At 42.9% G+C, this 72,089-nt stretch overlaps 2 protein-coding genes and 1 long non-coding RNA gene across 3 annotated transcripts; all 3 read right to left on the bottom strand.

The window, feature by feature from the left end:
- Positions 1-1,766: 1,766 nt before the first annotated feature.
- LOC124134533 lies at positions 1,767-4,693 on the bottom strand. Its single transcript, XR_006861109.2, has 2 exons — positions 4,550-4,693; positions 1,767-3,346 (listed from the first exon to the last, which is right to left on the bottom strand). It is a non-coding gene; the product is annotated as an uncharacterized LOC124134533 (long non-coding RNA).
- A 4,030-nt stretch (positions 4,694-8,723) lies between these two features.
- LOC124134505 (ankyrin repeat domain-containing protein 1-like) lies at positions 8,724-10,022 on the bottom strand. The gene has a single exon (XM_046499351.2). The coding sequence runs from the start codon at positions 10,020-10,022 to the stop codon at positions 8,724-8,726; it is 1,299 nt and encodes a 432-aa protein (XP_046355307.2).
- A 7,286-nt stretch (positions 10,023-17,308) lies between these two features.
- Positions 17,309-59,173, bottom strand: LOC124134532. Its single transcript, XM_048400399.1, has 5 exons — positions 58,661-59,173; positions 42,357-42,507; positions 39,166-39,500; positions 38,689-38,864; positions 17,309-18,386 (listed from the first exon to the last, which is right to left on the bottom strand). Exons 1-5 carry the CDS (start codon positions 58,730-58,732, stop codon positions 18,218-18,220), a joined length of 903 nt encoding a protein of 300 aa, XP_048256356.1. The 5' UTR covers positions 58,733-59,173; the 3' UTR covers positions 17,309-18,217.
- Between the last annotated feature and the right edge of the window lie 12,916 nt (positions 59,174-72,089).

Below are 72,089 nucleotides of genomic sequence, written 5' to 3'. Positions count from 1 at the left end.
TGCGTGAAATATCGGCGCTTCTGTTAAACAACTGTCCCTTGTTTCAACATCGACACCATGGTCTTCGACAAGGAACTTAACTATGTCCAAGTGTCCAGCCTTACAAGCTAGACGTATCGGCCGAGCACAGTGACCAAAACGGCTGACATCTTCCTCTGGGTCAAAGCCAGCAGAAACCAAAGTTTTTACGACATCTAAAGATCCGCTTTTCACAGCCCTTCCGACAACATTGGATCCATGTTTGAAAGATTCGAGTATCCCAGAATCCTGTTTCCTTATAAATGTAATAATTCCTTCATTGTCACACTCCTGTATAAGTGTATGGAGCTGTTGAAAACATGGACTATCCTCTTGGTTATTTGGGATGGCTGGTTCTCTTGATTTGATAAATCTTTCCATTACTGCTGCATCATTAGTATTCATTACATGCTCAATGTAACGAGTTCTCAAGCCAACAATCGGACTCGCTGTCTGGGTCAATGGTACATACACCACTGCACCTGGTAGTAAATGCTACTGTTAATGTTTAATGCTACTGGTAATGTTAACTGCATGTAAATGGTGAAAGTCGTGCAAGTCTCTACTTTGTGTGTGTCTTAAAAGACAACAAAAGAGCGACCGGTCGTGTATAAACCAAGGGGAGGTAACTCTAGACATATCTTTTGTGACCTGAATAATATCTTTCTGTTCGTCTTCATATCACGACCAGGATTATAATGGAGCATTATAACATATGGTCGGGTATGCATAATTCATACAAACTTACCTGTGTTATTCATGTTTCAGTCTGTAACACAACACCACATTTGTTCAAAGCCGCGTGGTGGGGGAAGTGAATTTTACACCGCTAAACTGTGTTTCAACTCGTGTGAGCTTAAAGGGATACTAATGCTCCTCGCCCCTCGCCCCTCGCCCCACGCCCCACTCCCCACGCCCCACGCCCAGCCTATATATTGTAACTGGTGCAGTGAACAAAATGTTTCGCTGTGACAAATCAGTAAAATTAACAGGGACACGTGGCCTTTGGGAAATGGACTGACTTGAGTAACGTGCGGAGATACTTGCGGGAAAAGGGCTAAACACCAAACTACATCCATAGAGATATGAGTACAACGCTGGGGAAGGATGCCTCTTACTATGGCACCGTTAAGAGGTGGACAGCAGAATTTAAGCGTGGCAGGGAAAGCCTTGAAAACGACGCCATTCATTGAAGGCCTGTCACGTCAGCAACACCAGAAATTTACCAGAAAATCCACGATATGGTGATTTTCGACCAGCGAATGACTGAACGTTACTTCCGTTTCCCGGGAGAGAATACATTCCATTTCACTTAAACGTTGGCACTGAGGAAAGTATCAGCTCGTTGTGTTCCAAAGCTTCTGACGTCTGATCAAACGGGCACAAGGCACAACATCATAATCACATCATAATCTAGCTCTGTTTAAAGCTGATCCAGAAAAAAATGGTTTGCAACGATTTGTGATTCCCCACTTCCCTTCAAACAACAGTCAAAACAGACAAAGAAGGCAAAGACGGCCTCATCAGCAGTAAAGGATACGTCCTATTTGTTCTGTGATGCCGAGGGTGTCATCATGGTGGACTATCATCAAGGCCAAACAATGTAGACATCATATTAATGCATTTCGGAGGCGATTACGAGATGAAATTAAGAATAAGAGATATTGGAAGCCGAGAAAATGTGTGTTCTTCCACCAGGACAATGTGCCAGTGCACAAATCAGTCAAACAAAATATGCAAGAACTTGATCTCAGGCCACTGTTTATTTTACTGACTGGTCACAGCAAAACAATTTGCACAAGTTTGTGTGGATATACATTCAGTTCGTTATATGCGTGTTCGTTACAAACGTAGTTTACTGTACCTGTATGACATCATGTACTGTCCAAAACAAAGATTTTGTGTGGTATATAATACTAACTTCACACATGCAATAGGGCACGTGCAGGGTGGGATAAATATTGGGCGTGGCATTATCTCCCCAAGCCAATAGAACAGGTACAGGGTATGACATGGGTGTGGTATATTATCTTTATACATACTGAAGGGCGAACCCACAATCCGCATAGATTTTTGCAACTTTGCTCATCGAATTGTGGCGCCTTGGACGATTGGACCACTGGTGGCACGCTGTTAGGGTACTCATATCTGTTTTATTTATCAGACTAACACGTTTGGTTTTGTAACGACATCTTTTAATGGAAACTCAGGAGCTGTAGTTTCAATGAATACAGGGCTGGGTTATTGATTTCAACACATTCTTTCAAAATCATCCTAAAGTCTAGTCTTTGAAACAAAAAAGAAGTTTAAATCCATGTGACACCGATTGGAAGCTATTTGAATCAAACTTTCTAGGACTGCTATTTGTCACGCCTTTGAGGTATATGGTACATAAAGTCCATTCCAATGGACAAAGGTAACACTTAATCAGCACTTGTTTCACTGAATGGAAACGTCAAGATGTGATTGAGTTTAAGTTTGTCCTTTACTGATTCTGGCAGAGGAAGACCGTCGACAGTTGTGCATAGCCTCATTCCCAATCTACGACGAATATTTATACAGCAGAGGTCCAGTAGACTCCGAGGTTCACCAGCTCGAGGGTTCAAATTAACATACCTTTTGACTTGGGTTTGTTGTGGACCTTCAGTTGTAACCACTTCCTCCAGTGGGTCATAGCCAGCGCTGACCAGAATACGAACCGTATTGTTCCGTCTTTCGACGTCAATTTTATCAGGATTATTCCCAAGAGGTTTGAATGAAGCAAATCCCTCAGTATGGATTAGTTGGATATTGAGTTCTATCAACATGTAGCGGACAATGTCGGCACAGTTTTCTCGAATGGCCAAGGCAAGTGGATCTTTGTCATCAAGGAAACAGCCTGCATCTAGGTGTGCACCATGAGTACATAACAGCTCCACCATATCCACGTTCTTTTCTTGCACTGCTATGTAAAGGGGGAACAAGCCACCATACCTGGTATTGCAATTGTCGTCAACTTTGAAGCCCAAAGAAAGCAACCTTTCCACGACATCTAAATCACCACTTTTGACAGCACACCCTACAGCACGTATCTTCCCGCGATACTTTTTATAGTAATTCTTCGGAGTGATTTTGGAAGACTTCATCAAGGCTAAAGCAGTGTTAATGTTTCCTGCCTTTATGAGAGTGTGGAATTCGTGTAAATATTCAGTATGGTTAAAACAGCCTGAATGTTTTTTCTTCTTCCATTTGAAACATTTTGCCATATCCGTGAATACCTATGTTTGTCTGCTCGTTTTAAATCCAAATCGAGGGGCAATGCTGGAACCTGACCATGTCATTTGTCCATCTGTAAAACACAGACGCTGTGAGTGAGTACACTTCCATCATTATTCCATACCATCAGTAGATACTTTCTTTAACAATTACTGAGTTCACAAATGTTTCGGAATTCCTATGTTTGATCATCATTTAAATCCAATTCGGACTCCAAATCATATTGTCAAAGAATTGTGTGACAATCTGAGTTTGTATTGTTTCACGGCGCTTTTACCATAATTCCAGATCCATCACGGTGGATACCATCTCTTATCATGTAATGGGAGGGTATTCCGACAGGATAAAGCCATATATACGGATAAAGTAGCAAATATTAATTGAAAGGTCATGTAGGTACTACTTTGATCTACCTTCTGTATTTACAAACAAAATGGCGTCGCCGTTGTCAATCTAACCCACTCTCCTACCCAGAGTTCCATGCGGCCGGCAGCCAGCTAGCATAGTACCTCTGCCACAGGCCAGCGCCATGTGACGATTCGTCACATCTTTCACAGTCCATTCAAGATATTGCATATGCTTTTCACCCGTTTCATGTTTGACAAGTCTACACATTTTCATAAACAAATGTCAAAGAATGTCATTGAGAAAGTATGCAAATACGTAAAAATCTACTTGATTTTGCGTGGTTATCCTATGTTTACATTGGTTGTACGGCTCCACGTGCTGTCATCGAAGCCCAACGGAGAGCTAGCCACACGGTCACTTTGATGCATAAATATATATTGTCATGCAACTCACTGTCGCAGTTGTAGTAGCATATCTATATAGTTATGCAAAACAATATGTAAAGCGCCCCCAAATACTTGCATTAGTCTGTTCTATACTGATTTCTGAAAAAGCGCGTTTGTTTACAAACAAGAGAAAAGTCCGGTCACGTGATATGCAAATTAGCCTGTGGCAGTGGTGTTATGCTGAGTCACCACTGCGACGGAGTGTGAATCTAACCATCAGAGTCAGAACTAACCATCGGGAATCTGGGAAACTACTGGGTAACTGTTATCATTAAAACAATGGTCTAAGAAACTGCTAATCAGTGTTTAACTGGGTCTTAGCTGAGGTATTTTACAAATTTGGGCAACTTTGGAGATATAAATTGCGAAACAAATTAGCGACGACACTAGCCTGGCAGGATCAGTTTCCATATCTGTGCTTGTAGACCTCTGCGCCTTGGGGCCTTTTCCCCAATTTAAAAGTTGGATGTCCGAATTCTTACCTTGTTTTATTTTCACGCTGTGTGTCCATCTCACCTTGTCATTCGTTACGTTGTGACAGCAAAACCACTCTCTAAACAACATGTAACGGTTAGAGTAGCTTCCCTTTGATAAAGGGCAGTTACTCTAGCGGGTGGACGGATGGATGGCCGCGAAAGGATATTCATTGTGTCACGTGAAATATCCCTACCGGTACCTAACAAGCGGGGACGTTTCATCACCTCTCGTAATTGCGACTTAAAGGCAGTTCAGAGTTTGCAAAATCTTAAAAAATATAAATTAAAGTAATAACAAAAATATTTGAGATCACTTAAATTCGTATCTTATCATAGATTTTGATATGATTATATACAAAATCAACTTCAAAACAAATATTCTTGAAAGCTACGAGACCGCTGTTGGAAGCGAGGGAATACACGCTGGTCAAGTAAAAAAAACGAACAGTCTCGATTGACGAGTTAAATGAGAAATTTACACTGTGTTTATAACGAAACATTTTCAAGAGAATAACAAACGGTAAGACGCTATATTAACTTAATAAGTGACCATCTGTCAATATTTTGCCTAGTCAATGTGGAACTGACGTAAAAGGACGTCAACAGTTTGTGTACGGGCCAGACACTTTTGATAACTGGAGACAGTTCGCGGAGAGGTAGCTCTTTTATGAAAATATTTCATTCAAAGTGTTAAGTTCACTGCAGTTAAATAGCAACCGTTATGTTCACTGCAATGAAAATATCACTTTTTCTCAACTTCAGAAAACTCACACTGAAGGACATAATATCACAGTATTTGTAGGGAATTGTTATTTTGCCAATCTGAAGTTACGCCACTGTCAAAGAAACAGGTTTCAGTTGGAGTTATATTGCCTGTTGACATTGTCGGACTGACAAATTACTGATCTTCTGACGTAATATATATTAATGCACACATTCCAGGAAAACTTGCTATGTTTCAGTAATGTTTGTGAGAGATGAGAACAGGTTTTTCGACTACAGAATTTAAGAATGGCATTACAAGATAAGAGGTTATCGCCAAGGATCGCTAAATTCAATGTTTATTCCCAATACAAGATGTGTATCATCCCAAAACACACTCTATTAATTGACTTCAGACAACGCTACCATAGTCTACCCAACCGTTCTTTAAGGAGATATAACTACTGTGAAACTTGATATAGTCCCACTTTGGAGTAGATATCTATTGTTTTAATTTGAACCGAGCGCTTTACCGCGAAGTTTCAAATGTATAAATAAGAAAGAAATGAGAAAGTATGACAACAAAATCAAACGTTAACTGCTCAATATTGTCTCCGATCTTGCATCAGCGGTATAGAGTGACACTTCGTGTTAGAAATGAAAGGGGCGGTCGGGTAGCCTAGTGGTTAAAGTGGTCGCTCGTCACGCCGAAGACCCGGGTTCGATTCCCGACATGGGTACAATGTGTGAAGCCCATTTCTGGTGTCCCCCGCCGTGATATTGCTGGAATATTGCTAAAAGCGGCGTAAAACCATACTCACTCACTCACTCACTAACTATAAATGAAAACTTGTAATTAACAGTTAGTGACTTGATTCAACGCCGGTGACAGTGATGATGGTCTTTATGCAGACGTTCTACCATGAGTAAAGCCATCAAGCACGGGTATGGTGCTGACAAGTCACGAAGCATAAATCAGGGTGATTCGAACCCACGACATGGCAAATGTAGCTCGCAAATTTAATAACTGTCGTCGGAAACCAATGTGAATCTGAAGCAAAGTACTCGTGGGTCACGATGATAACTGTAATACCGATAGCTTAAAAGGGGGACTTTGCTCCACAGCCTGGTACGCGTTTCTAGTCCCGGGCCAGACGGCGTGATTAGCCCCATGGGGGAATCTCTCGTGAGGCACGTCCTCTATCCACCATGACATTTGAGTAAACTGACGACAAAAGTGGATTGTTAACTTCAACCATACCTGCTGGGGCTGATGTTTACCCAGGCCAAGACCCCCTTTAAGGATGAACATCACGACAGTTTGTACTATAACTGGTATAAGGCTACAAGTATTTTATCATTGTCCAGAAAAGACTTCCTGTCCTCATTCAACTGTCTGGTCAAATGTGGAGGGTTTGGTTGTGTCAAAGTCTACCTGAGAAGTAAAGCTGCGCATTCTTCCCCTAACCTGATAACAGTAAAACACAAACATAAGACATCATATCGTCCACATTCAGCTTACATGTGCATGCATACCTTCTCCCACAACGGCCGGTGACCAGAACACGCTGGTGTAGGAAGACTTGCACCTCCAGGGTTACACAGGTCTTTCCATATAGCGTGAACGTTAACAATTAATGTGAATATTTGGTTGACATGTTCATAAAAAGGCTCACTGATCTTCATTCAACTGGGGGTTGGCCTCTGTAGTTGATATGTGACAAGTGAGGGACGTTTAGGGGAATTCCCAGCAGTGTGGCTTCTCTTCACAATACCCTCACATGGAGTCAACCACCCGCGGCGACCCGGGGAAGAATGGGTCCCCGTGATTCTAATACTTTCCCTGAATGGCGACTAAATAGGATCTTGTGTTCAGGTGTTGTGAGCTGGCTGATAAGGTCACTGTGCCCTGGTGGTGTGGATTGATTGTTGATAGGCCGCCGTCATATTGCTGGAATATTGCCGAGTTAAACAACAAACAAACAATGGCGTGGATCGATTAGTTACAGATTGCCTTAATATAGCTCAGATATTTCCACACACGATCTTTCAGACAGTGGTTTGTTACGTGTTTGTTGTCTAACGCCGTAGGCCTGTCAATAATCGTGTCTGGACCAATCAAACCAATGACTGGTACATTGAGAAGCATCCTACAATATATAGGTACAATGACATGCATCAACCCAGTAACCGAGTCGATCCATTTGTTTGTTTGTTGTTTAATGCTGCACTCAGCAATATTCCAGCTATATGACGGCGGTCTGTATATAATCGAGTCTGGACCAGACAATCCAGTGATTGGTATCATGAGCATCGATCTACGCAATTGGGATACGATGACATGCATCAACCAAGTCAGCGAGCCTGACCACCCGATCCCGTTTGTCGTCTCTTACGACATCAATAGTCGCTTTTTACGGCAAGCATGGGTTCACGGGTGTAGTATGATTGAAGTCACCAGAAGTGTATGCAATAATATCATAAGGTGTCCACGATGTTTCCTCTTTGGTGATTTCATCACCTAGGAAGTTGACATTTGTTGGCCATCAAAGCATAAGGATCATGGAAAATGACCATCTTAACTTGGGGGTCTTTCTTCCCACGTGTAGCCGACACATTATGATGCAATTGAAGCACTGTTTAAAGCGACGTAAATCCTAACTCACTTCTTGTGAAAGAAAGAATATGGGTGTGAATACAAATAGCAGACACATACGTGTATAGGGCGGCTGTGATACAGATGGAATAGTGCTGATTGTGTGACATTGTACCCCTGCGGGCGGCTGTGACACAGATGGAATAGTTCTGATTGTGTGACATTGTACCCCGGCGGGCGGCTGTGATACAGATGGAATAGTGCTGATTGTGTGACATTGTACCCCGGCGGGCGCTGTGATACTGATAGAATAGTGCTGATTGTGTGACATTGTACCCTGGTACGCGGCTGTGATACAGATGGAATAGTGCTGATTGTGTGACATTGTACCCCGGCGGGCGGCTGTGATACAGATGGAATAGTGCTGATTGTGTGACACTGTACCCCGGCGGGCGGCTGCGATACAGATGGAATAGTGCTGATTGTGTGACACTGTACCCCGGCGGGCGGCTGTGATACAGATGGAATAGTGCTGATTGTGTGACACTATCCCCGGCGGGCGGCTGTGATACACCTGGAGTAGTGCTGATTGTGTGACACTGTACCCCGGCGGGCGGCTGTGATACAGGTATAACAGTGCTGATTGTGTGACACTGTACCCCGGCGGGCGGCTGTGATACAGATGGAATAGTTCTGATTAAATTATGGCTTTAACCGTAAATGATCTGTTTTATATCACACGTGTTTATATAATACTGAATCAACAATTGTAACAGAACAAACACAACCATGTACAAATAAATATTTTTAACAATAAACAAGCACTCATGGCTGTCCCGTGTACATTCAACTTGCAATTCACATGACACATTTGGCCCCTGGTCACAGATCTGTGTCATGCCGCACAAGTGTGTCTTGGTGACAAACATCATTGTTCCTTTCTTTAATGTGTCTAAGCATAAGTATGTTCTTCATCCTCTCCGGCAGAGGTAGACAAGTGACAGCCCCCGCGACTCTCCTCCCCAGCGTCTGGCGGATGGTGAAGGTGCACAGCGTCTCCAGACGCCGAGGGTTGCATACAATGTACCTCAACTCTTCTAACTTCGGCCGTCTGAAACACTCGGACTTCCGCCCGTTGTCCTTGAACGCATGGACTTCCCTGACAGGGCTGTACCCCACACCCACCATTAAATCCACCATGTCATATCGTCCTTTCTCCAGAGCTTCGTAAAAAATAGTTTTGCCTTCTGCATGTGGTATGAGAATTGGCATACCTTTTATCTTCTTTATCAAGAGTTGGGCGTTCAGTTCAACCAACAGATACCGGGCGATGTTGTAGAAATCCTTGTGAATTGCAGTGGCAAGAGGGTATCTTTGACGCACGTCTTGAATGTCTGGATCAGCACCGAACGAAGCTAACAGTTTCACCATGTCAAGCTGCTGCACGGTCTCAGACAGGGGCGGACATCCATAAAGTTCGTATGGTCCATACGTCAACACTTGGAACATGGGCGTTTGGCCTAATCGGTTTCTATAATTCACATCGGCTCCAGCATTTATCAGATTTCGCGCAAAGACGTCCTTTTTTGAACACACAGCGTCAAACAGTGGTGTTTGGTCTTCAGTGTATCTGTCGCGGTGGTTGGCACTGGCACCCTTAGATAGAAGATAATGGCAAATAGAAGCGTGTTCATAACGAACCGTTTTATGTAATAATGACGTGGCTCTTCTAATAACATCCTCAATGGAAATTCCACTTTCAACAAAATATTTCACAATTTCAAGTCTACCTCGGACCACAGCGTCCTCTACTGGCGGTGAAGTATAGTCGTCGCTCTCCATACTTACACCACAGTCTTCCACGAGGAACTTGACTATGTCCACGTGACCAGCTCTACACGCCATGCGTATTGGTGATTTGTGACGATCGAAATAGTTTTTATTATCAACACTGAACCCAACAGAGCGCAGGGTTTTTACGACGTCCAAGTAGCCGCGTTCGGCTGCACTTGCGACAACATGATAAGAATTATTGAAGAACTCTGGCTTCACGTGCTTATCCTTCAGCAGATCGCGTATACCGTCAGTGTCCCTACTGTACACGAGTTCCTCCATCAGACGCAGTCTCTGGCGGTCATTTAAAAGTACTTCCCTATATTCTAATTTGAAAAGTCTTTCCATTTTGTGTATAGTCAAGACGTTGATCGACTGGTATTTGATAATAAATGATTGGTCAAGATCGATTTCTTAAACATAAATAAATGGTTTTCACTTTCCTAATTTAATTACCCATTCCAAGGGGTGCTAGCGCTCGGAAATGGTGTAACCAATTTAGTGGTTGAAGCTTTGGCTCGATTCCACAAGGGTGTGATCATTGTGATGTCATTGGACCCTTGGTATCCCCAGCAGTGATTATATGTCAGCAATTTTTAAGCAGCGTACTACTAAAGCACTTGCGTACACAGGTCTGTCTATTTTGAGAAATATACATTCGACATGTACATATTATCAATATACCAGAGTTTCATCAGCGCATTCAGTCGATAACGGTGTCTATCATAGTCTGTAATGTGTACGGGGCACTTGAAAATGTCACTCGACACAACCGGAAGTGTTTATGAAAAACAGCTCAAATCAATCAGCTCACGTCCATTTCTAACCGAAAAACACAAAAGAGATTGACACAGGTCCACAGGTTAATGTCCTTAAATATCCGACAAACATCGGAAAGATAACAGTGAAATAACATCTTAAATGACACAACACGAGCGAGAAATAGTGTCGACGACCAAACAAAGGGACGTAACTCTAACTACAAGACATTCTCTTTGCATACGTTTACACATAGTCTTCGTTCACCGTTCGTACCTACCAACCAGTTTTAGGGACGCGTTCAAATTATTTTATGGTTTAATCTTCAACATAATTTAGTTATACAAATTGACACCAAAAATTCAAGCCAGTTCATGTTTTCGTATTAAGCATTGTAAAATATATAATGTTTTTTTAAACACGGGATAGGTTCGCCAAGTGATTTGTAAATCGTCTTCCTAAAACTCGCAGTGCACTCATGTTCAATCAGTGTGCACAAGTGTACATAACACAGTGTCTCTGTAATAAATGTTCAGACATGCCTAATATATTGGTGTTGTTATAACTAAGTTGAATTGCGGAAGTCCTGCAAAAGAGAGCCAGAAGCCTGAATTTCGAAACGAACTTTGTGAAACATCATAGTCGGCGCTTACAGGCATAACTGTTTAACAGTTTTTGTTTGTTTGTTGTTAAAAGTCGCACTCAGATATATTCCGGTGGTCTGTGAATAATCGAGTCTGGACCAGACAATCCAGTGATTGATAACATGAGCATCCGTCCACGCAAATGGGATACGATGACATGCATCAACCAAGTCAGCGAGCCTGACCACCCGATCCCGTAAGTCGCTTCTTACGACAAGCATGAACCCGGATCTTCACGGGTCTGTTTAACAGTATATGTTTTTACAGATACATCAATTTGCGGGTGTCTGTTTACCAACATAGGTCTTTACAGGCATATCTGTTCACTGGCTTATTTATTTACAGGCATATTTATTTGCATACATATCTGTTCACTGGCATATTTATTTACATGCATATTTCTTTACAGGCATATCTGGTTACTGGCATATTTATTTACAGGCATATTTATTTACAGGCATATCTGGTTACTGGCATATTTCTTTACAGGCATATCTGTTAACTGGCATATTTCTTTACAGGCATATCTGGTTACTAGCATATTTATTTACAGGCATATTTATTTACAGGCATATCTGTTTACTGGCATATGTATTTACAGGCATATCTGTTTACAGACATATTTACCGCACCACGTGTGGTTTTTCCTACCGACCGCTGATTTTTGTTCAGTGATCCGTTATATCTATGTGTATTTTAGCTATGCTTTGAGGTCGCCAGTGTAAGGACGACCTCGTGGACATTCTGGAGAATTGCTATATCAAGGGGAGAGTACTCTTGCGAGTGACAAAGGTTCGTGTCGGCACCGTTTGGCAACAATAGTTTATTACTGTAAACCTGTTTTCAAAATCAACAGTCTCCATAACCGGGTCCAGACTGGGGCGCGGGGATGCGCACCCGTGTTTTATAAGACATCTTACATGCCTCTAGTTGTCAGTTCCTCTACAACTTGGGTTGGTTGGTTAGTTGTTTTACGCCGCACTCAGCAATATTGCAGCTTTATGACGGCGGTCTGTAAATAATCAATTCTGGACCAGACAATCCAGTGATTGACATCATGCGCATCGATCCACGCAATTGGGATACGATGACACGCATCAACCAAGTCAGCGAGCCTGATCACCCGATCCCGTTAGTCGCGTCTTACGGCAAGCATAGGTTGCTGAAGACCTATTCTACCCAGGATCCTCACGTGTCTTGGGTTTTCCTGACACACCCAGTTGACACGTCGTGCTAATGACTGAAATTCAGTTATATGCAAAAAATAAATAATTTGTTGGCAGTAGTCAAAAAACAATGAATAGTTTGTTATGTGGAAAATACCCAAACGTCAATTTTATGTGTGTTAATGGTGGAATTGAAAATGATTGTTTTATGGTGCTCGGTAAATATAAAGTTTGTTGGATACAGCCGGGAAAAATTAGAATATTATAACCGCAACACCCAACCAGCTTACACAATAAATGGATGCTCTCCTTTCGTCCTCCAGGTAGCAATAGTGACGGACCGCGCGGTCACCCTTACATGAATGGATGAAGCGTCGTATAATCTGCGTTATCGTCTTGCTTTCCACTTCTGCAATTTAATAATGGATATCTATAGTTTCGTTTTGTTTGTTTGTTGTTTGCCGCAGCACTTAGCAATACGCAAGCTATATGACAACAGGCTGTAAATAAACGAGTCTGTACAAGGCAAACATGTGAATGATTTTAATAGCAACAACGCATCATGCGTCGGAGAACGATGATACATAATCACCCGGAACACCCTCGATCACCCCGTACAGCCACCATCAGGGGGCAGGGGATCATTTCCAACCCGTACACCCCGCGGGGGGGGGGGGGGGGGGGGGGGGCGTATATAATCGAATTTGGAACAGGCAACCTCCTGACACCACGAGCTTCGCTACGCAATTTGGGATACATCATCAATCGAATCATCGAGTCTGACCACCCGATCCCTTTAGTCGCCTCTTATGACAAAACGTGGGTTGCTGAAGATCAATTGTAACCCGGACTTCACGGAAACCATGTCACGTATAAGGACCAACATTTCCTATTCCCTCATATATTGAATTGATATCTTCACTTTAGTTGGCTGCTTTAATTACATGTAGAACATCAGATAGATTGTGCATGAATCTAGCCCTAAAGCTGTTAACTTATTATTGACATCTAATATAAGATTTACCCTACTGGCTACGTTTGGTGTCACATCGCCTATACTCCACTTTGCCGACAGTCTTATAACAATACGTTATGGTCTCGTGGTTGTGCAGAATTACCCTGATAGATTCAAGACTACCCTTTGTGAAGAATGGACTGAACTATTTTGTATTCAACACGAAGACAAACAGTGGGTATTGATGTAAGAGATTTTATTATTTATGATGCATAAAATAAATATGATCATGGTCTTACAGAAAACAAGAAATATCAAAGTTTATCAATAGTTGCGAGTGACTGGGCAAGTTACCTTCAAAGTCACCATAGTGCAAGTCTTAATAGTTCAAAATCACTTGTCATACACAGTCATTTAAACTTCAATGCATTCAATAGATGGCCGGCAGCATCAAGAAAATGAAGTGGTGTCTTCCTTCCAGTGGCCGTACCTCCGAGGCAAGAGAGTTAACTGAGTAAAGTCCAGTTTCCAACCTTGCCGAACTAGACTGAAATTTCCAGGCTCGATCGTTGCGCCACCAGTGGCTATTACTATTTTTGTTCCATCTTTGTCCCTCCTATTGACCAATCAGTTTCTATCTCTCATATTACTTGCATTTGCTTCAAACACAATGGCGGCGCCCAGTCAGGATTCATTACGCAACGAGTTACGGAAACCAGTCTCAAATATGCCCTTAAGAGGGACACGGAATAATACAAGTTGGTCACGATTGTGGACCTAGGCCGTGATGTCATTCGTTGCCGTGAAAATAGCGACGAGTGAGTGAGTTGGGTTTAACGTCGCTTTTAACAGTATTACAGTTATATCACGGCGTGTCAGCTTAATGTGGGAGGGAAGCCCGAAGTGATGCAGGTCTCAGACGTTTACCACTTCGGTGAAACCCACGAGCACGGGTATGGTGCTGACAAACCTAGAAACATAATTTGGGCGAACCGGGATTCGACCCCACAATCATAGGTTTCTGGCGTGCCCAAGGGACGCAACTCTGCACAGCGAATCGCGGCGCCTCAGAAGACTGGGCCATCCGTGCCCCCGAAAATAGCGACGACACCGCGATGCGGCCGTATGTAGTCATGGTTGATGGCGGAACGTAGTGTTTTGTTTGTTTGTTTGTTGTTTAACGCCGCACTCAGCAATATTCTAGCTATATGACGGCGGTCTGTAAAATAATCGAGTCTGGACCAGACAACCCAGTGATTGACATCAGGATCGTAGTGTATATGTTACAGTCACTGTGTAAAATCAGTCAATGTTTTTAATGACTGAAAATTTCGGCGTTTCGTAAATTGCCTAAATGAAAATTTCGGTCATTTTACACATTGACTGTAACATACAAACCGATTAAGTATTGACGATGAATTTGCCGTCGTTGTCACCAATCGAATGCCACATTCCAGACTCGTTCACTGTGCGGTGTTACATAGGTAATCAAGACGACTAACACAGGTTTAGTTGAAATATTTTATTCTACATTTCCTACGATTTTATTATGTACATGTTTTTTTTCACAATTCATGACTTGTATACACCGACGCTGATAAACAGTCATCAACAAACAATTACTTCATCAATAAAAGAATTCAAAATATACTTTACAGGTTGAAAAATGTCAATTGCACAAATATTGACTAAGTGGATCATATTTATACATCCATCCTCCCAACAAGAAGTATACCAGATACTCCATGAAATAACAAACACTATACACACGTACACATTAATTCCTTTATACAGAACCAACCCATCATAAAAAATAGTTCGTTTTGATAAACGAAAATGTAAGATTTGATTTCATGACTTTTAAAGTTTTCTTATATGAACTGCCGAGGAAAAGAAAGTATACACACGTTTGATGGTGGTTAAATGAAACGAACAAGAAATGGTTATCCGATGGTGATGTATTTCATACGGGTATCGGAGGTGTTTTGGACTTAGGTTTCGCATTCGTCACCACTCGCCCCTTTCCGTAACCTGCAAGACGGCTTATCCCGGAATAACACGAGTTGGTCACGAATGTTAGGTTCCGGTGGCTATTTTCAGCCTTGAAACGTTTGTAAATGTTTGGTTTATTCCAATTTTCAAGTGTATACTTTCTTTTGCCGGGCGTGTATTTCACCATACGAGTGTTTAGATTAGGACATGCATGTTCCTGCGTTTATTTATTACGTGTTAGACTGTGTCGGAACTACCATAAATACACTCTAAGTTGCACCAAGTATCTCTAGCACTCTGGGTTCAGCAAATACTGAGCCAATCGCATTGTTTTGTTTCTATAAATAAATAATTATTCGGAGCACCTACACTCAAGAACCTTTTCCCGAATGTGACTTCAAGTTCAGATACGCTGAAGAACCAAACCTTGCTGGAGACATTAGATGGGTCAGGCTATTAGCTCTAGTGAGTTTTACGCCGCTTTCTGCTATTTTCCAGCAATGTCATTACGCGGGGACATCGGAGATGTCCTTCACACATTGTACCCATGTTGGGAATGAAACTCGGGTCTTCGGCGTGACGAACGATCGCTTTAACCACTAATCTACCCCACCCCCTATAAGCACTAGTCATATGTATAGAAACTGGAACAGAGATGTCCTGAGATTAGTTTATTCTTGTGGTGGAAACGTTGTGTCGGCACACCACAGACTCGGGTTGTTTCTCCGCTAGATTACAGTTGATAGAACACTTTTTTTATTAATTTACAAAATTTGTAGACGCTTTTTCCATGACGGACACACATTTCCAAACCTGCGAGGTAGTATCTAATTTCAACCAAACGTCACAACACTGTCGTCCTTTCGGGTACCCATTCAACAGCTCAATAAACTGACACAGTGTAGATTCGAACCCGACCTTAACTTTGGAGCCTTATAAAGAGAAAAAATTGATTATGAAACTGTACTGATGTATCAGCAGTTTTAGGGTGAAAACAAATCCATTGTATTCCCTACTGGAATTGGTATGACCGACAACAGTCATTTATATCATATACATGGTAGATAGTATATATATTGCTATAAAGTCATTGGACATAAAAGCATGAAGCAAGATGAAACGGGACGGGAATAGCGTAGTATGTGAATAAAAGTGCAGTATATAACTATATATAGCTACTTGATTCATTGTGACTTCATCTTCATCAACAAAACGATACAGCGGAACCCCGTAAACCCGGAAACCTGCCTCCTGGACAGTTACTCATCACAATCTCTCTATGAATACAAATATTCACTCTGTCACCAGGACTCGTTAATCCGGATATTGTTGTAATTCGATTGTACTTGGGATGGCAGTGTCTGGATAAACGGGGTACATACATTTGTATATATATTTCACAATCCTAGCTATGATTTGATTGACAATAAATGATTCAATAGATAATTATACATGTAGTCATCTTTCAGCAGCATCCAAGATGTATCAAAATAAAGCAACATCGATTGGAATAGGAATAGTGAGATGCCTTTCATACTTATTACAGAATGGAACCAAACTTAATTGCAGCAATGTAGTACATGTTATCAAAATTACCATGTAGTACTGAATTTAATCAAAGATGCAGTGAATGTAACAGACATTCCAACATACTAAATGTAATCACAATCCCCTCATATTACTAAATGTAAGCATAATTTCTTGCTAATAGACAGCTCCGACTAATCAAGCAATTGTCCATCAGCTGTGACTAATCAAGCAATTCACAAGCTCTCACAAAAAAAATGTTATTTTCAAAATACATGACATGAGAATAAATATCTGATGTTTTATGAACTAGTAATTCATATATTCCACGTTAAAGATTCAAGAAAAATACGTTTCTAGGTAGACGAAACGGTATTTTGCATAAACAGCACTGTCATGCGGTATCATTAGAAACCAAACCTCAGGGAGGCGTACATTAATGCTTAAATTAAACTGATGCTCATCACTAATGAAATGATTGATAATTACTTGGCCCTGATTGATATGGGACATGAAACTATTGAAGCAGAAATCTATATTATAATACTATAAATAATATATAATAATATACAATATATATATATATATATATATATATATATATATATTATGCCAAGTGCCAGGTGCCAAGTGTAGGGTTATGTTCAAATAGTTCAAAGTCCCCCAAAATATAATTAGAAATTACAGTTACAAAGTATTTAAATGAGCATGATGTGAATACGATTTAATGAAAGATTGTCAATGACATGTATTTCAATATAACCGGATAATAATGAATACTCCAAGCCAAGGCGCCATTGTTCTGGGACATGGCGGGGTCGGAGGTTTTCGAAATCCAGTTGACCTCGTTTGGTCCCATTTGGAACCTCAAATCCATCTAGAAAGGTCAATCCGCTAATATATCATGAGAGGTATCCCACGACAGCATGTCACGTCCTAGGTTGGATTCGCGAACAGCTGGTTTCAAAACTGATTTTCAGTGATCCATTTATATAATTTCCATCACTATTTTGTCTTTTACACCCAATGGAATCTGATTCAGCAGACAAGTGGATCTGATTAGTCCGTGGTTTTGACCTTATATATATACTTCAACCACGACAGTATCAGTGAAACTTTTAACTTTTTACAGTATCAGTGAAACTTTTTACTTCAAAAGAACATTATCGGTAAGGATCAAATGACCATTTCACATTAGACACCAACACAACGTACACGTGACCTTCACCTCTGTCTACAAGGTCATAAAAAGGATTGCGTTACCCAGCAGAAAATTTCCCAAACTTTATGGATTTTCTTGACATATAACTACATTTTCCTTTGGAATAATAACAAATTTGCGACACTTCACGATACGACAATACAGCATGTGTATTCTTTTGTTTGAGAACACTTTATGAGGTGTGGGCACAGACAGGCCCTTGCTGTTTGAGATGGATGATACCTCTGTGGCCATATATCCCTGCACAGTTAATTGCATTCGCTTTTGGTGTCACGTGATCAGTATTTTTCAAGGTCTTGAGGGTCCGGGGTGTTCAGGGGGTGTCTGTCTGCTGATTGGTCGGAGCTTCGGGTGTCGGGTGTCTTGCCTCTTTGTTCTCTGCCTTTTCTCAACTCATCAAGCCTCGCTTTGACATTCTCCGTCTGTCGCTGCTTCTCAGAGGCATACCTGTTCAACGAAATTTCAGTACGTCATGAGTCACATGATCAACGAGATTTTAATACTAGAACGTCATTCGGTGAGGTGAGGTGAAATGGTGTTTTACGTCGCGTCCAAGGTTATTGCACTTATATGGCGACGTGCGTGCACATGTGTCCGGACTGATGCCGATATATAGTGCTAGCCCACTGAGATACCATGCCGAAGTTTAACATAAATATCCCACTCAGAGTATACAGTATACTGACTCCGAGCCGACCAGTCCTTGTTTTAGCCCATTATTGCCGACGCCAGACAGGGTAACAACAAGTAACATCTTTTAACGTCTTTTGGTATGACGCTGCCGGGGATAGAACCCCGGACCTTCAGCTCTCCGGCGGACGCTCTACCACTAGACCACGGAGGCGGTAAATAAGTAATTAGACAATGATCGACAAAACTTCGATAAATCATCAAACAGTGACCACGCATTTGTTGTTTGTTTGTTTGTTGTTTAACACCGCACTCGGCAATATTCAGCCACATGACGGCGGTCTGTAAATAATCGAGTTTGGATCAGACAATCCAGTGCTTGACATCATGAGCATCGATCTACGTATTATGGATACGATGACATGTATCACCCCAGTCAGAGAACCTGACCGCCCGATCCCGTTAGTCGCCCCTGACGACAAGCATGGTTGCTGAAGACCAATTCTAACCCGGAACTTCACGGGTCCAGTGCGTCTGTCAAAGGATGCGACTATGGTTAGTTTGAAAAATACGACAAAACAATGAATACAAATGCGCCTTAATGCTTGAAAGGAAACATAAAAATGTCTGTTTGTATATCTATGTATAAATTTACTTCATCTCAACGTAAATCCAATTTTGTAATTGTATCTATTTTGTCATAGGGTCATCGGTCGGTTCAGGTGTCAGGATAGGGGTCACGTCCAAAAAACAAAATGTAAAAAACAGATGGACGTCAACTTTCAAGTCAACTAACCATAGCAACATGTCACGGTTATGGCGAATGGCGAATCAAATTATCATTTCCTAGGTGTTGTACATAGTACTATTTTTCAACAGATAATACGGTATTTGGTGGCTGAGCGTGTGACCGTGTAGGTGAATGTTTGTCGATAAGTTCGCGCAGACTGAGGCGATGCGCTTGAGTGAGACAGAAGACTAGTCACCTCCCCGCCCTCACACCCCGTGTATGTAATATAGATATATATCTATATTATTGTACGAGATAGTCAAAAGTTAATTATTTGTGTAAACATGTACGAGCAGATCAAGATTAACAAGAGAATGTTAGCCACTGGGCGGCAAAGAATGTTAGCCACTCGGCGGCAGAGAATGTTAATCACTGGGCGGCAGAGAATGTTAGCCACTGGGCGGCAGAGAATGTTAGCCACTGTGTGGCAGAGAATGTTAGCCACTGTGTGGCAGAGAATGTTAGCCACTGGGCGGCAGAGAATGTTAGCCACTGGGTGGCAGAGAATGTTAGCCACTGGGCGACAGAGAATGTTAGTCACTGAGCGGCAGAGAATGTTAGCCACTGGGCGGCAGAGAATGTTAGCCACTGTGCGGCAGAGAATGTTAGCCACTGGGTGGCAGAGAATGTTAGCCACTGGGCGGCAGAGAATGTTAGCCACTGTGCGGCCGAGAATGTTAGCCACTGTGCGGCCGAGAATGTTAGCCACTGTGCGGCAGAGAATGTTAGCCACTGGGCGGCAGAGAATGTTAGCCACTGGGCGGCAGAGAATGTTAGCCACTGGGCGGCAGAGAATGTTAGCCACTGTGCGGCAGAGAATGTTAGCCACTGTGCGGCAGAGAATGTTAGCCACTGGGCGGCAGAGAATGTTAGCCACTGTGCGGCAGAGAATGTTAGCCACTGTGCGGCAGGGAATGTTAGCCACTGTGCGGCAGAGAATGTTAGCCACTGTGCGGCAGAGAATGTTAGCCACTGTGCGGCAAAGAATGTTAACCACTGTGCGGCAAAGAATGTTAGCCACTGTGCGGCAAAGAATGTTAGCCACTGGGTGGCAGAGAATGTTAACCACTGTGCGGCAGAGAATGTTAGCCACTGTGTGGCAGAGAATGTTAGCCACTGTGCGGCAGAGAATGTTAGCCACTGGGCGCCAGGGAATGTTAGCCACTGGGTGGCAGAGAATGTTAGCCACTGTGCGGCAGAGAATGTTAGCCACTGGGCGACAGAGAATGTTAGCCAATGGGCGACAGAGAATGTTAGCCACTGTGCGGCAGAGAATGTTAGCCACTGGGTGGCAGAGAATGTTAATCAATGGGCGACAGAGAATGTTAGCCACTGTGCGGCCGAGAATGTTAGCCACTGGGTGGCAGAGAATGTTAATCACTGGGCGACAGAGAATGTTAGCCACTGGGCGGCAGAGAATGTTAATCACTGGGCGGCAGAGAATGTTAGCCACTGGGTGGCAGAGAATGTTAGCCACTGGGTGGCAGAGAATGTTAGCCACTGGGCGCCAGAGAATGTTAGCCACTGGGTGGCAGAGAATGTTAGCCACTGGGCGGCAGAGAATGTTAGCCACTGGGCGGCAGAGAATGTTAGCCACTGGGCGGCAGAGAATGTTAGCCACTGGGTGGTAGAGAATGTTAGCCACTGTGCGGCAGAGAATGTTAGCCACTGTGCGGCAGAGAATGTTAATCACTGGGCGACAGAGAATGTTAGCCACTGTGCGGCAGAGAATGTGAGTCACTGGGTGGCAGAGAATGTTAGCTACTTGGCGGCAGAGAATGTGAGTCACTGGGTGGCAGAGAATGTTAGCCACTGGGCGGCAGAGAATGTGAGTCACTGGGTGGCAGAGAATGTTAGCCACTGGGCGGCAGAGAATGTTAGCCACTGTGCGGCAGAGAATGTGAGTCAGTGGGTGGCAGAGAATGTTATCCACTGGGTGGCAGAGAATGTTAGCCACTGGGCGGCAGAGAATGTTAGTCACTGAGCGGCAGAGAATGTTAGCCACTGTGCGGCAGAGAATGTTAGCCACTGGGCGGCAGGGAATGTTAGCCACTGGGTGGCAGAGAATGTTAGCCAGTGTGCGGCAGAGAATGTTAATCACTGGGCGGCAGAGAATGTTAGCCACTGGGTGGCAGAGAATGTTAGCCACTGTGCGGCAGAGAATGTGAGTCACTGGGTGGCAGAGAATGTTAGCCACTGGGCGGCAGAGAATGTTAGCCACTGGGTGGCAGAGAATGTTAGCCACTGTGCGGCAGAGAATGTGAGTCACTGGGTGGCAGAGAATGTTAGCCACCGGGCGGCAGAGAATGTTAGCCACTGGGTGGCAGAGAATGTTAGCCACTGTGCGGCAGAGAATGTGAGTCACTGGGTGGCAGAGAATGTTAGCCACTGGGTGGCAGAGAATGTTAGCCACTGGGTGGCAGAGAATGTTAGCCACTGTGCGGCAAAGAATGTTAACCACTGTGCGGCAGAGAATGTTAGCCACTGGGTGGCAGAGAATGTTAGCCACTGGGCGGCAGAGAATGTTAGCCACTGGGCGGCAGAGAATGTTAATCACTGGGCGGCAGAGAATGTTAGCCACTGGGCGGCAGAGAATGTTAATCACTGGGCGGCAGAGAATGTTGGCCACTGGGCGGCAGAGAATGTTAATCACTGGGCGGCAGAGAATGTTAGCCACTGGGCGGCAGAGAATGTTAATCACTGGGCGGCAGAGAATGTTAATCACTGGGCGGCAGAGAATGTTACCCACTGGGCGGCAGAGAATGTTAATCACTGGGCGGCAGAGAATGTTAGCCACTGGGCGGCAGAGAATGTTAATCACTGGGCGGCAGAGAATGTTAATCACTGTGCGGCAGAGAATGTTAGCCACTGGGCGGCAGAGAATGTTAATCACTGGGCGGCAGAGAATGTTAGCCACTGGGTGGCAGAGAATGTTAGCCATTTGGCGCCAGAGAATGTTAGCCACTGGGTGGCAGAGAATGTTAGCCACTGGGCGCCAGAGAATGTTAGCCACTGGGTGGCAGAGAATGTTAGCCACTGGGCGGCAGAGAATGTTAGCCACTGTGCGGCAGAGAATGTTAGCCACTGTGCGGGAGAGAATGTTAGCCACTGGGCGACAGAGAATGTTAGCCACTGGGCGACAGAGAATGTTAGCCACTGTGCGGCAGAGAATGTTAGCCACTGGGCGACAGAGAATGTTAGCCACTGTGCGGCAGAGAATGTGAGTCACTGGGTGGCAGAGAATGTTAGCCACTGTGCGGCAGAGAATGTTAGCCACTGGGCGGCAGAGAATGTTAGCCACTGGGTGGCAGAGAATGTTAGCCACTGGGCGGCAGAGAATGTTAGCCACTGGGCGGCAGAGAATGTTAGCCACTGTGCGACAGAGAATGTTAGCCACTGGGCGCCAGAGAATGTTAGCCACTGGGCGGCAGAGAATGTTAGCCACTGTGCGGCAGGGAATGTTAGCCACTGTGCGGCAGAGAATGTTAGCCACTGTGCGGGAGAGAATGTTAGCCACTGTGCGGCAGAGAATGTGAGTCACTGTGCGGCAGAGAATGTTAGCCAATGTGCGGCAGAGAATGTTAGCCACTGTGCGGGAGAGAATGTTAGCCACTGTGCGGCAAAGAATGTTAGCCACTGGGCGGCAGAGAATGTTAGCCACTGGGCGGGAGAGAATGTTATCCACTGTGCGGCAGAGAATGTTAGCCACTGGGCGACAGAGAATGTTAGCCACTGGGTGGCAGAGAATGTTAGCCACTGTGCGGCAAAGAATGTTAGCCACTGGGCGGCAGAGAATGTTAGCCACTGTGCGGCAGAGAATGTTAGCCACTGGGCGGCAGAGAATGTTAGCCACTGTGCGGCAGAGAATGTTAGCCACTGGGCGCCAGGGAATGTTAGCCACTGGGCGCCAGAGAATGTTAGCCACTGTGCGGCAGAGAATGTTAATCACTGGGCGGCAGAGAATGTTAGTCACTGGGTGGCAGAGAATGTTAGCCACTGGGCGGCAGAGAATGTTAGCCACTGTGCGGCAAAGAATGTTAGCCACTGGGCGGCAGAGAATGTTAGCCACTGGGCGCCAGGGAATGTTAGCCACTGGGCGCCAGAGAATGTTAGCCACTGGGCGGCAGAGAATGTTAGCCACTGTGCGGCAGAGAATGTTAGCCACTGGGCGGCAGAGAATGTTAATCACTGGGCGGCAGAGAATGTTAATCACTGGGCGGCAGAGAATGTTAATCACTGGGCGGCAGAGAATGTTAGTCACTGGGCGGCAGAGAATGTTAGCCACTGTGCGGCAGAGAATGTTAGCCACTGGGCTCCAGAGAATGTTAGCCACTGGGCTCCAGAGAATGTTAGCCACTGGGTGCCAGAGAATGTTAGCCACTGGGCTCCAGAGAATGTTAGCCACTGGGTGGCAGAGAATGTTAGCCACTGGGCGGCAGAGAATGTTAGCCACTGGGTGGCAGAGAATGTTAGCCACTGGGCGGCAGAGAATGTTAGCCACTGGGTGGCAGAGAATGTTAGCCACTGGGCGGCAGAGAATGTTAGCCACTGTGCGGCAGAGAATGTTAGCCACCGGGCGGCAGAGAATGTTAGCCACTGTGCGGCAGAGAATGTTAGCCACTGTGCGGCAGAGAATGTTAGCCACTGTGCGGCAGAGAATGTTAGCCACTGGGTGGCAGAGAATGTTAGCCACTGGGTGGCAGAGAATGTTAGCCACTGGGCGGCAGAGAATGTTAGCCACTGTGCGGCAGAGAATGTTAGCCACTGGGCGGCAGAGAATGTTAATCACTGGGCGGCAGAGAATGTTAATCACTGGGCGGCAGAGAATGTTAATCACTGGGCGGCAGAGAATGTTAGTCACTGGGCGGCAGAGAATGTTAGCCACTGTGCGGCAGAGAATGTTAGCCACTGGGCTCCAGAGAATGTTAGCCACTGGGCTCCAGAGAATGTTAGCCACTGGGTGCCAGAGAATGTTAGCCACTGTGTGGCAGAGAATGTTAGCCACTGTGCGGCAGGGAATGTTAGCCACTGGGTGGCAGAGAATGTTAGCCACTGGGTGGCAGAGAATGTTAGCCACTGTGCGGCAGAGAATGTTAGCCACTGGGCGGCAGAGAATGTTAGCCACTGGGTGGCAGAGAATGTTAGCCACTGGGCGGCAGAGAATGTTAGCCACTGTGCGGCAGAGAATGTTAGCCACTGGGTGGCAGAGAATGTTAGCCACTGTGCGGCAGAGAATGTTAGCCACTGGGTGGCAGAGAATGTTAGCCACTGGGTGGCAGAGAATGTTAGCCACTGGACAGCAGAGAATGTAAGCCACTGGGCGGCAGAGAATGTTAGCCACTGGGTGGCAGAGAATGTTAGCCACTGGGTGGCAGAGAATGTTAGCCACTGGGTGGCAGAGAATGTTAGCCACTGTGCGGCAGAGAATGTTAATCACTGGGCGGCAGAGAATGTTAGCTACTGGGTGGCAGAGAATGTTAGCCACAGTGCGGCAGAGAATGTGAGTCACTGGGTGGCAGAGAATGTTAGCCACTGGGTGGCAGAGAATGTTAGCCACTGTGCGGCAGAGAATGTTATCCACTGGGCGGCAGAGAATGTTAGCCACTGGGTGGCAGAGAATGTTAGCCACTGTGCGGCAGAGAATGTTAGCCACTGGGTGGCAGAGAATGTTAGCCACTGGGTGGCAGAGAATGTTAGCCACTGGGCGGCAGAGAATGTTAGCCACTGGGTGGCAGAGAATGTTAGCCACTGGGTGGCAGAGAATGTTAGCCACCGGGCGGCAGAGAATGTTAGCCACTGGGTGGCAGAGAATGTTAGCCACTGGGCGGCAGAGAATGTTAGCCACTGGGTGGCAGAGAATGTTAGCCACCGGGCGGCAGAGAATGTTAGCCACCGGGCGGCAGAGAATGTTAGCCACCGGGCGGCAGAGAATGTAAGCCACTGGGTGGCAGAGAATGTTAGCCACTGGGTGGCAGAGAATGATAGCCACTGTGCGGCAGAGAATGTTAGCCACCGGGCGGCAGAGAATGTAAGCCACTGGGTGGCAGAGAATGTTAGCCACTGTGCGGCAGAGAATGTTAGCCACCGGGCGGCAGAGAATGTTAGCCACTGGGTGGCAGAGAATGTTAGCCACTGTGCGGCAGAGAATGTTAGCCACTGGGTGGCAGAGAATGTTAGCCACTGGGTGGCAGAGAATGTTAACCACTGTGCGGCAGAGAATGTTAGCCAACGGGCGGCAGAGAATGTAAGCCACTGGGTGGCAGAGAATGTTAGCCACTGGGTGGCAGAGAATGTTAGCCACCGGGTGGCAGAGAATGTTAGCCACTGGGTGGCAGAGAATGTTAGCCACTGGGTTGCAGAGAATGTTAGCCACTGGGCAACGAGAATGTTAGCCACTGGGCGGCAGAGAATGTTAGCCACTGGGCGGCAGAGAATGTTAGCCACTGTGCGGCAGAGAATGTTAGCCACTGGGTGGCAGAGAATGTTAGCCACCGGGTGGCAGAGAATGTTAGCCACTGGGTGGCAGAGAATGTTAGCCACTGGGTTGCAGAGAATGTTAGCCACTGGGCAACGAGAATGTTAGCCACTGGGCGGCAGAGAATGTTAGCCACTGGGCGGCAGAGAATGTTAGCCACTGTGCGGCAGAGAATGTTAGCCACTGGGTGGCAGAGAATGTTAGCCACTGTGCGGCAGAGAATGTTAGCCACTGTGCGGCAGAGAATGTTAGCCACTGTGCGGCAGAGAATGTTAGCCACTGTGCGGCCGAGAATGTTAGCCACTGGGCGGACGGTTAGCATCATGAAAGCATTGTCAGTTAGTATGAAGTTAGCTTGGTGAAATTTCGTCTATTATTGCGAGTTTTCAGATTAGGATTACACCCTGGGTTAAGTAACATTTGGAATTTCATCTGGCGTAGAGTTCTTACCACTGCAGTGCCCGATGCCTTAAAATGGTGCCCGAGTGACCAAAGCAGATGAAAGTTATACGCCTGCAGAGCGCTGGAGTCTGGTGCCCAGCCTTCCCTGCATATACTGTCGGGTTCAGATGGCCCGCCTAAGTGCGTCCTACCTCCAATGGTTTATACCTGGTGAATGCCTTGACATATTCTAGCTTTGAATAAACCTGTCGCCTGTAGGTTGCGGAAGATGCCACCCAAGAAAGTATTGTGTTGATAGTAACTGTTTTATGTTCGTTTAGGTATATATCTCAATGTGCAGGACCACTGCATTGCACCATTAATATCACACGAGCGTCAGTGTCTATGTAAAGGTATATAGGATGGTGTATTTCTGACACTTGGGGTATTAATCGATCTAGAAATATCTAAGCAACGACACACAGGCCTGTTTACCATTCATGTCCGTCACAGTGAGAGAATGGTTCACATAAGGAAAGCTTGAGCATATTATATCATGGCGTGTCAGATTCAAGTCAGAGGAAACACTGCTCGCCATCAGAATCACTCTGTGATGAGGTGAGGTGAAATGGGGTTTAACGTCGCGTTCAAGATTATTCCACTTACATGCCGGCGTGCATACATGCGTGTGCGCGTGTGCTGTGAGCAGATTAATGCCAATTTTATAGTGCAAGCCCATTGAGATACCATGCCGCAGTTTAACACGAATACCCCACTCAGACACAGTATACTGACTCCGAGCCAAACAGTCCTTGTTTTTGCCCCTTAATGCCGAGCGCCAGAGAAGCTAACAACAAAAAACATCTTTTAACGTATTCTGTTATGACGCAGCCGAGGATCGAACCCCGGACCTTCCGCTCTCCGGACAGACGCTCTGCCACTAGACCACCGAGGCATCTAATCACTCGAAACAACAGTGGTACTCTGAAACATTAACGAACGTTAGGACTAAACTTTTTTTTCTAAATTAATTCCTACCACATATCATTTGATGTCGACTAACGTCGCATTGAACAACACTGCAGCTGTATCAGCTTTGTATGAAAGGAAAACAAAAGTGACGCACACTTCGGGCCTACAGTCACAGGTATGGTGCTGACAGACTAGGGGACACCATTGGGCGAAATCAGGGGTTCGAACCCACGATAAGCGGATCCTCGAAGGTAGTGTACATGTATCCTCATGTCTGCACATCCACCGGGAGATCCAGGGTAAAATAGGTCTTCAGCATCCCATGCTTGCCGTAAGAGGCGACTATGCTCGTCGTAAGGGGCGACTAACGGGATCGGGTGGTAGGCTCGCTGACTTGGTTGACGCATGTCATCGTATCCCAATAGCGTGGATCAAAGCCCATGATGTCAATCACTGGATTGTCTGGTCCAGACTCGATTATCTACAGACCGCCGTCATATAGCTGGAATATTGCTGAGGGAGGCGTTAAACAAACAAGCAAAAAACCATTAAAATCACATCTTAGTTCTCACTACCGCTAAACAAAGATCTGAGGACATCCTAGTACCGGTCATGTCAGAACTATCTTTCAAAGCTGCTTTCTGATTGGCTTATGTAGATTTCTTGTTAATCATTTCATTGGTCGGTCAAAGTTCTTCAAAGGTCGTTCTGGAGTATTTACAGACCGCCGTCATAGAGCTGGAATAGAGCTGGAAAGCCGTGTGCGAAATACGCATCAAGCGCACGTTAAATCTTCAAAGTAAGTACATGTAAGTAAGTAAGAGTTGGAATATTGTAAAACATCAAGTTCATTTTGTATTCGCATGTGGACCCACGTACTGCCATCGCATTCCGCAATGCCATGAACCATTTATTATGCCATGTCAGAGTTCTGTGGTAGGCATATTTGTATTGCAGTATGTTGCCTGATGCTTTCAGTGAGGTTTATTAAGAATAAACATATGAAGCGATCAAGGTTCAATATAATATGACGCACGGCTTAGACTTGCTTTTTAACATAAACAAATCAATACAATATTGATTTTAATATTATGAAGTTATCATATGAGTATTCTTGTTAAAATCCCGTACTGGCCCGCTAAACACGTATTGACCCGCTCAAATCCTGTATTGGCCCGCTAAACCCGTATTGGCCCGTTAAACACGTATTGACCCGCTCAAATCCCGTATTGGCCCGCTAAACCCGTATTGACCCGCTCAAATCCCGTATTGCCACGCTAAACCCGCATTGGCCCGTTAAACACGTATTGACCCGCTGAAATCCCGTATTGGCCCGCCTAACATGTATAGGCCCGCTGAAATCCCGTATTGGCCCGCCTAACATGTATTGGCCCGCTGAAATCCCGTATTGGCCCGCCTAACATGTATTGGCCCGCTGAAATCCAGTATTGGCCCGCCTAACATGTATTGGCCCGCTGAAATCCCGTATTGGCCCGCCTAACATGTATAGGCCCGCTAAAATCCCGTATTGGCCAGCTCACATCCCGTATTGGCCCTCGGGTGCTTCATTCTTCCCTTTTCTATAGGTTACCCCATATGTGGTTGAACCTTATTCATTCTGCAGTGTTTTTCTATGACAATTCCTGTCTGGTATTTGAGACATGTAGCAATTTGTCAAAATTGTCAATCGAATTTTCGTACATTCTCCTTCCGTCCCAAGCTTCTCGAACTGACAACCTACTTGAGTCTACAAACACACAGAGAAATACAAGTGTCGCGTTTCTAGGCGTTGGAGTGTAGCATAATGACGTTTGTGGATCCTATGTCAACATTTCCACCTTTCGAATGACAGGGGATGAAATCTATATTCATCCTAGATACAAAAGACTTATCCATCACTTACGATTGTAAATACATTCTCTACCTGAAACACCGTACCATTCGGGGTATGCACACAACACAGGTCGATAACTTTCTTAACAGGTTTGCATAAACACCGCCATGAGAAACAGAACAGTCGATAATTCGGTTGTCTTGCATACTTAAGGCTTGGGAATCTTAGAAGGCACATTGTCGCGTTGTCCCTTGTTTGGTGGTGCTTGCTTACAGGGATAATGCACCATTAAAATAGATACCGCGTACATGGCGATTCCCATAAGCTGCTTGGCCTATATTTCAGACGTGAGTGATATCAAGGTGTATGTACAAAGTCCTCAGACATGTAATATTATTGGTGAAACCCACGAGAAACATGGGTCAGCACTAGCACCAGCCAGGCATCATTATCAGTGCGAATATGGGATTCAGACTTGAGTGATATCAAGGTGTATGTACAAAGTCCTCAGACATGTACTATTATTGGTGAAACCCACGAGACACATGGGTCAGCACTAGCACTAGCCAGCATCATTATCAGTGCGAATGTGGGATTCAGACTTGAGTGATATCAAGGTGTATGTACAAAGTCCTCAGACATGTAATATTATTGGTGAAACCCACGAGAAACATTGGTCAGCACTAGCACCAGCCAGCATCATTATCAGTGCGAATATGGGATTCAGACTTGAGTGATATCAAGATGTATGTACAAAGTCCTCAGACATGTACTATTATTGGTGAAACCCACGAGACACATGGGTCAGCACTAGCACCAGCCAGGCATCATTATCAGTGCGAATGTGGGATTCAGACTTGAGTGATATCAAGGTGTTTGTACAAAGTCCTCAGACATGTAATATTATTGGTGAAACCCACGAGACACATGGGTCAGCACTAGCACTAGCCAGCATCATTATCAGTGCGAATGTGGGATTCAGACTTGAGTGATATCAAGGTGTATGTACAAAGTCCTCAGACATGTAATATTATTGGTGAAACCCACGAGAAACATGGGTCAGCACTAGCACCAGCCAGGCATCATTATCAGTGCGAATATGGGATTCAGACTTGAGTGATATCAAGGTGTATGTACAAAGTCCTCAGACATGTAATATTATTGGTGAAACCCACGAGAAACATGGGTCAGCACTAGCACCAGCCAGGCATCATTATCAGTGCGAATATGGGATTCAGACTTGAGTGATATCAAGGTGTATGTACAAAGTCCTCAGACATGTAATATTATTGGTGAAACCCACGAGAAACATGGGTCAGCACTAGCACCAGCCAGGCATCATTATCAGTGCGAATATGGGATTCAGACTTGAGTGATATCAAGGTGTATGTACAAAGTCCTCAGACATGTAATATTATTGGTGAAACCCACGAGAAACATGGGTCAGCACTAGCACCAGCCAGGCATCATTATCAGTGCGAATGTGGGATTCGAACCTACGTCTATCAGATCCGGACATCTAAGAAACTCCTCACAGCGTATTGTTGTGGCGCCAATGGGCCATTTACCCTTTTTTTTCGATGTGCTCCCCAAAACAGGATATGTTTTTTCAGTAGCTGTGACTGGTATCCTCTGTACCGTAAACACTATTCCGTACCGTAAACATTGATTTTTTTGGTTTTGTTTGTTTTTTTAGTTTAACGCCGCACTCAGCAATATTCCAGCTATATGACGGCGATCTGTAAAATAATCGAGTCTGGACCAGACAATCCAGTGATTGACATCATGAGCATCGATCCACGCAATTGGAATCGATGACATGCATCAACCAAGTCAGTGAGCCTGACCACCCGATTCCGTTAGTCGCCTTTTACAAGCATCCAAGCATAATGCTTGCTTAGAGTAACATGTGTATAATATTAATACTTCTATTAGACTGAAATGTCCTATATCGAATCAAACTAAAGCCTGTGAACAAATTGAGGCTTTATTTTGTATTCAGTATTGAGGATACAGGATTTAGCATTCAATTTTACATCGCCAGTATTCAGCGTTCAAGGTTCATGGTTCAGCTTTCCCATCTTAAAGTCTAACATCCATCCTGCAACCGATTATGAGTATTGCCTAGATCTCTCCAAATTATTGATTACAGGCTCGTTTTTCGTGCCGTATAAATAATTCAACAGTGAAGGTATTGTTCCTTCCACTTCAAAACGGTGTATGCTGTTATCTGAACTACAATGTATATTGTTTCAGTCGAATGTATAGGACTTTAAAGACATATAAACCGCTACCAATAGGTCAATAGGTGTGAGTGAATGAGTGTGTGGAAGTTATTGAAAGGGTAAGCACTAGCAGGATTCGTTTTTGTTCAAATTTCCACAAGTTCTTTTTGTTTCAAAGTTCAACATTTTAGGCATGAAGAACTGAATCATTTCGTTCGATCTAAAATACGTTATCCTATGGTCACGCATAACAATAATAACAACGATAAGAGACTTACGGGGGCTGATTGATACGTCATAGAAGGGATTGCGTCATAGTGAAATCTCTATAGTGGACATTACAATATGCCATAGAGGTTTATCCACAAAAACTGGAGTCAATTAGCGCCACCTAAAGATAAGGCGTTAGAAGGATAGGCATTAAAACAGTGATATCACAATCAAATAGTAATGTAAAGTACTTAGCCTCACTTACAAATGTTTAATAGCCTCACCTATAGGTAAGGCGTTAGAAGGATTGTCATTAACAGTGCTATCACAATCAAATAATAATGTAAGGTATTTAGCCTCACTAACAAATGTTTAATAGCCTCACCTATAGATAAGGCGTTAGAAGGATAGGCATTAACAGTGCTATCACAATCAAATAATAATGTAAGGTATTTAGCCTCACTAACAAATGTTAAATAGCCTCACCTATAGGTAAGGCGTTAGAAGGATAGGCATTAACAGTGCTATCACAATCAAATAATAATGTAAGGTATTTAGCCTCACTAACAAATGTTTAATAGCCTCACCTATAGGTAAGGCGTTAGAAGGATAGGCATTAACAGTGCTATCACAATCAAAGAGTAATCTTAAGTACTTAGCCTCACTAACAAATGTTTAATAGCCTCACCTATAGGTAAGGCGTTAGAAGGATAGGCATTAACAGTGATATCACAATCAAATAATAATTTAAATGACCACGTTATGGCATTGGACGTGGTTTCATTATTGCCAGGTTTGGTGGTATATAGTGTTCTGCTTCGCATTTGCTTAGTAAGGCGTTAGAAGGATTTGTACATTACCATTACAATCAAATAATAATGTAAATGACCACGTTATGGCATTGGACGTGGTTTCATTATTGCCAGGTTTGGTGGAATATATTGTTCTGCTTCGCATTTGCTTACCGAAGCTGAACACCAGCGTGTTCCTTGGGCATTTGGGTCATTGTGGTAACTTTGGTATAGGGGGTAGTCTTTGAAAGTTGAGCAGATGAAAGATTTATATACACCAGATACCCAACAACAACAACAACAACAACAACTACACGAAATCCTAGAACACAACAAGAAAGAGAACGTAATCATACCACTTCTGAGTAAGAAGTGTTATACAGACAGGAATACCAGTGGGCACAGGTTGTTATATGGCTTATTGCGCCTTGTTCGGTAGGCATATTTGTCGCCCTTAGTCGTGCCAGGATCCGCTGATACTGGGTTCGAAATACTCTTCAAAAAGTCATTTCACTTTACACAACAGTTGGAATGCCTGAACTTTATAAGTACATATTTATATTGTTGATGTTGTTGTTCCAGAAACAGCACCACTCATCTACTCAGAGCCCGAGAAGTGGTTTGCAAGCTTACGTATTAATCTCCCCAGTTCTACATCTCTACAAAGCTAAAAACGCCCTGAACGAATGTTCGACCGTGTGTTTCTGTCATTGGTAGGATTTATAGGCGCTTAACTCGCGAGCACTGATTACATAAAAAGCCATGAATATTTAAACCAGTCGCTGAACTTAGTATTATGTAAACGATTCGGGAGATCACGTGAGAGAGGCAAATCAATCTTCTAACACTCAGTTTGTAAGGAAATATGCCCGTGTACATAAAGGAGAGCTGAACGATATGGTTTAAAGTATTTCTGTCGCCCAGTGTTACATCGTCAGATATTTCTGAATTTTGAGAATATTTAATCATTCAGAGGCCGTTTGACTAAGAAAATCTAGCCTCGAACATTTTCAAAAACGTTAACACATTCAACAGCTAGAAACTGTTTTCCAAGATTTCTCCTGAAAAATAATTAGATCTAGATGTTTTTGATTATTATATGTTTGAAATGACCCGGGGGTGGGGGGGGGTTCTTTTCTTTTTTTGTTACGAGCCAACTTCTTTCCACGTACGTGAGGGGCGGTCGGGTAGCCTAGTGGTTAAAGCGTGCCCTCGTCACGCCGAAGACCCGGGTTCGATTCCCGACATGGGTACAATATGTGAAGCCCATTTCTAGTGTCCCCCGCCGTGATATTGTTGGAATATTGCTAAAAACGGCGTAAAACCATTCTCACTCACTCACTCCACGTACGTGAACAGTGGTGAAGACCACGTAGACTGTCATGTGAAGAAGACAGACATTGCCAATTATGTAATTCTACTGCCTTTGAAGACGAGTTTCATTGTCTCTTTAGATGAGAAGCTCTTCCCCAACAAAGAATCGTCTTATATACTTCTAAATGTATCACCTGGCCATATCTGTTTAACATGTGTAAAATATCAATGTATGTAACGTTGTGGATTTAAGATCACTATATTAAAGTAAAATTGAAAAAATAATCAAATAGAACATTTTGCGTATATCTGCCATCTTATTATAGTTTTATCTAAATTGTATATGAATATACACATGTACCACCGTTGGTGGTTTGGAGAGTAAACGTGACTGATTGATTGACAGATGTATGGTCACCCGAACTTAAGAGTCAGTGAGTGAGTGCGTTGGGTTTAACGGCGCTATTAACAGTATTCCAGTTATATCACGGCGTGTCAGTTTAATGTGGGAGGAAAGCCCCAAGTAATGCAGGTCTCAGACATTTACCACTTCGATGAAACCCACGAGCACGGGTATGGTGCTGACAAACCTAGAAACATAATCGGGGCGAACCGGGATTCGAACCCACAATCATAGGTTTAGCCCATCACGTCATTCGTGTTATTAGAAAATATACACTGATAATAGAACAAGTATGGTATTAACGATACCATAAATGATAATACCGTTAGAGTATTTAGCGGAACCCTGTTAATCCAGAAATCTTGCCTTACAGCTGCTTGTTATACACCTTAGCTTGGTTAATTCGGAATATTCATAACCCGGAATATTGTTTATCCGGAATATTGTTAATCCGGGAATATTATTAATCTAGAATATTATTAACACGGAATATTGTTAATCCGGAATATTTTTAATTTCGAATATTGTTAATCCGAAATACTTTTAATCCGGAATATTGTTAATTCGGAATATTGTTAATTTGGACTAAATCATTGGGAACACTGCCGCGTAAAGTAAACATGTTTTACTGTATAGGGGATCACCGTTATGAATCGGTAAAATGGATTGATTATCTTAATGCCTAGTTCACCTGGGGTCGGTCGACTGTCGTGCTGGACGTGTCTCACGCCCAGTAGACATAGCGTAAAGATATACATGCATCAGCAGGATTGCATGTGATATAAAAGCTAGGTATTGATTATCAACTGCAGTGCAGCCATGCCCGAACTCAGCCTGTGTAAGTCCCCGATCCAACACGCCAATCAGTACATTTGGTGGCAGGGAATATTGACCAATGTATTGTATCTACTTTACCAACGGCACTATATCAACATGGAATATATCTACAGACATATTTTGGAGGTGATTCGAAGAAGCGACAATACATCAAGTTTCATCTAAATGAAGAATAAAAATAGTTCTATTCGATCCTCCTCTTACAAAGGTTTCCAAGGGTTAGGTCCCCCCTGATCGATGCCGTGACGTCATCGGACAATTACTTAGAGCTATTATGCCGTGCAGCTGTTTGTGTGACAAGACACCTGACAACCTGTCAAGGATGAGAGCCTACAATAAACAACCATGACTTACCCGATTTGTCGTTGTCAAGGTTACAAGAATGAGGATGAGTGGAGATATGTACAATGGTGGTAGTGCATAAAAGAAATTGACATCCCGACATGGGTACAATGTATGAAGCCCATTTCTGGTGTCCCCGGCCGTGATATTGCTGGAGTATTGCATAAAGCGGCGTAAAACCATACCCACTCACTCACTGAACAATACATCTCCCACAAGCCTCAAACGACAATGAATCGCGAATAAACACATCCAAATTCATTACTGTACCAAACTATTTCGCAGAGAAGCACATCAAGAACAACACACCGTAACATTTTAATGATTCCAAAACACTGCACTTGCTTTTTTTTCAGAGTAACGATGTATTTAACTAATGACTAAACGTAATACAATAAAAAGGAACAAAAAGCCCATAATATTCAATCCAAATTCACTACATATTTTATGTTCAAAAATCAATTTGACCTGTCAGATCAAAGACATTTTTCTGTGGTAGAAACTTGAAAGATAACCTATGAGAACCTAGTCATTCATAACACGTTAATGGCCATTGTGGTGTGGTACTTTCATTTGTATAACGTGAATATTTAATGTTTTCTTGATGTGTTATTCTAAATCGTTTAAGAAACGGACCGATGTTGGTATTTTTAGATTCTCCTTTGAATTAGAGACGCTACGTTTGTCCTGCAACCGCTACACAGGAAGAGAGGACGCCATCGAGCGATGCCCAAAGGCTGTAGACTCAAAGTGACACGTGGTAACAATGGAATTTCCGTTCTGCACACGACACCAGTGTTACAACCACTCGTTAATACATATGTGTAGACAAAAACGTGCGCCAGAGTGAGTATGGTTTTACGCTGCTTTTAGCAATATTCCAGCAATATCACGGCGGGGGACACCAGAAACGGGCTTCACATATTTTACCCATGTCGGGAATCGAACCCGGGTCTTCGGCGTGACGAGCGAACGCTTTAACCACTAGGCTACCCGACCGCCCCACGTGCGCCAGAAATAGCGCGAAAATGTAAGCCTCGGTTTGTAATTAAGCTGCGCTTGGGATTACCACTCGATGACAACCTTATTGACCTCACCCTATTGAATTCCTCACCATCCTTTTCTTTCTTTCTTTTTACTTTTGGGGTGGGGGTATGGTTGTTTTTTAGTTTGTTTGTTTATGTTATTACTCTGCGGCCATCAATACTCCCGCTGTATCACGGCGCCTATACAACCTGTGATTTATAGCAGGAGAAACAACGTCAGGTACCATGTTACTGAGTCTGACCAACTGATCCATTTTCACCCGTGAAGTTCCGAGGTAGAATAGGTCATCAGCAACCCATGCTTGCCGTAAAAGGCGACTATGCTTGTTGTAAGAGGCGACTAACGGGATCGGGTGGTCAGGCTCGCTGACTTGGATGAAACGTGTCATCGTATCATAATTGCGTGGATCGATGCTCATGATATCAATCACTGGATTGATTACTCGTGGGTTGGGGTGGGGTGGGGTGGGGGTAGGGTACTACACAGAGAGGGAATAAAGAGATCCGAGCACGAGTTGGACGTGCTTGCACACATCCCCAAAGGGCGGATGTGTTGACGCGCTGGAGATGTATGGGTTGTCATGGGTAACAATCAATAAACAACCCTGGTTCTCAAGTGCCACGGAACAGATCAACAGAGGATTTCCCACATGACATAATGTCTGCTGAGACTGTAATGCGACAGGTACCTGCACACAGACACTTCACCTCGCCCGGGTCTTCCCGTCAGTAACGACTATTCCCCAGCATTTGTTTCTTATTGATTCATTTAGGATCCGCCGACACTAAATTTCATTTGTGCGGAATCTTTTTTTCATATCCATTTCAAAAATAAGTTGCAATTAAAAAATATGTGTTCCAGGGCCCCGTTCCACAAAGCGGTCGTAGCACTAAGACGATCGCACTTACACATAGACTTACGACTGACGTAGCGCTACGATCACTTTATGGACCGGCCCCTGTTTTCTTAATTTCCGCGACTGACATATTTTTAAGGCATATTTTAAGTAGACAGATGTTTTCTAATTTTAATTTTATTTCGAGTAATAACCCTGTTTTTTTTAGTGAATGAGTCAGTTTAACAACTCTTTGAAATGTCACAGCTGGTCAGCTTGGTGGTTTGTTTGTTTGTTTGTTTGTTTGTTTGTTTGTTTAACGTCGCACTCAGCAATATGACGGCGGTCTGTAAATAATCGAGTCTGGACCAGACAATCCAGTGATTGACATCACGAGCATCGATCCACGCAATTGGGACACAATGACATGCATCAACCATGTCAGCGAGCCTGACAACCCGATTCCGTTAGTCGCCTTCTATGACAAGCATAATTGCCTTTTACGGCAAGAATGGGTAGCTTTGTGAGGAAAGCCCGAAGTGATGCAGGTCTTCGATGTAACCGTTTCTGAAAATGCACATCCCAAGTAATATCGCGATGTAGCAACACCTGGCAAGATTTCTTACCTAATAAGACACCCAGTCATCTAGTAATTCTGCGACATTTTCCCACCATTACACAACGTCCGTTGGCATCCCATCAAACGGTAATTCTACCATCAAGTATCACTCTTTTGTGTCTTCACTCTCTAAACGTCGACATCTTAGCACCACTTATCATACACCCTGCACACCATAGATTCACCTGATTTGACCTGGGCCCCGCTGCACAAAGCTATCTTAGCACTAGGGTGATCGTAACTCCCATACTTTAACAGGAAGCGCACAGATCGCTTTGTGCAACGGACCCAGGGCTGCTCGTGGCTACTCGTGGCTACTCGTGGCTACTCGTGGAACCCGGGTCTGGGTTCGGTTTCACAAAGCGGTCTTATTCCTTCGGTTATCGCAAACTCCATGTTAAAGTATTTGAGTTCGGACAATGATTAGCGAGGCCCTGGTTCAACAAATCGATATTAGCTCAATGATTTATTTAGTAATGATAACTCATGAAACGTGGTCCTCGCACAGCTTGGGGAGGCAACTCTGTACTGAAATACACCACAATGGACAATGCTGTCAAAGAAATAGATGGTAGTAGTAGTGTTAGTCGTAGTAGTAGTAGTAGTAGTAGAAGTGGTGGTAATCGTAATCGTATTAGTAGTTGTGGTGGTTGTGGTAGTAGTAGTAGTAGTAGTAGTCGCAGTGGTAGTAGTATTAGTAGTAGTAGTAGTAGTAGTAGTAGTAGTCGCAGTAGTGGTGGTAGTCGCAATCGTATTAGTAGTGTTTGTTTGTTTGTTTTTAACGCCGCACTCAGCAATATTCCAGCTTTATAACGGCGGTCTGTAAAAAATCGAGTCTGGACCAGACAAAACAGTGATTGACATCAGTAGTAGTAGTGGTGGTGGTTGTGGTATTAGTATCAGTATCAGTAGTAGTAGTAGCGGTCGTGGTAGTAGTAGTAGTAGTAGTAGTAGTAGTAGTAGTAGTAGTAGTAGTAGTGGTAGTAGTTATAATGATGACACCGATGGTAGTGGTGTCGGTGGTGGTAACGTTGCGCTACTTACATGCCGTCCATGGCGAGGCAGTCGTCCAGCAGCTGCATGGCTCTCATCATCCTGTCATCCTGCAACCGCCTCCTCTTGTTCTCCAGGTTCTCCTTCTGCCTCTCCCGCTCGTTCTCCATGTGGGTCTCCGTCTGCTCCAGGTCGGTCAGCATGGCGCGGGCCTCGTGCATGTGTTTCTGCAGGCACAAAACACCTCGTACATACACTGCCCTATACACACAAATATGGAGTCGGCGAGCCGTCCCTCTATTCATAATTTACTGATTGAATACGTACATTTCACGCCATAACTGGCTATTCATCGTCAACTGAAACGCGTACAATGAAACATCCCTAACTCGAAAAATGAAATATCGGAAACAGGATAATCTGAACATAATACTGGTAACGTGTCTGTATTAAAGGGTTGTGCCTGTATCGAGTGAAAGGAGTTCGAGTTTGCAAGGTTTCGCTGTAAAGAGTCAAGGCGTTGCCTACCTGTTGCTCCTCGTCCGTCACCGGTCTGGCCGGAGATACTGATCTGATTCCATTTGGTGACGCAGCTCTCCTCCCCATCCCGCCCATTCCGCCCATGCCCCGCATCGCCCCCATACCCCCCATGCCGCCCATGCCCCCGGAGTGGGGTGACAGCGAGTCCATGGAGCTGGGGGACACATCCCCCGACTCGATCTGTCTCCTTCTCTCCATCCTCCTCCTGCGTTCCTCGTCATGCTGCTCCTCGTCCACAATCATCATCTCCGACGGAGCTCGGCTGGCTCGCGATGCTCGGCTCATCCTGCTGCGGCGGTTCCTGCTTCCATTACGGCTTTCAGCTGAAAATGATCACGTTTTGTATGTTCATTTTTTTTATTATTTTTTTATTTTTTTTTGTTAACGCCGCACCCAGCAATATAATAACACTCACTGGCCCAGTTCATGTTCTGATTTTGTTAAATCTCTTTACAATACAATTACATGTTTTGTTCGAGTCTCGACCAGACAAACCAATGACTGGCTGTATGACTGGCGTCCCACGAGGTATAGGTACAATGGCATGCATCAACCCAGTAACCGAGTCATCCATTTAGTCGCCTCTTATTGGTTAATGGGGACCTTTCTACCCCGACTTCAACACCGGGCTTTGAGATCTACGTGATTGGGTTACGATGACAGGCATCAACCACCTCATAGACCGCCTCTTACGACAAACATCGGTTGCTGAAGATCAATCCAAACCCGGACCAATGCTAACCTGGAACCCTCACGCGGCCGTTTTGTGTGTTTTGTGTAATTCAGTAAATATCCTTAAATTGCAACCTTTCTTCTTGACAGAAGCGATCCGTGAAGATCCGGATTATGCCCCCATTTCACTACGACCAGGAATATCCCAAATCACCCCGAATAGGATTTTTTTCATGTTCGTAAATAACTCTCAATCATTTCTTAAAATTCTTAAATGAATCTTATTTGATTCCGAAACATTCGTACAGTTCGCGGGAGTTCGTCGAATCGGAAGGGTCCCCGAATTGCAATTTCGTGGCTGTATCGTAATCCATTCGTAATTAATTCTTATGTTACGTAACAGCTTCGTAATCGGTTCTTTAGCATTCTTGGCTCCCAAACTTCTTGTCCTCAACCCGAAAACATCCCGAAACAGCCACAAATGTCCTGAGTCAACTACGAATCGTGTAAGAATTAAGTAAGAACAACACGATTCCCCAAGGACCAGGACCAGAGTAACACATGCTCCCCGTTGAACCTCCATGGAGGAAATGATGGGTTGGCCAGCCTTCCGGGACCCAAGAACATGCCCAAGTGTCAGGAAAAGTACCGATTTTCACAAACTACTCGTATATATGTCGTATTAGTCGTATTTTATTCGTTACGATCGTCCTGCATTCGGCATATTCGTAACTTTGTCGTAGGTGATTCTTACAATTCGTGCATGATCCGTACATGAATCTTGTAATTCGTACATGTTTCTTAACCCATTCATGGCATTCTTCATATTTTTCAACCCCATTAGCCGTGTTTTCGTAACTCCGTCGTAGGTTTGTCGTAACTGCTTCGTACCTTCTACCGATTCTCCTCGAAAGTTTGCATTATTGGCCGAATCGTCACGAATTTCTAAAGTTTCCGATTCGGGGTGATTTGGGATTTTCGTGGTGGTAGTGATAGGGGGGCATTAAAAATAGATTTTCAGCAACTCATGCTTGCCATGAAAGGCGACTAACGGGATCGGATCGTAGGGCTCGCTGACAAGGTTGATGCATGTCATCGTATCCAACTTGCGTGGATCGATGCTCATAATGTTAATCACTGGGTTGTCTGGTCCAGACTCGATTATTTACAGACCGCCGTCATAAATGGAATGAATTGGAAAATTGCTGAGTGCGGCATTCAACAACAAACAAACAAATCTTGACATGTGCTGTAGCTCACGTATGACATACATTGAGACGATGCTTCACGACCTGAAAGGCGCCGTATGAACAGTCAAATAATATAAAATGCCAAACGTACGTATACAACCATGTTTGATGATGGCTTAAGATGAGAAAAGAAAAGAAATGGTTATCCGATGGTGATGTATTTGATTCGGGTATCATAGCTGTGTTTTAGGCCATGTGATGGCAGTGTTTCTGGGGCTGTTTGAAGCCTACTAGTAGTAAAGGTTTAATAACGTTTGTAATCTCAGCAATCTAACCCACTAAGAAAATGTTATTCCAAATATAACAGGCAATTAGGTACCTCAATCTGGTATTAATATTGTTGTTGTTGTTGTTGTTGTTGTTGTTAAGGAAGAGAATATACGGATGTCAACTTCTTTATTATGAGGAACACAACGTTTCGGAGTATATGCTTCATTAGGTAAATGAATGCTATGAGGCAGAGAGCATATATATGTAAATGTAAGGACAACAAAATTCATAAAAATAACAAAAGTTGGAAAATAACAAAGGTAGGAAACTAACAAGGGAAGCCAACAGATGATTGGCGCGGGTGGTGATTAACAATAGATAATGGCAGAGAAAACTTTACAGTAATTAGCGCTGATGGTATGGAAGCCAGTACTTAAGAATCATAGATAAGTAATAGGTAATGGACATAGGGAAAACGGGAGGCCGGGCGTAATTAGCACTGATGGATGAACGAATGGACATAGCAAAGGGCAAATTGAAGCCAGCTAGGTGATTAGCACCGACAAAGATCAAAGCAATAAGTCCCAAGCACTAGGCAGATAGGTTCCCTGGTCACTGTTCATGCATGGCTGGTGTCTCCTGATGTCAATGGCTTCTTGTCAACAGTTGTTGGTAGACAGGACTTTGGTGGCTTCCCACATGATGTTATGTTTTTGGTTCTTCAGGATGTGTTCGGAAATAGCGTATCTTTGAGTCTGGTGTTGAGGGGTCTATTGTCTATTGTTAATCACCTATCAGCGCCAATCATCTGTTGGCTTCACTTGTTAGTTTCTACCTTTTGTTACCTTATTACTTGTGTTGTGCTTACATGTACATATATATGCTCTCGTATATACATACACGTTGTGTTCCGCTGTGTTTCTCATAATATAGAACTTGACATCCATATATTCTCTTCCTTGTGTGTATCACTTCTAAATGCCTTTCAAAGACCTGATTATTGTTATTGTTTTATTTTTATGTTTTATAACGATATTCTATATTCACCATGTGCTCTTGATTCTGCCCTGAGTGCTGCAATGTCCATCTTGAACTGTTCAAACTCATCATTGATATCTGCCCGGCACTCTGACAGCTGGGAGGCCATCTCCCTGGAACTCTGGAGGGACTCCTCTATCATCTTCTCCAGGAAGATGCCCTGGAATGAAGAGTAAACATCATCAATGAGTGTCACAAAAGATAAGTTACAAGTGATTCCCTGGTATTTGATTGGCTAACCAAGTGATGTTTGGCGTGTTCCCTTGAACCGAAATTAAATTAGGCCAGGCCCACTAGGGGGTTTACTTTTTGCTTCCTGATTGGCTGATAATACGGTGGGCGGGACTTAAGTTGCATAATTGCACTGATATCTTATTGTTTTCTACATTTTTGAGAGTTTATGATAACTAAGCAGCGTTTTTATTTATTATTGTTGACTTATTTATTTGGTATAAAACTTTACCTAAATATACTCTATTGTTTTTTTCACGTTAACGCGGGTTTACGCGAAGTGTGGATACCGGTTTTACGTTTAAACATCGGTGGGGGTTAGTAATTCAAAGCCACAGTCAGCAGCTGCAGCAACTGCCATTCATGACCTTTGCACGGGCGCATGGTCCTTGAAGCAGTGGCACACCTGAACGAGTGAGTGAGTGAGTTACGCCGCTTTTAGCAGTATTCCTGCAATATCTCAACGGGGAACACCAGAAATAGGCTGCACACACTGTACCCATGTAGTGAATCGAACCCGGGACGAGCGAACGCTTTAATCAGTAGGCTACCCCACCGCCCGTCACACCCGAACGAAGCTTCCCTGGACTAACGTAAGTCTGTAGCAAGTATTGCCCATTGATAGTATCACCTGGTTCCAGGCAGACAGACAGAGCCGTGGGGTGGCCTAATGGTTAAAGCGTTCGATTACCGGTTAGAGTACCTAATGTATGAAGCCCATTTCTGGTGTTCCACGCCGTGATATTGCTGGAATATTGCTAAAAGCGACGTACAACCATACTCACTGACTGCAGGCAGGCAGTCCTTACTGTCCAAGAAGCCATGTCGTTGCCGACTGGCGCCCCCAGCTTCGCGGGTGAGGCCAACTGTTTCCACTGTCCCCTCTGAAAGTTTGGTTCTGAATCAAAGGGATGGACCCATGGACAAAATGGACCTTGATGTGTTCTGTCAGGTCAGTTTCTGACCTGTGTGTCAATAGTCTGGGTACTAATCGTGATTGGTCATTTGGAGAATGTCAGTTATGGCAGACTGTACTGACCCAAGCGTGATCCTAACAGTGTCAGCGATACGCTGAATTGTAACACCAGGCCTTAATGTAAGCAATATCGTGTGTATAGCTACCAAGTGTCGACAGCATCGGCGACCGAACACATTCGGTCATATCCGATAAATATTTACTTCCTGTCGCCACAGCGCGCAAAACATGGCTGACGGGAGCGGAGAAGAGAGACGGGGAAGTGTTTTAATCAACGTTCGTTTCCAGAGAATGTAATTGTTATTTAGAAGTTTAATAATGTGCATTGGACGTAAATTATAATTCTCCTCTGATACAGATTATTCATTCTGAGCAAAAATGTATTTCGTATGCATTATCGATGTATTTGGATTCCGGTCGAATGTAAAGCTTATCGGTATCGGTCATACAACTAGATCAATTACTTCCCTCATAATTTCATTCACTGTTTACACTTAGAGCTAGATCGAGTATTTGCCCGATAATTGTTGATTTTACAGGGCTAATACAACATTCTGTCAGTCGGTCGATGTAACAGTTCGGACGTGGCATCTTTAGGACGACCAGAAGTGCTTGATTCATTGTCCTCGTGTAAGTCGTGAATGATTGATTTACCACTGGGGGACTATTTCCTTTCACAATGGACTACTTAAATGGCATCTTCCCGAGGCAAGGGAGATAACTGACTTCAAAAGCCTAGTTTCATGGGCTCGATCGTAGCGCCACCACTGGCTATTACGAGTTTTGTCCCTTCTATGTTCCTCCTATTGACCAACCAGATTCCACCTCTGATATCACTTCCCATATGCCTCAAACAAAATGGTGGCACCAAGTGAAGACGATCTGATCTCTAATCAAGATCTGTATTGTAATAAAACGGGTCTTACTTCACGAAGTGCATGAAATCACACGTGATCACCTTGAATTAAACATGAAAGGTTTTGAATTTTTTTATCTCTTGACACTAAGTTAACGGTACCCATGCATTGCATATCCTGCAATCGACTGAAATCTGAACGGCAATCGGATGTTGATTTTGTTACGCGATTTTGATCACATGCATAGACTCGTTAGTCCAGCCAAAATATAACTCCATTATACCAGCCTAATTCGGCAAGGGTGGAAACTGGACTTTTATAGTCAGTTAACTGCCTTGCATTGGGAATATGCTTCCATGGTGTAGTGGATAGAACGTCTTCCCGGAGAGTAGAATGTCGGGAAGATCCCCCTTGCCTGTGACACACAAAGGCGTTTTCCCCTGCTTGGCGCTTGACATTAAGGAGATGAAACAAGGACCGGTCGACTCGGAGTTCGTATGCATGTTAAACTGCGGCACTATAAAACGACATAACCAGCCACACACACGCGCGCACAACACCTGCATTCACGTCACTGTATGAGTACGATAATCTTGAACGAGAAGTCATATCCCATTTTACCTCACCTTTTTGACTACAATGAAACTTCGTTATGTCGACTTTTATTCACTCGATATACCATTTTACGACAATGGATCCATGACTTCGAGTTAACTACACGTCTGTATTGTAATGGTGAAGTCGATCCATGTTCTCAATCAAGATATAATTCATGTTTTCTGGCACAGATAATGTTTATCGGTTATTCATGAACTTTATCAACAATCTAACACTCTTTACATTTTCATATATATTGTCTCCACGTATAACAGACCGAATAGCCTTTGATGTCCGTCGGCTATGAATGGATTGTCCATTGTACAGAGAGAAGGCTTTAGTTTATGTTCGGCTGTATCTTACAATTGTACAACTCAATACAAACACTGCAATCTTCAGTGTCGTTCTGTCCTCTCGCCTTACTGCTCCAGCCGCCCCAATCACACAAGAAAACTCACGCAAATATTCCAATCGATCGCAACAATGATACCAAGCTACTTGTTAAGTTTAGTGTTTATATGTTTCCAAGACAACAAGAATGAAAGGAGTTTGGGCTTGGTAAATAGCAGTTTTAATGGAGTAACACGGTGTCTCAACAGTACTGCAGCTACATTAAGCGTACTCCATCATTGAGTGTTTGTAGAATCTGTTGAGTTACACGCGTGGACAATACGTTACAACACTCTAACACGAATCTGGCATATCTGTGTGCTACAACGCTGGTTGTGCATACTTGCTATCATGTTTTGAAATGAAGGGGACAATTTGTACTTTCAATGAGAAACAAAGTTGAATTCGTCATGGAATATGTTCTTTTAATATCATCTATCTATCATCTATCTTTATCGATTGCTTCGGTCTAAATTAATAAAGGACCTATTTATTATTATAAGATAGCTAAGCGATAAATGAAGAACAATGAAGATCAAAGCATGGTTTATTTCACGACAAAACATTGTCCTATCATAACGTCATTTCTGGAAATTTGAACATGCGCTCGCAACTTGCTGACGTCGTATATTGGACGTTATTTTTTTAGAGGGGAGTGTCTAGTGAGTTGTTCCCCATAAATGTATGCCTGGGCAAAGCAGATGAACGCGATGGCCGAACGATCACCCCCAAAAGTGAATGACTGAGTATGGTTTTACGCGCTTTTTGCAATGTTCCAGCAATTTCACGGCGGGGGACGGAGCAAACGCTTTACCCACTGGGCTATACGCCAACATGGTGTCTTCTGAAATGACATGAGTGAGTGAGTTGGCTTCCGGATAGCTTTGAAATGTTGAATTTCAGTCTTTGGTGCGATTGCCATTAAACAGCATTATATTTGAGTCGAGAACCCAGTGACTGTTTACTGTGAAAAATTAGATGTGATAAAGCCATTTAAGCCCAATGGAAAAGTCATATTTTAAGCTTATGTAAAATATTTGTATATTGTTAATACATACATTATCTGACATGATTGTCTCTTTCAATGGATTGCACAGTTGGACTTGGGCGGGATCAAGCACGTTGTGGCTAAACTAAGTGAAAGTGTCGAATTGACAATCTTGTATCTTGGATAAGATCTAAGCATGACCGGTTCATTTGCACCATATCCGTTTTTCACCATTTATTTGTCCTGTATTTACCGCTGGGACAGGACATCCTTACCCATTTCGAGAACACCTGGTGTCATCACTGATATTCAGTTATCCATTCACACAATTTGCACCGCTGTTTACGCTCTGCTCCTAATTAGATACTCGACACTGGTGTTGTTCTCTGGTATTGACATCCTATATTTACATATATTTCTTAGAAAAATCAGCTTGAATCATGTGTCAACCTCTAAAACCTAAAACACAAACGGAAAGCCTTAACGTTTAGATAAACACAGTCAAGCTTTCGGCCTCTCGTATGGCAAGCCGTTTTCACATTTATTACGGAATTACTGATATCTTCAATTGTTTTAAAGATATCTTGAATTGAAGATATCTCTTTTCTATTCAAAGATATCAATAATGTTTTTAAGATATCAAAAAATAATTAAAGATATCTTGAATTCATTTCTGATATCCATAATACAATTACTGATGTTTAAAATGATCTGAAAATGTTACTGTGATATCAACAAAATATTTCATGATATATCTAAATGTGTTTAATATATCATTAAACAATTACCACCCCACTGTACATAATTATTTTAGAAACCAATTCAAAATATCTTAAATTCAGTTCAAGATATCTTGAAATATGTTATACATATCCACAAATGCATTACAGATATCATTAATATCGTTTTAGATATCTTTAATTCAATTAGAGATATCCTTAATTCAATTCAAGATATCATTATTTCTGACCGTTTCTGATGTCAAAAATCAAATTAAAGATATCATTAATAATTTTGAAGATATCTTTATATCAGTTGTTAATACCGGTTATATAATTTAAGAAACACGAAGGACGGGAAAAAGAATTATTCCAGTCCCAAAAGTGCGGGAAATGATTTACAGATATCTTCAAATACTTCCGGTCTGGCTACATATCCATAAATTCTTCCGGTTCCAAAATTGCGGCAAACCATGCCCAACCTGTTCAGGAACTCGTCTCATCAGCACGCCAAGCAATTCGCAGAGGAGTTGAAAGAACTGACTATGACAACAGTGATCAATTTGAAAACATGGTCTCCGTAGTGAGAAGAAATTGTCCGCTATGGTTAGAAACATTACCAACAGAACTTAACAGACGGACGTATTTTAAGATATCTATAAATTAGCGGAAGTTTTTAATAATGGCAAAAATTGAAGATATCAATAATTAATTATTGATATCTGTATTTTGCTTCAAGTTATCAGGAATAGAATTACTGATATCATAACAAAACATCACTTTTTGATATCATTAATCGAATTTAAAATATGAGCAATTCTTTTCAAGATATCAGGCATAAGCTTCGCCATATCCTTAATTCATTTCGTGATATCTTAAATTTTATTGCAGATATCTACAATTATCTGTATCTTAAGATGTCTTCAATTCCATTCAAGATATCTTCAATTCATTTGAAGATACCTTCAATTCAATTGAAGATACTTTTAAAACAATTGAAGATATCAGTAATTCCGTAATAAATGGGAAAACGGCTTTCCGTATTCTCGGCCTTCACCACTGTTGGTTTCGTACAACATCATTCAAGATCCTTTTTCAACTATTGCTCTAACTTATTTGAGCTATGACGTCATTACTAACTGTGACGCCACAGCCACAGCCACAGCCACAAACACACACACACACACACACGGGGCGGTCGGGTAGCCTAGTGGTAAAAGCGTTCGCTCGTCACGCCGAAGACCCGGGTTCCATTCCAGACATGGGTTCAATGTGTGAAGCCCATTCCTGGTGTCCCAGATGATTCAGGTGATATTGCTGGAATATTGCTAAAAGCGGCGTATAATCAAAGTCACTCGCTCACTCACACACAACACACACATAGATCCACGTCTATATCCACACACACACGCACATACACACAGATTCATAGCCACAGCCGCATCCTCATCTACATCTGCAATCTCCAGGGAGAGATCATCCAGACGCGGGGGCACGGGTGGCCCAGTCGTCTAAGGCGCCGCGATTCGCTGTGCAGAGTTGCGTCCCTTGGGCACGCCAGAAACCTATGATTGTGGGTTCGAATCCCGGTTCGCCCCAATTATGTTTCTAGGTTTGTCAGCACCATACCCGTGCTCGTGGGTTTCACCGAAGTGGTAAACGTCTGAGAACTGCATCACTTCGGGCTTTCCTCCCACATTAAGCTGACACGCCGCGATATAACTGGAATATTGTTAAAAGCGGCGTTAAACCAAACTCACTCACTCATCCAGACGCGCTATTTATGATTTCGCCCATTGCATCGACAATAGTATTACAACAGTCCCACACAGCTGAGTGAAACTCCTCACGTCTATTCGTGACGCGAGATATTCTATATTGTCTTGTTTGTGTGTTCAGCTTGAACGACCGTGCGTCCGCCCTCTCGAGTCAAGGAGTACAGAGATCCCAAGGTGCAGTTCGATCAAGTCTCGGATCCGCGGCAGCCATCTTGACATACTAATGGAGCATGGCGGGGTCGTTTTGGCATTCATTGTTTACACACATGAACTACAAGCGCATGTATATCTATGGCATCCATAATCAGTCCATTCATTAGTTTAACCCGTCCACTCACTCGGCCAATCAGTCCAATCATTGAATATTTATGCTTTTTATAAAGTGGCTAAATGTAACAAATGTTATATTTGGGATAACACTTCCTTTGTAAAGAACTCTTTTGGGTTGAGTCCCATCCGGGACTCGAACCCACACTGCCAGTGTGAGGCTCCTAATCGCCAGCACACAAAGTCAGCGATCTAACCCACTGAGCCACCTAGGCTTCCACTAATTTCCACACAAGTGGCAGTCTAGATCAGGTACTTTGTGTACCCCTGTGACAAGTGTAAATCGGCACGACTCCAATGTCCGAAAGCTAAGAATACACAATTCCATTCAGAAAATGGTCAAATGTTCCAAATGTTATATCTGAGATAACACTTTCTTAGTAAAGTACAGATTCTATTACATTTTGGGGTTGTGTCCCATCCGGGATTCGAACCCACACTCCAAGAGTTGAGGCACCTGATCAACCATTATAAAGTACTAGAATCTGATCTTTACCAAGAAAGTGCAATTTCAAATGTAACATGTGTTATATAACAGTTCAGTTATTGGTTAATTTGTCCGCCTATTGGTCTAATCAGTCCACTCACTGGTCTAATCAGTCCATTCAATTGCTTAATGAGTCCACTCCCTGGTCTGATCAATCCGCCTATTGGTCTTATCAGTCCACTCCCTGGTCTAATAAAGTCAACTCATTGGTCTAATCAGTCCACTCCCAGGTCTAATAAAGTCAACTCATTGGTCTAATCAGTCTACTCACTGGTGTAATCAGTCCATTCATTCGCTTAATGAGTCCACTCATTGGTCTAATGAGTCCACTCCCTGGTCTGATGAATCCGTCTATTGGTCTACTCAGTCCACTTCCTGATCTTATCAGTCCATTCATTGGTCTAATGAGTCCACTTCCTGGTCTAATCAATCCGCCTATTGGTCTAATCAGTCCACTTCCTGGTCTTATCAATCCGCCTATTGGTCTAATCAGTCCACTCCCTGGTCTAATCAATCCGCCTATTGATCAATCAGTCCACTCCCTGGTCTGATCAATCCGCCTATTGGTCTAATCAGTCCGCCCCCTGGTCTGATCAATCCGCCTATTGGTCTAATCAGTCCACTCCCTGGTCTAATCAATCCGCCTATTGATCAATCAGTCCACTCCCTGGTCTGATCAATCCGCCTATTGGTCTAATCAGTCCGCTCCCTTGTCTGATCAATCCGCCTATTGGTCTAATCAGTCCGCCCCCTGGTCTGATCAATCCGCCTATTGGTCTAATCAGTCCACTCCCTGGTCTAATCAATCCGCCTATTGATCAATCAGTCCACTCCCTGGTCTGATCAATCCGCCTATTGGTGTAATCAGTCCGCTCCCTGGTCTGACCAATCCGCCTATTGGTCTTATCAGTCCACTCCCTGGTCAGATCAATCCGCCTATTGGTCTAATCAGTCCGCTCCCTGGTCTGATCAATCCGCCTATTGGTCTAATCAGTCCGCCCCCTGGTCTGATCAATCCGCCTATTGGTCTAATGAGTCCACTCCCTGGTCTGATCAATCCGCCTATTGGTCTAATCAGTCCACTCCCTGGTCTAATCAATCCGCCTATTGATCAATCAGTCCACTCCCTGGTCTGATCAATCCGCCTATTGGTCTAATCAGTCCGCCCCCTGGTCTGATCAATCCGCCTATTGGTGTAATCAGTCCACTCCCTGGTCTAATCAATCCGCCTATTGGTCTAATGAGTCCATTCCCTGGTCTAATCAATCCGCCTATTGGTCTAATGAGTCCACTCCTTGGTCTGATCAATCCGCCTATTGGTCTAATCAGTCCACTCCCTGGTCTAATCAATCCGCATATTGGTGTAATCAGTCCGCTCCCTGGTCTGACCAATTCGCCTATTGGTCTTATCAGTCCACTCCCTGGTCTGATCAATCCGCCTATTGGTCTAATCAGTCCACCCCCTGGTCTGATCAATCCGCCTATTGGTCTAATCAGTCCACTCCCTGGTCTAATCAGTCCACTCATTGGTTCAATAAGACCACCGACTGGTCGACGTCATTGATGCTATAGAACAAACGCCGGTACGACAATGATTAGGGTTCAACTGCAACGACGGCTTTATAAACAACGTCCTATTTACGTTTAATCAAAACGTCAGCATGGGTCAACATGGAGTCGGTTTAATTATCGCAATACATGAAGATTCCTAATTAAGTATTATATGCAAATACAATGCAACGTCAAGGGGAATTGTCAACGGCGCACAGTACCAATAGGCGAATGCCCTCGACTCTTACCAACCATCGTCATTGATTTCTATGAGATGAAACATATCATCAGGGATACCATACAAAGACTATAGACCCCCTGATATCACGATTAATCAAGTGTAACAGTTGGTAGTGCGGTTCTAGTTCCCACCCACAGGGTGATGGGAAGGAGCACTGTTTGCTAAGCAGATACATTGACGGGCCGCTAGGCCTAATCCTTTTTTTATTCTTACACTTGCGTATTCGACCAACCGGGCTTACAAACGCAACCATAAAATTAAATAAATAGTTTAGTTATTTTTATTTGGTCGCACTATCTTTAGAAACTAGAACAGTGAAAAAATACAATTACAAAAGTTCAGCAAGAAAGGTAACTGCTAACTTTTGACAGAAGTCAATATACATACATGTCACTTGATAGAGTAAATATCCTGCACTGAAAACGGAGTGACTCACTGTTGTATTAACATATCGATGTGGCAAGGACCAAGTCTGTTTCCATCACCAGTAGACGTTGTTGCATATTTCACATTGCTGTGGGTTCATCTCAGGGTGGACATTTACAAAGGAACCAACTCGTTCCCATTGCCTTCTATTTTCATTAAGAATCGACATTAGTCATTTAGAATTTTTATGTACTTTTACAGCATTGAAATGTTTGTGCCGCTAGACGTATTGCAATACTATTGGAATAGTTGTGTCGTTAGTACTGTTGTAATAGTGTGACAAAGACCTTTGCCGTCTAGCAACGCCGATTGAGTATTATATATCTCGTCCCCTATGTTTCAGATTCAGATAACTCTGCCCGGTTCTGAATAGGAAGGTAGGTCACATTAATAAGGAGTATAAGCATTTCACCCTATGGAACTATCGATGGTCACGTGTGGCGTCTATGTTATTTTGACATTTATTGGTGTATTGACATTAAGATATAAAAAAAAATAATTATTGCACTCTCATTGCCCTTTACCTAAGGAAATCCCTCCGTTCGATACTTTTCGTGTCAAGTAAAACGTAGAATTGAACATGATGTAAAATAGAATTAATTTTTGATAAAATACAACGTTGTATCTTCTTTGAGAACCCTGTAATGGATAGTCAAACATATACAGCAAAGGTCCGCTAATAGACACGTACATGGCTAGGTTTCTTTATCATCGAATCTCTGTCACAAGATGACAATGAACCATTCCTTTGCATACGCAACTTGTCTTGCAAAGAAAAATAAACAGGTAAAAAATAAGCTTCCTCAGCCTAATGTTTTGTGCAAATATGAATTAACACCAGATCAAATGCTCTTATTTAATCTACTTAGAGCAATTAACATTCCAAATTATAGCAGACCAACTATTCTAATACGATCCGCTCAGAGAAGATTAGAATACGAATTGATACCAATTGAATACCGCCTCCGACACTGTTGGGTCGATCCCCAGCTGCGTTATACTAAACTCCGTTAAAAGATGGTACTTGTTACCCTGCCTGTCGCTCGGCATTAAGGGGATATAACAAGGACTGGTCGCCTCGTAGTCAGTATACTGTGCCTGAATAGGGTCTCCATGTTAAACTGCGGCATGGTATGCTAGAGCGCCAGCACTATAAAACGGGCGTTACTATAAAAGTGCAATAACCTTGAACGCGACGTTACACCCCATTTCACCTCACCTCACCTATGACTTAACAGCAGCAGAGACCATCAAATAGATTTTATGGCCTCTGATAGCAGATAAATATTTTTATCCTTCTTAGCAGCTTTGATACGAATTGATAGTCAATCAGCCCCCAGCCGAGTTCCATGACAATCCTGTACACGGGCCCTCACGTGATTCTCTAGCGATGTTTGTTTTGTTTTGTTTGTTTCATGTTGTTTAACGCCGCACTCAGCAATATTCCAGCTGTAGGACGGCGGTCTGTAAATAATCGAATCTGGACCAGACAATCCAGTGATTGACATCATAAGCATCGTGTATCATGACGTGCATCAACCAAATCAGCGCGCCTGACCACCGATCCCGTTAGTCGCATCTTACAACAAGCATAGTCACCTCTTACAGCAAGCATGGCTTCCTGAAGACCTATTCTACCCCGGATTTTCACGGGTCTGTTTTGAGCTACTCCCGACGAAGGGTTACGAAGGGTTACGAAGTTTTGGCAAAATTTTCACCAATGGTAAGATGGGATACCAAAATACATGTAATACTTATGTTTTCATCACACCCTGATGTGACAAGAGAACAGTTTATCCAGGGGCTACTCTATTGCAAAGGTTAATGGGAATCTGCAAAAACATAAACAGTGTATAAATCATTTAACTTCTATGCACGCCGAAACATGTTTAGAGAAGTAAGTATTTTGATGAAGCGGGAGGAATGCCTAACGTGATGTAAATCTTAGGCTTTTACCACACGTGAAACCCACTCGAGTGGGTATAGTGCTGACAAACCATCATCAGGACGAAGCTTGGACATGAACGCACTGTCGTCGGATCCTGGTACGTGTAAGGGGCGGTACTCTGCACAACAAATTGCAGCACCGGAAAGGACTTTGCTGTCCATAGTAACTGTTTGCACGTTTTCAGTGCATTCGATTAACCTATAACCCGCCCACCGTGATGAGTTATTGACCTGGCAAAACTCATTGGAATCAAAAACACGTGGAATTATATAAGTTATCTGGAATACTGTTCAAAGCGGCGTTAAACCCAACTCACTCAGGTCGATGTGTGCTCTCCAGCGTGACACAAGGCGTGAGTGCCAAAAATCACCCCGACACTCTGGAGTCATGCTATTATGAACCTTGCACAACATGAATTATGCATCATGAACAGAAAGAAAAGACATGTTAATGTTATAACTTCCCGAAATGTAAAATCGCTGAAGCATGATGGTTTATGATTAAATCATCCATAAGTTAAGCCAAGTGTACGATGGAATGGTTATTTGAGTTGGTTGTGGCATTCTCCCCAGGGTCGAAATAACAGGATATGTAGAATCATCCAAATGATTGTGTCATAAAGCACCACACTATTTCTATGCTTCATATTGATTATGTGTCGGTAAACGCCGCACTCAGCAATATTAAAGCTTTATGATGGCGGTCTGTAAATAATCGAATCTGGACCAGACAATCCAGTAATTGACATCATGAGCATCGATCCATGCAATTGTGATACGATGACATGCATCAACCAAGATCAGACGTTGGTGAAACCTGCACCAATATTTGCGATTTTTTTAACTTTGTTTAAATTATAATTTAAAAATAAATAAACATCTATATAATCTTTATTGGGCCAAGCTTCAGCTGCGTTAAAACACCAATACTCTTCAATCTAATTAAAATCAGATCTTTTACTGAAGAGAGGTATCGTATCGGAGTAAAAGATCTGATTGAATGAGATTAAGTTTTCACTTTATATCGTCAATGTAAAGTTAGAAAAGGTTTCTGTTATGTTGGCACACGACGATATTTGTAATTAATCATTTCAGTTAATACACAGACTTCAATGGTATACTCCGAGGCCTTTATCAAAGAGTGTTGATATATTTGATATCAAAAGACACGAGGGTGAGATTTTATATATCATCACACATCATTCTTCCAACTTTTTCATTTTGTAGACAGTAATAAGCAGTGTCTAAGTGTAGAAAGTACTGCTTACAGCTTCAGTAGCAGAGCCATTAGTTATTTGATTGTGACGTCATGGTAACAATGACGTCAAAATGGTCAGCAAAGTATTGTGATACAATTTCATTGCAGCGATATCTACAATAGAGAATACTACACTCATTCTCGTTAGATACCATTTTTACGAAACGAGTGGACTTTCTATGGTATCTGACCGAGCGAAAGCGAGGTCAGATACCATAGAAAGATCGTTTAGTATTCTATATGTAGTTATCGCTTGATCTCACCCAAGCAATATCTCCTAGCTGTTGGAGCCAGTTTTGGATGATAAATAAACTGGGCGGCAAAAGAAAGTATAGGTCGAGTTCCATGATCGATAAAAAAATAACAAGAATAGGTTTTGTTGTGAATTATGATATAATCTAGGGAGGGGTAACAAATGATTGATCAACCACAGTTTGAATGAAATTGTGCAATCACAGGTAATGTAAGCTCAAGGTAAACAATGGTGGGGTAAGAAATTTCATTTTCAAACATTGCCAGACATTCTACAAGTTCATTGTCGACACAGTTGCCTTCAATAGCGTGTATGACCTCCAGCTGCCTCAATGCATGCTGTGATACTCCCGTATCGATGACGTCAGTCTTCTGATGACGTGGACAAGAATCCGTTGCCACTCGTCTCTCAGGGCCTGCTGCAATTCGTATCTGTTGACGGGAGGCTGATGGCCTGCTCTAATCTGACTGTCAAGATGGTCCCACAGATGTCGTGTTGAAACAGTGTCCCCTGCTGTCGGTTTTGTAAGAACGGAAGCACAACTGGCGGCAACACGGTACAGAGTAGGTCTCTGTACTGCACAGCGTTCAGGTTTCCCTGTATAATCACCAAATCAGTCTTCTGATCTCCACAAATACCGCCCCACACCATGACACCTCCCCCGCCGAATGGATGGACCTCTCGAATACACGCCGGAGCCAAACGTTCCCCTCTGCGTCGATAAACTCGTTCTCTGCCGTCATTTCGAAACAAGTTAAACCGACTTTCATCAGAAAACAGCACTCGACGCCAATTTCCCACTTGCCACGTCGAACCTGCCTCGCCCATCGCAGTCTCAGGCGTCGATGTTGAGCAGTCAGTACCATTCCTCGGAAAGGACTATACGCTCGGATTCCAGCAGCACGAAGTCGTCGTAGTACTGTACGTTGGCTAATGGGATGTCCCAACGCTGTTGCTGCCGTCGCCGTCGCCGTTACGAATCTGTTTCGCAGGTGAATGAGCCGTATCTGAACGTTTTCAGTAGTGTTGTCACTTGGGGTCGTCCGGTTCTAGGCCTGTCCTGTGTCCTCCCTGTCTGCCTGTACCGTTGAATCAGCCTGGCTACTGTCAATGGTGTACAACCAAACCTTCTGGCAATTTGGACCTGTGTTGCCCCCATTTCGTCCATACTCTCTCTCTCTCTCTCTGCTCCTGTGACAGTCGTGGCATTTCTTTTGTGTGCTTTCATCATGTGTGGGTATACCCTGCAGACGAACGCATTTATACTGCTAACATGCACGTGCAGTTTATGCCATAGGCGGGAAACCTGTTTCACCTTTTTTTTGTCACCGCACGAGCGCCGTCAAAAGTAGCGCGTTCGGGTGAGGTGTGTTTTTTGGTACCTGTTCCTGGGCAGTCGTATTCCCAATACCCACTTTCCACTAGTTATCGCTGTTTTTAGGAAAATTACAAATTGCCAACCTATACTTTCTTTTGCAGCTTAGTTTATATATATCAGAAACTTTTGTTTGAACATAATTTACTTTATTTTTTGCATCTGACTATTGTTCATGTCTACAAAAGCCTTCCCTTCTTTCATGGTGACTATGTTGAATTCTCCATTCCGATTTGAGATTGGTTCGCCCTATCATCTGAATCCAGTTTCACAGCTTCATACAATCTGGTAACATCAGCTACTCCAGCTAACAGTTGCCTTGTACATTACATTGGCAATCTAGGCCAAGCTGCCAAACCATTAAACATGTTGTCAACAGGAGAGTTTGGGGGACATTATTTCCTGGGCTGTCAAGTGGAAAGTTGACGTGCACGGAATCCGTCAGTACTGGAAGATACGAATCAATAAAATGACAGGTGCGTGTTTAGTGTAAAGTGTCAGTTTTCGTTTAGTTCGGTGGTTTGATGGTGACTTTGAAACTTGAATCGCCATTTAAATACTTATGTATACTACTCAAACTAAGTTAAAGAACATCCGATTGTTACATATTTCTATAGTTAATCTGTCAAGGCTATGAGAGATTAACAATAGTCATATGAAAAAATCGGTAGTTGTTTTCTTGCGTTGTCTAATGGATAGCCAGGGTCGTGTTAACAAATTTAGTTCAGTTCATCGGTTTGTGATCACGATCCAATAACTGAAGCGCAAGATTATATTAAAGTATAAGTTAGGAGAGCCGTAGCGCCAAAATCGAGTCCGACCACCCGATCCCGCTAGTCGCATTTTACAGCAAGCATGGGTTGCTGAAGATCTATTCTACCCCGGATCTTCAGATGTAACTAAAATATATCATAACATCTGTCATATTTCGATATGGTGCCAAAGAATAAAACGTCTACCATACAGATCGCTAGATTGTGATGTCTGATTATTAAGCCCTGATATGATATTAAGCGAGACAGCTCTGATATTTGCCTGATAAATACTTTCTAATGTACTCTGGTGTGGTTTTTTTATATTTTTAAATGATAAAGAATATAACTGAGATGTTGATAGCCCGTGTTTAGATACATATCCCGACTAGACGACATCATATCGATGTCAACTAACATGAATTGAAATGTATAATATGTTGGATGACATGTTACACCCGTATTCGTGATAATAAAGACAATGATTATTCTCAATGCTCCTGACTTTAGTATGCGTATGTGTATGGGGAGAAATTCTGTAAGACTAAGTTATATACAATACAATACAACATGACACAACCTGACATATAGCAATACAACCTGACATACAACCCAGCAGATACAACCTGATATATATCTGATCATAGGTTTAAGACGACGCGAACCACATGGTTGAATTTCTTTTCTGTGGAACGCTGCCATCCCTTCCCATTACAATTTGTTTGTTTATTTTTTAAAAAAAAATTATATTATTTTTTGTTTTTGTTTTTTTGTTGTTGTTGGTGATGGGTTCTTTGGGAGGGGTGGGGGAGCAATTCTTCAGATTGTTTATGAAATTTATGTTAAATGTCGACTAAGTGAGATGTATGTTTATTTGGTATTTCAACTATTCCATTATTCCGTACTCCCCGCTGTGACAACAATGTGTATTTGAAGAAGCTCTTTTGAATGTGATGAAACCATCTCCCGGTAACCGGCGACTCTCCACCCAAAACAAACACCTCAATCGATACATCCACACGGCATAAAATGATCAATAGTAAATATGTACCACAGCTGCATATTCGCATGATATATACGCATACATCATAAATATAAGAACAAAATAACCAGCGTTCAACTTGTACCAGTATAGGAGGCAATATGGTCAAGTGACTTACCCTCATTTCCTTACTCAACATTTTGACTTTATCCTTGATCTTCTCATTCTGTAGAATCATTATCAAATCCATCTTGACAACGTGTTTCTGATATCCAAAGTACGAAAATGTCCTGAAACTCTAAAATCCGTTTAGTATCCAAACCAGCTTCAAATCCGCCCTGCTCGAAGATCGTCTGTCTGTCAACTGCCCGTCTGCTGCGTCAAATCGTCACCGTACCAAAGAGTTGTGGGAAACGCACTATCGCAGGCGGAGTCTGAATAGGTTGGTAAACCGGTTTCAAATAACCATATTTGTCAGCAGTGAGTTAATGTAGTGAGCCACCCGACGACGCCAATTGATTCTGGAAACCGGTTTCGGTTCTTCGATCCATCCATCCGCTTCCTTCTTGTGTCGTCTGGTTGGCGCATTGGCGATCGACGTCGGGTAATCGTGACATTCTATGGTAGTTTGTAGTATATTCTTATTGTTACACGTTGATCAATGTGCGGTATAATTTATTAATGTACTGGATTTGTGGCCCATTGCTTAGCCTCTTCCACAGCTACGGTGCTGGCCATTGACGCGACAGGCCTGAAGAAGCCACGGCTGCAAGACTCACGGGAAATGTTGGCGTGCTACAAGCGCTCAGTTCTCACACAACAGTCCTCTTAGTTCGGTGCCGTAGCCAGCCGGGGTGGGTGGGGTACAGGCCCCCTGGATCTTTTTATAGAAAACAGTTTTATTTGAATCATGAAAATGCAAGTTGGGGACAAGTGATACTTGTACAAATATTTGCCCCCCCCCCCCCCCCCCATCACCCCTCTGTCACTGTCAAAAAAAGTTAACTACGGCCTTATAGTTCCATCTTCTGTTTCAAAGAAAACTGAATGATATGAAATAACACGTTTTTAATGGTATCTGAAAAGAATGGTCGGTGAATAGATACAAGGACAAGAAGGAGCTGATTCGCATTTTTTCACATACTTTTTACCGAATTTCCATGTTACAGTTTTGTCCACATTTGTCGGTAGATCCGGAAACCCAGTAAGTTTTGTTTGTTTGTTTGTAGTTTAACGCCGCACTCAGCAGTATTCCAGCCATATGACAGCGGTCTGTAAATAATCGAGTCTGGACCAGACTATCCAGTGATTGACATCATGAGCTTGGATCCACGCAATTGAGATACGATGACTTGCATCAACCAAGTCAGCGAGCCTGACCACCCGATCCCGTTAGTCGCCTCTTACGACAAGCATCGTTGCCTCGTACGGCAAGCATGGGTTGCTGAAGACCTGTTCTGTACCCTGATCTTCACGGGTCACCCAGTAAGTAAACACAAGGTAGAACTGATACAGGAGTTGCTGCTTACCGGCTCAATGGAAACATACACTGGACAGCGTGTTCACTGTCGGGTTAACGTCCCATGTAGGTACATATTATATGTATGCCAATAACGGAACTATATCTGAAACACTGATTTGCGAGAGAGGGGGAAATATATTGTCCAATAAAATAAAATAATAACTATTATGGTTCAGACTGTTGGAAGTAAATGAATTTGTCACCCTAAAAAAATACATTGTTGGAGACGTATTTTTAAAAAAAAAATTATTATTAAAGCTCATACTTTTAATTTAAAGAATATATCTGAAAAAACATTTACTCTCCATACAAAATCCCGTGCTAGCATTAAGCAGAACCATGGAGAAAGATAACGGCATATAAGCATATTTTTTTAAATGTGTATGGTCATATGCCCGAGTTTAGCGAAGATCTAACTTATCCGATATATTTAAGGCGTTCTTTTCGAATCGATGTATATATAAGCTCACTAATCTAGTTTTGCTTGGTTCTTAAGTAATACTTGATTTGAATGAGCATATGACTAATCAGACTGAACCAGATAACCTTCTCAGACCTCCGTGCCTGCGGCTGAAGACAAATGATGAAATATTTTTGAAGAAGAATAAGTGCATAATTGAGAGGATTGTTCTTAACATCTTAACATTCCTTGTTAGGTTTATCTAGTGCACATTGTCACCCCACACACACAGAAACAGCCGTAGTTGCATAGTTGCACCGTGCGTGCGGGCGTCGGGTACATGGGTTAGGGGAGTGGTCGGGTACATTGCGGAGGTGTCGGGTACATGGGTTAGGAGAGTGGTCGGGTACATGGGTTAGGGGAGTGGTCGGATACATTGGGGAGGTGTCGGGTACATGGGTTAGGGGAGTGGTCAGATACATTGCGGAGGTATATCAGGTACATTGGTTAGGGGAGTGGTTGGATACATTGTGGAGGTATCAGGTACATGGGTTAGGGGAGTGGTCGGATACATTGCGGAGGTATCAGGTACATGGGTTAGGGGAGGGGTCGGATACATTGCGGAGGTATCAGGTACATGGGTTAGGGGAGTGGTCGGGTACATTGCGGAGGTATCAGGTACATGGGTTAGGGGAGTGTACATTGGGGAGATCGGGTACACATGGGCTAGGGGAGTTGTCGGGTACATAGTGAAGTTGAGTGTCGGGTACATGTGTGAAGTTAAGTCCCGGGTATATTCGTGAAGTTAAGTCCCGGGTATATTGTGAAGTTAAGTCCCGGGTATATTTGTGAAGTTAAGTCCTGGGTATATTTGTGAAGTTAAGTCCCGGGTATATTGTGAAGTTAAGTCCCGGGCATATCTGTGAAGTTAAGTCCCGGGTATATTTGTGAAGTTAAGTCCCGGGTATATTTGTGAAGTTAAGTCCCGGGTATATTTGTGAAGTTAAGTCCCGGGTATATTTGTGAAGTTTGAGGTTGGGTGCATAGATCATGTGTGAGATTATGTGAGGAGGCGGGTACATTTGTTAACTGGCGTAGTCAATGATATGCTGAGTACATAGAAGTTTGTCACATGGGTTCAGTGCTCACACTATCGACCACTAGTTTGACCTGGCTGCTTACATAAAGATCCGGGTAGAGAATAGGTCTCCAGCAACCCATTCTTGCCGTAAAAGGCCACTTTTACTTGTCGTAAGAGGCGACTAACGGGATCGGGTGGTCAGGCTCCCTGACTTGGTTGATGCATGTCATCGTATCCCAGATACTCATGATGTCAATCACTGGATTGTCTGGTCGATTATTTACAGACCGCCGGCATACAGCTGGAAAATCGCTGGGTGCGGCGTTAAACAACAAACAAACAAACTAACTAACATGCTTAAGTACGAAGGTGTCACCTATGGGCACGGTCATTCATCGCTATCACTACCAAGATATGACCGACATGTACGTTACACACCCATAATATGTTACAGATGTACCGCAAGACACCGAAAACTGACCGAAATCGACAGGTGAGCGAGTGAATTTAGGTTTAACACCGCTTTGAACATTATTCCAGTTACACCACAGTGTGCCAGCTTGATGTGGGAGAAAAGCCCGAAGTGATGCAGGTCTAAGACGTTTAAGAATTTGGTGAAACCCACGAGCTCTGGTATGGTGCTGACAAATCTAGAAACATGATCGGGGCGAACCGGGATTCGAACCCACAATCATAGGTTGCTGGCGTACCAAAGGGACGCAATTCTGCACAGCGAGTTACGACGCCATAGACGACAGGGTCACCCGTGACCCCATCGACAGGTGAACCAACGTCCAGGAAGAGAACGAATATGAGTTAGTTAAACAATGTGTACATTGTCGACTACAATATCCAGAGCGGACTCAACAAAACTTGACTTAAGAGAGTCAGTGCTTCCCCAGTGAACGGTAGCCTCGTCATGGAAAAACTGACCGGACGTTTGTATACACTCTCTCAAAAAAAGAAACGCAACGCCTATATTTCCAAGATGTTTATCTCAATATTCAAGTTATTATAACACATTTATTATTGAAGACAACAATATGAAATTTGGCATGGTGGCAGTACACGTATGCAAGGTTAAGTCCAGACTTCGACAGTTCTCTCACTAAGATTGACGTGACGCAAGGGGGCGTCTTTCTCAGTACCTCGTATGCGCGCCACGAGCTGCGATCACAGCATTACACCTCCTAGGAACAGAACGGATTAGACGCCGGATTCTTTCCTGAGGGATTGCTCTCCACTCCTCCTGCAGTGCAACGGCTAGTGCATCCAACGTCTGCGGCGGCGGTGTACGTGCACGTACTCGTCGGTCCAGATAATCCCAAAAATGTTCGATTGGGTTGATGTCTGGTGATCGGGAGGGCCATGGTAACACGTTGACGTTAGAATTCTGGAGAAAATTCACTGACGCGGCTCCAGTTTCTTAGGGTCCATATCCGAACCCTTGTGCACCACCTGAGTCGTTGGCGTCGATGTTTGTGGCGTAAAACAGGTCCAATAAGTGGTCTTCTTGCACGTAGACCGGCCTCTCGTAGACGGTTCGTAATTGTTTGTGCGGACACTCTTCTCAAACCTGGCACCTGTGTTGCAGTGACGGTAGGTGTGGCTAGCCGATTACGTAGGTGGGTGACCCGGATGAATCGATCCTGAGGTGGTGTAGTAACCCTTGGCCTACCACTTCTGGGGCGATCTTCAGTTGCATGAAACTGGGTGTATCGGCTCCAAAGTCGGGAAATCGTTGTTTTATTAACATTGAGGTGCCGGGCAACGTTTCCAAAGCTTTGTCCGGCCTCAATACGACCAATGGCGATATTTCAATCTGCAGCACGCAACCGTGGCATATTCGACCTTGTCTTTCGGTGAAAATGATAGAGTGAATCGCTAATCAACACGTGCTTTTATAAACCCATACTTCTACTGCTCTTTCCATGAATTGCACGTGCATGAGGTTTTTGGCATGGGCCGCGAGAAAATTTTGCTCACTATGATAAAAGTAACAATAAAATGCCCTTGTGCACGACAATTGGTGTGTTTGGGCGCTTACGTTAATAAACAGTCAACATGGTATAAGTGCATATCAGAAAAAATTGTATTTACAATCAATATTTTTCTTCTTGTTTTTTTTCACATTTTCAGACTGGGGTTGCGTTTCTTTTTTGAGAGAGTGTATAATACACTTAACACTATCAGCTAGCTTTAATAGCTTTATTAAATATTTAATAGACAGTCCTTAAACGTCTTTCCCATGAGTCCCCACTGTCAGAATATTGAATGGCGACTTGTATGAACATAGCCATGGTAAAAAAACTAGTCTTTTTTTCCACTGTACATGTTAACAGTCTTCCCTAATAAAGACTTGAGTTGTAAAGTGCCGTCGTTCCAACTGTATTGTTATGCTTGTAGTCATTATAAAACACACATTCTTGAGTTTGTATGTGAGTTTGTAAGGGTTAATTGTTAAACCGTTGCAACTAATATTTTTTTCAAATCAAACAAACAAACAAACAAAAAATCAACAACAACAAAAAACATTGCAAGATTTCCTAAAATGAGTGCCATAATATATTTTACGTTAGAAGGTTATTTATGTGTCAGTCTGACAGTGTCAGTAGCCACTATGGTTCCAACTGAAACCTGTTTCTTATATAGGGGCGTAACTATATGTATGTATGTATGTATGTATGTGTGTGTGTGTGTATATATATATATATATATATATATATATATATATATATATATATACACACACACACACACAATTGTCTACACAAATTGTTTCTCCTTGCCTTTCGCGACAATCAATCGGTCTGTCCGCTAGAGTAACTGCCCTTTATCAAAGGGAAGCAACTCTTGCCCTAGTCTACGAGACGTCACGGCCACAGTCAGACGCTGTTGACAGTCGGCCTGTCCAGTCAGAATGTTACGAAGTGCAGACAGATTTACACACAGCGACAAAACGAAAAAAGGTAACAATTCGGATATATTTCGGCCAAATCCAACTGTTTTATTTTACGGAAAAGGTTCCGGAGTGTGGATCGCCGAATGACAAGGGCGACGCCATGTTTGTTTATTAACACCTTTGATATTTGCATAATATCTCTATGATCCGAACGGATATAGTTTTTATCCGTTGGTTTTAACCTGCCGAGAAACCTACCCATTATATATGATAAATCCGTCTATCGACAACAGATGATGCATCTGGGTGCAGAGTAGACGGGTACCGTTGAACAGTGCTACCGACGCCCCCCATTCGAATGACCAGCTGATGAAAATAGGCGCCCCAACACGTGATGCTACACACTGTGTATTGCGACTGTACGATTACTAAACGGTGATATCTCAAACGGGTGTATTTAAAAAGATACTTCGATATAGTTGACCTATTTTCTTCATTCGGGCGTCCTCAGTTGCCATGGAAGCACATGGCGCCATATAGCATGACGTCATTAGAATTGAGAGTGACGTCATGTCCCAGCTGTCTTATGTGTAGAAACAAATATACAGCTACAAAATATATATACACATTGTAAATATATATATCGTAGAGTACCCTTTTTTTCGAACACCCTTATTTGATGTTGATTTGTCGCATTATAAGGAGGGATGTGACGTCATCAAAGATGCCGACTTAGGATACATGCATTCGACCTGTCAACATTAAGTATCATGGGAAGTAATGAACACATGTCAGAACATTCCATCGTTATTCAGACTCTTGGTGCCCGTGTCATGATGAAAAGGAAGAGTAATGTAGTGTGAACACAGTCATGTGACTAGTATTCATATGTTGTAAATAGGTTTTAAACTATGAATTACTGTTTGAGTTTGAATGCCGACCTGCGAGATTTATGTTGAGAACTGTGCGTCAAAACTTGTCTCTTCTTTCAAGAAGACCCCGCTAAAGTATGAAGCCAATCAGGTGTTCGACAATATATGTGACGTCACTCGAGTGCAACGGAAGTTTACAGACTGGGTAATGGAGGTCACGCCTTTTATCGAGCAGTGTTTTTCTTTCGAAATGTAACTGAATTCTATTGTTGAAGACATGGCCTACTGATATGAAGCAGAATTTGAGTTTTCATTCACTCATCCATCTAAATATCAGCAATGCCATCTTCACTGTTAAAAAATAGAGTACGTCAGGATACATAGCATGTAGTTAATGTCATACAGATACATTTGTATTTTTACATTGTGCATACATATTTTATAGCTGTATGACAATACTGGCAACTCTTTAGGTAGGTTCGATATACATTTAGCGGGCTCACTAACATCCGCACATTTGAACAGAATATCAATCTCAAAATATAGGTCTTCATTGATGATAGCTCAGCTGTCTAGGGTAAATATCACGGTCTGGGGTAGATAGGTTTTCCTACTCTATGCTGTAACTTTAGCTTTCATTCAACTCGTACCCTTATAGAATATTACACTTATTGTTATTGTGAAATTCATCGGAATGGTAAAAGGAGAGTTTCACACCCACAGGATATTGTAGGGCACATACATGTATTAATGTGATATAGATTACTAACATTGTCTGAAAATGCATTATTCATTACGACATACAGTAAGTCGACAATAAACTTTGTTGTACATGTGAATGCTCGGAATAACACGTTCAGTTGAAGGAGTTCAGTTTTGGCTGTATTCTTGTAAATGTTTTTTACTTTTATATTTTGTTATGGTGTTGTTTCTTTTCATGCCCACTTGTGACCAGGTAAAGATGGTGTGTCATGGCACCCAAATGCGTGGGTCCTTCGTAGCCATCAATCTTTGGTTTGCCTGGTAGAGTTGATGTGTCATCGTACCCGACTTCTTGGGTCAATCATTGCAGCGTTAGAAACTAACAGTTTTCACCCACTAGTCCTTATAATGATAACATATAGCAAAACTCTTAAAAATGGAAATTTTCTTCTAGTCCTTGTGATACCTTTACCATTGGGCAGTTTGGCAAGGACTATAGGACTAGTGCCAATTTCTAACCCTGTTATTGTCGTCAATCACTTGTCTGGTCGAGTTGATATGACGTACCCGACTGCGTGGGTCAATCATAGCTGTCAATCTCCAGTTTGTCTGTTCGACATGGTGTGTCATCGTACCCGACTTCATGGGTCAATCATTGCAATCAATCACGTGTTTGCCTGGCCGAGTTAGTTTGGCAATATTGCAGCAATATCACGGCAGAAGAATGTTTCATACATTGTACCCATGTAGGGAATCGAAACCTGACCTTCGACGTTGCGAGCGAACGTGTCAACCACTAGCCTACCCCGCCGCCCCTAACTTTCTTAAGTTTGATCAATAAAACTGTGTGAGAATGATTCAGTATGTTAGAAGCAATGTCGTCTATTACAGAAATTACTATTGTTTACAGTTAAGCGACTATGCTTGTCGTAAGAGGCGACTAACGGAATCGGGTGGTCAGGCTCGCTGACTTGGTTGATGCATGTCACTGATCCCAATTGCGTGGATCGATGCTCATGATGTCAATCACTGGATTGTCTGTTCCAGACCCGATTATTCACAGACCGACGTATAGCTGGAATATTGCTGAGTGTGGTGTTAACAACAAACAAAACAGATAGAAGTCATAAATGTGCACAGTGCCTTCTATTTTACAAGAACAATATTTTCCGCCAAGTGAAAACAGTTTCAGTGGCAGACGACTGATATCAAAGGGAGATAACCGCTGACTGATCGGAAATGTTTAACGGGACCATTACAGCGTCACCTTGTCAGTCATTGTCGCAACCATTGATCAATATCTCGATTAGCGCGTCCCAATTACCATAGCAACCAGGCGACTCTAAGATCATTGTTTACATTGCGATGTGATGGTCGTTGCTGAGACTAGGAATCAAACAGATCAAAGACGTACCGAAAGATCCGCTAACCCTTAAATTGACATGGTCAAGAAACGACCTGGCACCAGTGATGAATGAAGGTGATAAGGAAACGATCGTTGTCGGGTTCCTGCTAGTTCCATTGATCAGATGGCTGGTGTGTATTGGGAATAGTTCCCCAGGTGATGTTGCCTGCGTGTTGAAGAGAAGAACGCTCTTTAACCTTTTGTTGACTGGTTTATTTGTTGTGGATGGTTGCACATTATGACATCGCCATTATCCACAACACTGTGCTGTTATATAATTAAACCATGTTTTGATAGCTGAACATTCAGTGACATTTCGAGAGGAAGATATGAAACTATTGTGCGTTGTAGCGGCGATTATTTCTTATCAGTACAGAAACTCCGCAGGAACCCGTATTATACTACTCGATAGAAGTTAAGGGCCACCCAATCGATACTTTCATGTTGCTGTGGTTAATCTGTCCTTAACGTCTTTTGAGTAGTGTAGAATATATCTCGGTACTCTAAATTGCTTGTGATAACCTCTTTGAAAGAAACAGTCAAAGCCAGAGAATAGTCATTCTCGGGTATCTGTCGAAACAGATTCCACGGGACATAAACAGAAAAACTGTGATGTAAATTATATGAATGGATCGCTCAGTGATGACACCATGTGTTCGGGAAAGGGTAGGCAAGTCATGCTTTACCGGTACTCACAACATTGTCATTACAAATGTAAGTGCAGCGAGTAAGGAGGTGTGATAAACCAATCTCTCGGTGACTGTGTTGATTGCGTGTCACGGCACCGTCACGGCGTAGGACGTTGCTCATGATATCAACCAAGACCATGATATCATAACGTCAGACCCAGACTCGATTATTTACAGAACGCAATCATATAATCTGCTGGCCAAAAGAAAGTATCCACTTGAAAAAAAACAGTCGCCGAAACACTGCAAATTAAAGTTCAAAACACAACTAATATACCCGTACCATATACCTTTATTGTTTGTTTATTTATTTATTTATTTATTTATTCATTTAGCTTCAAAATTCTTACTGTGATGCTTGTTGTCAGTTTGGTTGATTACCTCGTCATGTTTATATGGTTCGTCTGATCCAGAAACATCTCACATGTTTTATTTCCTCCTTTGTCGTGGGAAGAGACGTAATAACATGTGACGTCAAGATCTACATGGGGGATTTTCAGTTACGGTACATTAACTCATTGTTCGTTTATTCCACCTACGCCAGCCTGATCCACGTCATAACGCTATGAAGGTGTAAGTCTTCAAGCCCCGTATAGACCACGCAGTGCATATTGCTATACTTTAACAATAGGCATTGTATCTGGCTTTTAAAAAACCTTGCTAAATGCAAATGTTTCTAATAATAAAGCTGAGCTTTGAGAAAGAATAGATGTGCCATAGAAAAGGGAAGAGGTAGTGCTATGAACGTTCAAAACAAACTTAGGTTCCTCACATGCGGCGTTGAATGTTGCTGTAAACACAACTCGACGTCTTCACACGATGGGTATATACAACTCGACAGCTGTATACAAATCGACATGTGTACTCTACTCGGCAGGTGTACTAAAGTCGACAGATGTATACAACTCGACATGTGTACTCTACTCGGCAGGTGTACTAAAGTCGACAGATGTATACAACTCGACAGCTGTATACAACTCGACAGGTATAGACAACTCGACAGCTGTATACAACTCGACAGCTGTATACAACTCGACAGCTGTACACAACTCGACAGATGTACACAACTCGACAGCTGTATACAACTCGACAGCTGTACACAACTCGACAGATGTATACAACTCTACAGCTGTATACAATTCGACAGCTGTATACAACTCGACATGTGTACTAAAGTCGACAGATGTATACAACTCGACAGATGTACACAACTCGACAGGTATAGACAACTCCACACATATGTACAATTCGACAGATGTACACAACTCGACAGATGTACACAACTCGACAGGTATAGACAACTCCACACATATGTACAACTCCACAGGTGTAATCTACTCGACAGATGTACACAACTCGACAGAAATACACAACACGATAGATGTATACAACTCGACAGGTATAGACGACTCCAGACATATGTACAATTCGACAGATATACACAACTCGACAGGTGTACTCTACTCGACAGCTGTACACAACTCGACAGGTGTACTCTACTCGACAGATATACGCAACTCGACAGGTATAGACAACTCCACACATATGTACAATTCGACAGATTTACACAATTCGACAGATGTACACAATCCGAAAGGTATTCACAACTCGACGTATTCACACAGTTTGAAGCTATACACAACTTCACAGGTGTATGTACACAATATTCAACGCGGGATGTCCCAAAAATTACACGCGCATTTGCAGCGCCACTGTCACGTGGTCCGTCATATTCAGTTACCAAAAAAACAAAACTTCACCTTCATACTTACGTCTAATACCTGGGGGGCATCATTTGAGGGTTAACGGAACTGCAGTAGGGACAGACCATTTGAATTTGATATCCTGAATATTTAGGCTCATGGTTTTAATTTAAAAATAAGACCACTCCCTTCACATCCCCTATCCCAGAACATCAAATGGTCGGCCCCTAAAAAGGTTTCCACTTAACTCGCATTTCTGGTCCGCTGACACAAACGTGTTAGCCAACACTTTATTTACCCAGACTGTCACAATAGACGGATCTACTGTAGACAATGACGAGACTGTAAAACAATATTTGATCTCATTAGAATGGAGAATAAACAGATGTGATAATGGCTCGACCAATTTAAACCCCTTCAGTATCTGTGGCTAACATATGACATTTCCCTACGCATGAATGATAGTAATTGTAATACAGGTCCGTCCTTTCACAGTCGTACTGTTTCTAACGCGAATCGACCAGGTACACAATACCCGCACCGTTCTAAACAAACACACTTGAAAGAGTAAGTTTTATTTGAAAAGAGAAAACATGGATTTCAACGACACGCGGCTTCGTCCAAATGTTGAGAGGACACTAGCAACCTAACGGGACTAGGCCTGAGTAGGTAGATGAACAGACTATTCATATATTTTTCATTGGATTCTTTCTGATTGAGTTTATCTTGCGGTGGTTTCAACCATTTATACAAGTACGACTTCATTGAATAATTTTTATAAGTGTTTAATTACATCTACAAATCGATCAGCTATATAATGTTTACTGTGATGTCTTGGCAACGCAAAGGGTGCTTTTAAGAGTTATCACCCTTGTTATTTATTGTACCAAGCTCCTTCCCAGCGCGTGACACCTTCGTTACACTCTCGGTAACGGACTATCGCTGTGAGGAGCTTGTTATTGTACCTAGTAGATTTGCAATCTGTTTTCACAATACTTTTTTTATACATCAACGCGCTCTTATATTCGGAGATTGATAATCCACCATGGCATAGTGACCTGCGACCACTACTGTATATATATGCCGTGTTTTACTGTTACACTGTCCGACAAACTTAATTGAGACAAATATACATTCCTGCGCAAATTACTACTTTTGGAAGATGATCAAGTTCGATTTGTTTGTTTGTTGTTTAACGCCGCAGTCAGCAGTATTCCAGCTATATGACGGCGGTCTTTAAAATAATCGAGTCTGGACCAGACAATCCAGTGATTGACATCATGAGCATCGAACCACGCAATTGGGATCGATGACAGGTATCAACCAAGTCAGCGAGCCTGACCACTCGATCCCGTTAGTCGCCTTTTACGACAAGCATAATCGCCTTTTAAAAGTTCGAAATAATAAACCTATATTTTTTGCAAATGACTGTTTATTCAGTAAGTGGGTGATGCGGACATATGACAACACGTCATATTAATTATACACAGGTATGGGAGATCAATAAACGTCATTAACATTGTCGACATCCATGGGGAGATAAGCTATTTACTTTGTTCTCTTGTACTAATCGTATACTTCTTTTTACATTGTCTCCGAGGCAACATTGATAAGCAGTTGATTTTCAATTGTGTGCAACATACGCGTCGTACCGGGACAGAAGGTTACTTAAAGATGCGAGTTGTGACGAATGACAGACAATAACATTCGTGACCAACTCGTGTCGTTCCGGGGCCCGAACAAGCCTTTACGGAAAGGGGAGAGTGTGACGAATGTAACAGTGGATGCTGCAGAAGAGTAAAGTTAGAGTTATCTCACTTGTCACTGATTGTTCGCCAAATGGATACGCCAATAAGACACGAGTTGCCAGAATTTGTATTTCTATTACTGAAATACTTATAAATATAACTATATGTGTGTAAACTTAACTATGTAGGTATGTTTATATTAAGTAAGCATATTTTCAAATATTCATAAAACGAAAAATAAGTACTTGATAGTGCTGATAGTCTTATATATTTTTTTCATTTCCAATTTATCTGTTTAATTCATTTATCTTACATTTTGTTATATAAATATATTTGTATCCATTAAGTTAGAAAAAAATATCCTTAAGTCCACAACAATATAAGAATGGTTTCTATCAAGGTGGGATACTGAGTAATTTGAGTGATTTTGGTATTTTGATTTTGTTTGTGTTTCGGTTTTGTGTGGTTTCAGGAGGGGGTTATTTCGCCATTGGGGTGGGGGAGGTCTGGAACTTTCTTGGAATTGAATACTTATTAGAAATTCTAATTCTAACATTCTAAGAACAAGACACAGTTTTGCAAT

This window comes from Haliotis rufescens, unplaced genomic scaffold, assembly GCF_023055435.1.
Source record: "Haliotis rufescens isolate VD_foot unplaced genomic scaffold, xgHalRufe1.0.p SCAF_2, whole genome shotgun sequence".
Taxonomy (NCBI): domain Eukaryota; kingdom Metazoa; phylum Mollusca; class Gastropoda; order Lepetellida; family Haliotidae; genus Haliotis; species Haliotis rufescens.
The sequence above is the reverse complement of the archived record's forward strand: the minus strand, read 5'-3'. Positions and strand labels throughout refer to the sequence as shown.

Bases quoted from the DNA above. Each gene is read 5' to 3' on its own strand.
- LOC124134532 (XM_048400399.1), bottom strand. From the start codon at position 58,732: ATGGATTTGATAATGATTCTACAGAATGAGAAGATCAAGGATAAAGTC. The intron at 39,501-42,356 runs GTGAATATAGAA...GATCATTTTCAG, and splicing joins GGCAGAATCAAGAGCACATG to CTGAAAGCCGTAATGGAAGC. The intron at 38,865-39,165 runs GTAGGCAACGCC...TTGTGCCTGCAG, and splicing joins TGACGGACGAGGAGCAACAG to AAACACATGCACGAGGCCCG.
- LOC124134505 (XM_046499351.2), bottom strand. From the start codon at position 10,022: ATGGAAAGACTTTTCAAATTAGAATATAGGGAAGTACTTTTAAATGAC.